General features: G+C 30.4%; 5 protein-coding genes across 8 annotated transcripts; all 5 read left to right on the top strand.

Annotated features, from left to right (window-relative positions):
• Window positions 1–11,086: 11,086 nt before the first annotated feature.
• LOC108346342 (uncharacterized) lies at window positions 11,087–12,580 on the top strand. The gene is made up of 2 exons (XM_017585409.2): window positions 11,087–11,527; window positions 11,915–12,580. The coding sequence occupies exon 2, from the start codon at window positions 11,926–11,928 to the stop codon at window positions 12,406–12,408; it is 483 nt and encodes a 160-aa protein (XP_017440898.1). The 5' UTR covers window positions 11,087–11,527; window positions 11,915–11,925; the 3' UTR covers window positions 12,409–12,580.
• A 7,105-nt stretch (window positions 12,581–19,685) lies between these two features.
• Window positions 19,686–22,217, top strand: LOC108347736 (cation/calcium exchanger 4). Of its 4 annotated transcripts, none has more exons than XM_052868539.1 (2): window positions 19,686–19,810; window positions 20,153–22,217. In XM_052868539.1, exon 2 carries the CDS (start codon window positions 20,211–20,213, stop codon window positions 21,954–21,956), a length of 1,746 nt encoding a protein of 581 aa, XP_052724499.1. In that variant the 5' UTR covers window positions 19,686–19,810; window positions 20,153–20,210; the 3' UTR covers window positions 21,957–22,217. The 4 variants fall into 4 exon arrangements, with proteins under 4 accessions (XP_052724499.1, XP_052724498.1, XP_052724496.1 ...); XM_052868538.1 differs by having other exon boundaries at window positions 19,686–20,747; window positions 20,940–22,217; XM_052868536.1 differs by having other exon boundaries at window positions 19,687–21,751; window positions 21,911–22,217.
• Window positions 22,218–26,442: 4,225 nt separating this feature from the next.
• Window positions 26,443–29,607, top strand: LOC108347594 (subtilisin-like protease SBT1.4). Its single transcript, XM_017586943.2, has one exon. The coding sequence runs from the start codon at window positions 26,565–26,567 to the stop codon at window positions 28,887–28,889; it is 2,325 nt and encodes a 774-aa protein (XP_017442432.1). The 5' UTR covers window positions 26,443–26,564; the 3' UTR covers window positions 28,890–29,607.
• Window positions 29,608–41,211: 11,604 nt separating this feature from the next.
• LOC108347473 (uncharacterized) lies at window positions 41,212–41,821 on the top strand. Its single transcript, XM_017586738.2, has one exon. It carries the CDS (start codon window positions 41,269–41,271, stop codon window positions 41,656–41,658), a length of 390 nt encoding a protein of 129 aa, XP_017442227.1. The 5' UTR covers window positions 41,212–41,268; the 3' UTR covers window positions 41,659–41,821.
• An 18,148-nt stretch (window positions 41,822–59,969) lies between these two features.
• On the top strand, window positions 59,970–65,613 carry LOC108347472 (linoleate 13S-lipoxygenase 3-1, chloroplastic). Its single transcript, XM_017586737.2, has 8 exons — window positions 59,970–60,668; window positions 60,985–61,265; window positions 61,822–62,062; window positions 62,260–62,583; window positions 63,127–63,320; window positions 63,425–63,726; window positions 63,827–64,093; window positions 64,616–65,613. Exons 1-8 carry the CDS (start codon window positions 60,260–60,262, stop codon window positions 65,370–65,372), a joined length of 2,775 nt encoding a protein of 924 aa, XP_017442226.1. The 5' UTR covers window positions 59,970–60,259; the 3' UTR covers window positions 65,373–65,613.
• The last annotated feature ends 6,476 nt before the right edge of the window (window positions 65,614–72,089 follow it).

Here is a 72,089-nt window from a genome sequence, read left to right as displayed (position 1 = left end):
TTATCAAGATAATGAACAGAATCAATGGTGCAGAGAACATTCAATAGATTGATGATACAAACCATGAGGAGAAGAAGGGTGAAGATCGTACCTTGTTGAGAAGTAGCAGTAAAGCGCACCACTCTTGAAGAGAGGAAGCAACCAAAGATCCTTCGAAGGGAAGACGTAGCGAGAGAAAAGCACAACACAGTGACAGAAATAACAAAGAAAAAGATAGAGAGAAGAGAGGTGCGTCCAGAGAGGAAGAATCCAGAAAAGAGTAAAGTATGTTGAAAAGTTAGTGAATAGAGTTCTGATACAATCAATAAAAAGGAGAAGGAAAAATGGACTGGGCTGCAAAGTGCAGGCCCAATATATTATCATCCCCCCTCAAGCTGAGAATATATGTTAGTCATTCCCAGCTTGGAATACAAATACTTAAAAACAGCAGGAGCAAGAGGTTTAGTGAAGAGGTCAGCCGCTTGTTCAGTGGTAGAAATAGGAAGCAGCTTGAGAAGACCCTTGTTGAGCTTGTCCCTGACAACATGGCAGTCTATTTCAATGTGTTTCGTGTGCTCATGGAAGACTTGATTAGAGGCAATCTGTATAGCGGAGCGATTGTCGCAGTAAACTATAGCCGATTGAATGGTAGGAACACGAAGGTCATGGAGAACATAATTCAACCATTGTATTTCACAGGTGACAGTAGCTAGAGCCCGATTTTCAGCTTCTGAAGAGCTTCTTGAAACAGTTTGTTGCTTTTTGGACTTCCGAGAAATGATGGAATTACTGAAGTAGATGGAGTAACTAGTGATAGATTTTCTGGATTCGAGACAAGTGGCCCAATCAGAGTCACTATAGGCTTTGAGCTGACTGGTGTTGTTGCTTTGGAGGAGATAACCATTGCCGGGACTGCCCTTGAGATATCTAAGAACACGGTGAGCAGCTTGCTGATGAAGAGTGGTAGGGGAGGAGACAAATTGACTGAGATTATTAACAGAGAATGTGATGTCGGGTCTGGTATTTGTGAGATATATGAGGCGGCCAATGAGTCTGCGGTAGGAGGAGGCATCTTCATCGTTGAGAGGATCACCTTGACTAGTAAGACGAGAAGAATGTGCCAGAGGAGTAGGCATAGGAGCACAATGGAGCATTCCAGCTTCTTTGAGGAGGTCAAGAATGTATTTACGTTGACTGAGGTGGATTCCAGAACTGTTCTGAGCAACTTCCAAGCCAAGAAAATAGGTGAGATCTCCTGAGTTTTTGATTTTGAAAAGGCTATTCAGGGAGGTAGTGATATGTTGTATCTTAGTGGCATTGTTGCCCGCGAGGACAATATCATCAACATAGATTAAAATGGCAGTGTTGGAGCAAGTATCATGTTTCAGGAAAAAGGAATGATCAACATTAAAGCAAGTATAATTATTAGATAAAAGAAAAGTAGAAAGTTTATCATACCATTGTCGTCCGGCTTGCTTGAGCCCATATAAAGATCTTTGAAGTTTGCACACTTGGTTAGGGTTGTTATGGTTGAAGCCAGGAGGAAGTTGCATATAAACTTCTTCATGCAAGTCACCATGAAGAAAAGTGTTATTGACATCAAGTTGTTTGAGTATCCAGTGGTTAGAGGCAGCAATAGCAAGAAAAAGACGAATAGTAGTTAACTTTGCAACAGGGGCAAAAGTCTCGAGGTAGTCTAATCCTTCAAGTTGGGTGTAGCCTTTAGCTACAAGATGGGCTTTAAAACGGTCAATAGATCCATCAGACTTATGTTTGATTTTGTATATCCAGCGGCATCCAATAGCGGTTTTGCCAAGGGGGAGATCAGTGATGATCCATGTGTTATTGTAAGCTAAGCCATGAAGTTCATCCTGCATAGCTTGAATCCACTGAGGTATTTTAGATGCTTTCTTGTAGGTGCGAGGTTCAGTGCTAGACGAAATGGAGAGGATGGTGTGCCTGAAATCAGAAGAAAGTCTGTCATATGAAAGATAATTAGTAATACGATATCTAGTAATATTATTAGTTTGGAAATCTGTAAGATATGTAGGAGGACGTTTGGGCCGAGTGGAACGCCTTATAGTGTCAACATGCTCAGGTATATTGGGGACATTAGTATGAGAGTCATTAGTTAGGGGAGGTTCAACAGTATCAGGGATGCTTGTGGTGTCATCTGTGCAGGTAACAGTATCATTAGCAACAACATTATCAGTATCAGTGGCAGCAGGCACAAAAACACTATTGCTAGGAAAATTAATATCATCATAATTATGACTGTAATTGTGAGTAGTAGGCAAAGAAAAAGAGTTAGAATCAGAGTTATTTTGTGACCGAGAAGTGTAAGGAAAAGAATTTTCATGAAACAGCGCATGACAAGATATGTTAATCTTATGATTTTATAAGATTAGGAATTGATAACCTTTGGTGTGCTGTTGAAAACCAAGAAAAATGCCAGGAACAGCCCGTGCATCGAATTTTTTCCTATGAGCAGTCAAAGTATTAATATAACATAAACAACCAAAAACACGCAAAGCAGAAATATCATACAACTTCCCATATAATTTTTCATACGGAGTAACATCATCAAGAAGAGGTGTAGGCATGCAATTGATAAGTAAAGTAGCATGTTCAACAGCAAAGCACCAAAAGATAGTAGGCAAATTAGCTTGAAACAAGAGGGAGCGAGTAACATTTAACAAATGTTGGTGTTTACGCTCAACTTTGCCATTTATTTTTAGGGGTTTCATTGCAGGTGGTTTGATGATTAATTCCTTTAATAGAGAAAAAATTATGCATAGCAAATTCAATGTCATTGTCAGTGCGAATGGTTTTGATAGTGGTAAAAAACTGGTTTTCTATGTATGTTATGAAATCAGTAATAATTTTTTGAACAGCAGATTGGTTAGGCATAGGTATAAGCCAAGTATAACGAGAAAAATCATCCACAATGGTGAGAAAATATTTAAAACCACGCATGGAAAGAATACTACAAGGACCCCATATATCAACGTGAATAAGATCAAAAAATTTCATGGATTTAGAATTACTATTAGAAAATGACAGCTTTCTTTGTCTAGCACGATGGCAAGCATCACATATGTATGTGGGATTATGCACAATAAATGGGTATTTGAGTTTCAAACTGTTCAATCTAATATCAGAAGGATGTCCTAATCTAAGATGCCCTAGGCTAGTATTATGTACAACATTGTTGGCAACATTTTCAAGAGAAGTAAGCAAGGATGAATTTAAGATGTACAGGCCACCAGTGAGTTTAGCTATAGAAATCTTCTCTTTGGTTTGAATGTCATGTATAATGCAGTCATGCAAAGAAAAAATTAGTACATATTTATTGAAAGAAATCAACTTAGATATGGAGGAAAGGTTGAAAGAGAATTGCGGAACATAAAGCACATTTAAAAGATTGATCTTACTGTTAAGAATAACAGTGCCAAAATACTCAGAGTAAACAATACTACCGTTAGGTAAGGCAATTTGAATAGGCTTGATTCTTTTATATGATGAAAAGTTTCGTAGAGAAATACTGATATGGTCAGTGGCTCCACAATCAAGAATGCAATCGGACTTAGGGTAATTGGAAGTAAGGGTAGGGCACATATTACCTGGAGGATGTTGGTTTGCCGAAGCAGATCCAATATGGTGAATTTGAGCAGAGGCGGAAGCATCATTCATATTGTGATCTTTGAAGAGCTCTGCAAGAATTTGAAATTGTTGTGGTGTGAGGTGGATGTGATCATTGTTGTGGGAATTGATATCTTTGATGTTCCCATTGTCTTCTTGGACAGAGGTATGATATATCTGGGTATGCTTATTAAAAAACTTATGTCCGGGAGGATAACCATGCTTTTTATAATAAACATCCACTGTATGACCGCTTTTGTTGCAATGAGTGCAATGCTTTCTGGCATTCGGTTCATTTTTGAAACCTTTATCTTGATTGGGGAAACCATTCTTGCGATAGCAAACTACTTCACTGTGCTCGTTCTTGCCACAATAATTGCAAACAGTGGAGGAGGTGGAAGCGGTGTAGGCGGCGGCAGTTCCAGTGTCCTGAGTCTTAGTTGTAGCAATTAAATTTCCACTAGACAGTTGCCTTTCTTGTTGTGCCACCAGTGAAAAGACTTTGGTGATATCTGGAATAAGGTCCAGTAGAAGCACATGCGAAGTAACATTAGTAAATTGATCGTTTAATCCCCGTAAAAATTGCATGACTTGGTCTTCTTGCCTTCTTTGTTTGACGACAGTCAGCACTTCACAGCCACAATCGGGTTTACAGGTGCAAAGAGGTTATGGGCGGAAATTTTCTATCTCATCCCAAAGAATACACAGTTTGGTGAAATACTCGGAAATGGTAAGGTCGCCTTGATGAAGAGTAGCAATGTCAAGTTGAAGGCTAGAAATGCGAGAGAGACTTCCTTGAGAAAATCGGTTCTTTAGGTCATTTCAGATCTCCGAAGCTTTATTCATCCATATGATGCTTTGTCTGATGGAGATGGAAACAGAATAAACGATCCATAAGACAACCATGTTGTTTTCGCGAGTCCAAGCGGCATGCTCCGGCTTGTCCTTTTCAGGTGGACGAACGTTGCCAAGAACGAATTCGATCTTGTTTTTTTACGCTGAGTGCAGTTAACATGGAGCGGCTCCAAGAGTGATAATTGGTATCGTCGAGAACCGGTGAAACAAGGGTAGTGGCTGGATTCTCGCCAGGGTGAAGGTACAAATAACTGTGTGCGAAGCTGTCTTCGACCATGACTGAGGCAAGAACAAGAAAAGAGGGGAAAAACAAGAAGGGGAGAAAAGAAGCAGAGTTACGCAGCAGAGCTCTTCAAAAGAAGAGCTCTGATACCATATCAAGATAATGAACAAAATCAATGGTGCAGAGAACATTCAATAGATTGATGATACAAACCATGAGGAGAAGAATGATGAAGATCGTACCTTGTAGAGAAGTAGCAGTAAAGCGTGCCACTCTTGAAGAGAGGAAGCAACCAAAGAACCTTCGAAGGGAAGACGCAGCGAGAGAAAAGCACAACACAGTGACAGAGATAACAAAGAAAAAGATAGAGAGAAGAGAGGTGCGTCCAGAGAGGAAGAATCCAGAAAAGAATAAAGTATATTGAAAAGTTAGTGAATATAGTTATGATACAATCAATAAAAAGGAGAAGGAAAAATGGGTTGGGCTGCAAAGTGCAGGCCCAATATATTATCATTTATATTTTCACGTAAAGTTTATGGATCAATTTATTTTAATAAGTTATTCCAAATAACTTGTTAAATTAAGTTATTTTAAGCTTTTTAAAATCAAAATAAATAAACATTAAAGTAATATAATAAGTGTATCATATGATCGTTTAGTCAATTTTGGATTGGAAAAGGCTAACCATGTCATAAATTTGACCAAACATTATTTCTGGAACGAATGCGATCAACTAATCAAACAGTGAGTTTATAGAGATATTACCACTAACACGGATCAATTTAAGGCAAAGTATGATTACTATCAATTGGATCTTAATTAGATCGTCATTAATCCAAAAATCATGCTGAAATTTATAAATACATATTTGAGATAAAGAGATAGTGATGACATTTAATACACATTATTAACTTTGACATCAAAGTACTTTATGCAAGTAACATCCAAATAAAATGGAGTGGCGTGAAAATGAACATTGGAACCACCAACAACCATTGACCTCGATTCATACACTCAAAATGATAAGTATATTTATGTTAAAAATGTATTTATATATATATATATATATATATATATATATATATATATATATATAAAGAAATTCAAACAAATGTGTCCAAAGTACAATTTTTTTAAAATAATAATAATTTAAGTATTTAGGTAATATATAGTTTTAAGCTTATAGTTTAAACTCTATCCATAATTGGAGTTTTTAGACATTATAGTTATACAAAGTCCCACATTTCTTATATTAAAAAGCTCAATCAACTTTATTAAAACACACGATACTAAAATGATACGATTATGATACATGAAAGATAAAAGTACAATAATGTCTCAAAAATCCAATAACTTTTAAGGGTACTCTTCTTTTTCATGCAATTATATGAATGTTTTTTGAGTTTATATATGAAATGAAATTGAAATTTCTTTTTTTGTCTATGAATTATTTAATCAAAATAAACACAAATATTCGAATTTCATAAATTATTGTTGGATATGGCGGTATTTTATATTAATGAGAATGGAAAAGCAGAAATAATAAGTTTTGGCTTTTTTTGTCCAAATAGAGAAGAGATGGAAGACAAAAGTGAAAAGAACAAAGAAATATAGAGAGACAATTGCATTGCTTAAAGAATGAGTCTGTCAGTTTGTGTAACGCAACGCATACATAGCTTCCATAACAAGCTTTCTGGACCATACCATCTTACCATGTCACCAATCAATCACTAATATATATATTTATATATTTATGAAAACAAATATCATATTTATTATACACTGTATATAAATTATATATCACTTTAAATATTACTTTCAAAATAATAATTAAACATGTTTTTTTAATCTAAATTATTATAAAAATTTATCTTTTATTTTTAATTAAATTATAAAATATTTAGTCATTGTAAAATATGATTTCATGTGGAGTGCATAATTAACTAAAATGTAATATTCATACGTAATTCATCCAAAAGATACTCCGCATTGATTTTGTGGTAGAAGATTCACAAGCTCAAATTAATAAAATAAAAATATAAAAAAAATAAATATTGAGTAAGTATTTCGTTTGATATTAATAAACTTTCTTAATAAATTCAAGTAAATAAAAATATGCAATTATAAATCAGAACTTGATTATTATTAGCTTTCACATTACAATATAATATATTATAGTTATATTCGATTTTGATATAATTAAGAAAAGTGGGTAGATCTAAGGGTAAAATAAGATTTGATTCGAATTAAATTGATACCAATCGTATATTATATATGAGAAAATAATCAATGTTATATTTTGGTCTGCCCTCATGTATTACTTTTCATTATTTTTACAAAGGGTTTTAATAATTTTGATAAAGAAAAACACTATTATTTAGTTACGAGTTGGATAGCGAAAAGAACCGATTCTCTTTCATCTCTTATCTTCTGTGACGTAACACCATTGTTCCTTCCTATCACTTACACTACTTGAATTATTATTATTACTATTATTACTATTATTATCTCAACAAAATCATTGTTATAAAAATGATTGACCAAAACCCTTTTCTACAATCTTCATATGTGTTGTTGATAAATGGCAAAAGAATAAAATAATGGATACTTTTGGTTTATTCACTTTCATTTTGATGCGATGAATAAACTAAGCATACTCATGATAAGTGTGTAGCGTAAGGCATGATGTTACCAATAATAAATTACTTTCCATTCCTCACATATTTCCCATTTGCCATGTTCATTCTCTGTTCAAACCCAAAACCAAAAATTTGATTTCGGTTGACCTAAACCACCCAATATGCATAAGTCATTTAACAATATATATATATATATATATATATATATATATATATATATATATATATATACACACGGTGGTCATGAAATTTGTGAGTTAATTCAGTCCATTACATGTTTGGTCGGGTTAGATTAAAAAAAATTGAAATTTTGATAGGATTAATTTTGAGTCCGACCCATTAAGAACCTGACTCACCTGAATTGAGACCGTGGTGAGTCGGGTTGGTTTGCCAACCTACTTAATTTTGTATCTTTGTTCGTTTTTGGATTATATTTAGAATTTAAGATGATTTTGGATTGTATTTGAATTGTATTATATTTTGAATTGTTTTTAAAAATTTAAAATTATTTTGGATTGAAATTTATTTAGATTTGGATTAAAAAAAATTATTAATTTTTTTGGAGTTGAAAAAATCATTAAATAAGCCAGTGAACCAACCCGTTTAACCCACTAATCTATGGTGAGCCGGACTGAATTTAAAATTTTTCAACTCGATAATAAATGAGCCAGATTGGATTAATTCACTGTGTGACCAACCTATAGTGAATTGGATCGAATTAGGTCAAATGATTCATTTTGACAGCACTACGTATCTTTGCTCATTCGCACACCCAACTAAAAATGATTATTTTATACAAATTTACCGAAAAGAAAAAATGCTTTCACATTAATTGGTATCAAAAGGGTATGAAATGGGATGTTGCCCTGAGCATGTGAAGTTGTGAAAAATGTTAAAAAATTGAATGCAATGTTGAGGAGAATGGGAAGTATATTTGGGGAAAGAGTGTAGTGGAAAAGGAGAGGTCCAAAATAGGAAGATGGGTTTGTCCCTCAATAGGAACACAGTGTGGGAGAAGGGACAAAGAGGGGTCACACTGTCCAAGTGCAAGGCATTGTCACAAGAGGTGTCACTGCAATTCTAATTATATCTCACATTGCCATCTCAATCTTTGCTCCACTCATTTATTGCTCTTTCTCACCACGGATTTTCTACTTACCATTACAAACACATCATAATATATACTTTTAAAAATACTTTAAATATATATTTTAGAAAAGTTTTATTTCTAATTCACCTAAAATTTTCAATATTTCTCAAGTTTTTTTTTCTCATCAGAAGCACATTTTCTGTAAAATACACACTTTTGTTTTCGTTTGTTTTTGTTAGGTTTTGATATCTTTAATAATGAGAAACGAAAGTGGGGTCGATGAAAGAAGTGGTTGCGTAGGAGGCACTGCGTTTGCAAACAAACCCAACCCAAGGAATTATTAAAGGCATCGAAATTTGACCTCTCCAATATTGACCCCACTCTCATACCCCGTTATTACCATAATCATCTCAAACAACAACAAACCAAACTCTTCTGGGATTACAAAAAGCCAACATTACTTAGGGTTTTGTTCCGCATCAGTGTGCATGGATATGTTCTTATTGGACTTTATAGTTGTCACGCTTTGGAATCAGAATACCTCACTAGATACGCTATATATGGAGAACCTTGACATAATGAGCCACAAGAATAATTCCCCATCTCTTTCCCTTTTTTTCTTCATCAAATTTAAATTCCTTTTCTCCTCTCCTTAACATTATTCTACCTTCTATTTTGTTAAAGCAACATATTCATTTTATTTTATTTATTAAAATATGTTAAATATTTTATTACAAAATATTAAACAATCAAATATTTATTAGTTATAATTTAAGTATTATTATAACACATTAGAATTAATTTTTAAATTTTTTCATATAATCTTCTCCAATAATATTATCAAGATATGCCAACTCATCATTAAATTAATTAGTATGAGAAACATAAATTGAGTAACTTAGGAAGATGAATGATGAAGGTTGAGAAAAATACAAAATGATACACTTCATGGTTGTGCCTATTATTGAATTAAAAATTAGTCGTATCGATTGCTATTATTATCTCCTAAAAAGGTCATAAAATAACGAAAAAGAATTCATATTATTTGATCCAATGAGGATTTGTTTTGGTGATCTCCAAGGTATTCGCTCACATCTACCCACCAATACAAAATTTACTTCACAAATAAAAAACATCAAAACACGACAATTAAATTATTTCTTTTCTTCTCTATGTGCCTTTAATTAATTGGATTAGAACATTTTCTTTACGTTTCAACGTAGATTATTAACCATTTATCTTTATTCATAAATTAATACATATATATATATATATATATATATATATATATATATATATATATATATATATATATATTAATATGAAGTTTATATATTTATATAATGGAATTGTTAATATTATAGATTTAATATATGGTGTGTTGACCTAATCAGTACGAGTCGGCAGGTAATGGTACATATAATATAATACAAGCTGTAATTCAAATTAAGAAGCTACTTTATGAGGTAATCGTGCAAGCTGTACCTTCATAACATCATTTACATTTCACGTGTCACTTAGGTGTTGCTTCACAAATTAGGAAAAAAATATTATGAGATACGAAAATTTTGCAATTCTATTATTTAATCCTTAAATAATTAAAATTCGATTCAATAATATTATGTAACTAAATTTATCTTTAATTTATTTATTTATTTTTAAATGGATTCGTATTAAAATAGTTTCTATTTTCTTAATAAATGTAAGAAATGATAAATTATTAATATCCCTTGAATTGCCACGGAACCTTTTGAGTTTGTCCAAATATGTAATTGAAGAACATTTCACCCATGAGAAAAACATGCCTTCGAAAAAAGAAATTTAATTCTCTTTGACTTTTTTCTCTTTTGCATACAAACTTTTTTTTTCTATTATTTTTTCTCAAATTAAGATTGATATATAATATTCTTTAAATATAAATCGTATAATTAGTTTCATTTGGATTTGGCTTGAAGCTTTACCATTTTTTTTATAAATGTTTAATTTTGATTTTATTCCGTTGAATCTTTCATTTTAATCCATTTTGCAAACATTTTATAAATGTTTTAAACCAAATTACCAATTAACCAGAATTATAACCATTTGATTACCTTTAATATCGGTTGCTTGTTATTTTGTTTTTAAATATTTCCTTTTCAGACTAAAATAAAACAATAAACAAATTTTATTTAGTTCTTAACAAAGAAATATGCCACATTTTTATACATTTAAAAAATGAATTATAGGAAAATTATTGATTGATTGAAATTTATAATAAATAAGCAGTTCAATTTTTTTTCCCAAATTAACTATCTAACCTGTTGTGATAAATAATAAGTAAAATATTTTTAAAGAAATTAATGAATTTCATTTTGTCATAAAAATTTATTGTTTCCTTTAACAAGATATTATTTGTATTCATGAAATCCAAATATTATAACAATAATATTTACATAAAATATTAATCAATTTTAAATAAAATGAATGGATATGGAAAATATTTTTTGAATATTAATCACGGTTTGTGCGTAAATAATTGGTTTTGTGAAAATAGAGAGCAACACAAATTGGGGAAGAAGAGAGTCACGATATCATAATGCTTAGCTGGCAATCCAATCATCAATGGCTAAACATTCACACATTCAATAAAAAAAATTTCGACGTGGATTAAACCATAGTCCACAACCTTAAAGCCTCAATCATTGATGTTTTTTCTCTCACCTCTTTTCTTTCTCTCTCTACAAAGTGCCTTTCTCTTTCTCTCTCTCTCCCAACTTCCCCACTATTCATATATAGTTTAGGACTGCAGATTCCGTGGAGAAGCCAAATATAATCCCTTTGTTTCCTCACATAAGATTTGGGTTTCTTCAAAGTTTTGTTTTTTTAAAAAAAAAAACTTTTTTTTAATTTCTTGGAGGTAGAAGAAAGCAAAAGGGGTTTTAAAGTTTTCTCTGAAATGGTTTTCATGTCTGAGTTATTGTTCCCTGAAGAAAATATTGAGGAAGGTGAGTGGGAGAAAGAGAGATAAGAAGAGGAGGAGAAGAATACCTACCCAGCAAGCAGAAGTACAGAAAAGATATACAAAAAATTGATTTCATTCATTTTGATCTGCTTCTGCTGGTAATAATCCCTGTCAAATTGCTTCTTCGATTTGGTTGCTTATACAATTTTATCGTGTTTTTCTGTTTGGATTTTCCCTTGTTTTGTTCTATAATTTTCCTTGATTTTTTTACATTCAGCACAATAGTAAACTCTGTCATAAGCCCAAAAGGGAAAAGAGTTTGGTTTGGTTGGATTTTTTTCTCTCTTCTTGATTTCTTCATTGGCTGAAAGCTCTTCGGTGTTTGTTGAACGAAAAACCAATAGATTTATTGGTCTTGTGAAATGTGAAAACCGTTTGTATTTATGGCTCTTGAAGCATGTCCTTGAATATTTTTTTTATCTTGTGTCAAATATGATAAAAATGATGTTATATTAACCTGTTTGGTGCTGATTGTTTGTTCGCAGGGTGATTGGCAATGTCTGCATCGATGATCATTGACCCTGTGGTGATATCGGCACCAGAAACTCAATCAGCAGCTAGCATACTAGTTGCACAAAGTGAAGTTGAATTTGCTGTGTGTGACTGTTGTGGACTAACAGAAGAGTGCACCCCAGCCTATATAGAAAGAATCAGGGAGAGGTACCATGGAAAATGGCTCTGTGGGTTGTGTGCTGAGGCTGTTAAGGATGAAATTGTAAGGTCTGAGAGGCTTGTCTGCACAGAAGAAGCAATGGCAAAGCATATGAACTTCTGCAAAAAGTTCAAGGCATCAGGGCCTCCTCCAAATCCAACAGTGCATTTGATATCTGCTATGAGACAAATTCTTAGAAGGAGTTTGGATTCTCCTAGAGTAAGGTCCACACCTAATAGTCCAACTAAGACTATCACAGAAATCCATGGTTCTGTGCTTACAAGGTCTGAGAGCTGCTTCCCTACCCTCACTGAAGGATTGGGATGAAGGAAATGCTGTGTGCTTTGTTGGATAAAAATGGAAGGAGACATCAGAAATAAGGGCAGAAAAATATAAGCTGAAAAATTAGAAGTTTAATTGTAGTTTTGTCCAGTACAGAACTTTCAATCTGTTTGTTAGAAATTTGAACATAATTTGGTCAAGAATTTTGCTTCACTAATACCAGTTACCTTGTTTTCCATTCCTCTTAATTGTTTGAAATAACAAAATTATGTTCATAACTGAAGTCAAAATTTCAAATTTCGCAATTGCTGCAGCTGAAGAGAAAATGGGACAATGTTGTCTGTACTCAAATTGATGCTCTGCAAAATATCAAAATTTGATCCAGGAGTTCAACTAATCTTGTCTGTACTCAAATTGATTAAGCTAGGTTGATATCAGGACTGGTTATTTAAAGCGAAAACAAAAATAAGGACACCAATAATTGAGTTATACTTCTCCAAACCGGCTTAAAAACTAATCATTGGTGAAATATAAAATTGACTGGTCTACTTTTAGTGCTAGCACAAATGCACCTTCTGACATTCATTATAATTTCAAGTCAATTACACAGGAAAAACCTTCGGTGGTTGGAAGTTGAAACAGTCATGAATATCTGTAGTGTTTATAAACCTGAGGTTTGTGCTAAGTCTTTTGCATAAAATAGTTACTCCTACAATGCTCTATGCATTCTTAAAATTCAAGAGCAAATCACGGGTATAAAAATTACTAATATACTTTCGTTTCATTGACCAAGTCCATGGTCCCTCCCTGCCTTATATGTCAAACTTAACCAAAATTTATTCTAGGCTTTATACCCTTTTATGGCACATCAGCATTGAATATACTATTCACTATAAAAAGATGGTAACAAGCTGCAAGGAAATACATCCATGACACTAGAACAAAAGTAGAAGGGTGGATAGTATCGTATAAAGAGGGACCAACAGCCGTGGAATGATTATGATTATGCCTTAGGAATGCAAAGTGGTTGGATGGTCTCATCTATTTGTGATTTTCTTTTCGGTGCACCTTTAGATCTTTCTGGTGGCAACGCATGACAACTAAGCTTTGTTTCTTGTATATTTGAGTCAAATTCGTTTTGAACTATAACTAGTGATTAAAAAAATAAAACATACACTTTCAAACAAAGTTTACTAGTAGATTTCATATTAAAATTACAGTATATATGAAACTGTTTGAGCATAATAAAATGGTAAACAGTAAGTTTGTCTATGGAATTGCTGTTCTATGATTATCCTAGATAAAACAGAACATTCTTGAACACAAGACTGACGTGTCAGGTGAAACTTGGTCTGTTTTGTTTCTATTATGATCTGCCACAGCCCCCACTTAGCTCCAAACGACTAAATTTTCAATGAACATATCATCATGTCAACAACGCTACTTCTGTGTCCTCTGCTAAACTTTATCATGCAAAGTAAAGAGAAGCAGAAAGCAGTAATAATCTCTAGCTGTTTAACAGGTTTCTATGAATGAATCATCAGATTACTCCTGGCACCTTGTTTGGCTCTACAAAGAATGAGTTTCTCTTTGTGGAGATATTTGTACTGACGACCATGCAAACTGAACTAAATAAAACTGTCTTCAGTTTTCCTTTCAAAAACCAAAGAATTAAACTTTTCTAATTTTGGACAAAAAGTGAAGCAAAATGGTTACTACCCAGTTGAGAAATGAGACCAAAGGTTGCATAACTCATGTCAATATTGGTGTACTTGAGGAAGATACGAATGGAAGTTCTTGCCAGTTAGGATGATAGTTAATATAATATCAAAAAATTGACTGTCTTATTCTTTGAAAAGGGTTGGTGGTTTCCTCCAACAAGCGTCCAAAATTTCCCATCAATTGTGTGTTTTTCCACCCTTTCCGGGAAAGTGGTTTATCTAATTCTTGAATAAGTTAAAAGGGTTCTTCTTCACTTTGCTCTAAGCTCACCAATCAGCTATGATTAGCTCAACAGATTAATTTAATGGTGTGATTAACATTATCAAAATAGCCTCATGAACCATCCATCATTTTAGTCATATTGTCAGAATTGTTTATGTGCTGTTCAAAAGCAATTGGGCAATTATTGGGTGGCAAAATTAGGTCATCATCATAATGGTTCCCGTGATTGTAGGTTGTCATCGAATGTGTTAGTTTCCAGAATTGTGCGGTAGATTCTACGGGAACAGTTACCACAAAGTGCATATAAAGAATCAATTTTGACTCCGTCTACTGTGGGATTCTAGAGAATTCTTGAGATAGAAACCAAGTCTCTGTTAACCTGAATGAATACGTGAGAAAGGGATGGAGGGGATTTAACAGATTTGAAAGTAAAATTATGTAGTCGTTGATTTGAGTAAATTTAGAGGTATATTCTCACTTAAAATTTAAATAAATAACAATAAAATTTATAATTTTTTTAATTATTTTTCTCAAGTGAACAAAATCTAAAAAGATATCATTACAAAAGGGCAAAAAACTTTCACTTTTATATTCCTATGTTATACTTTTTCAATTTTATAATTTAGACTAGCGTAAATTTCCGATAACAAAACCAAAACAATATAATCTATTTGTTTTAACATGTAATGTCACAATCTTACTTTAATTTCTCGTGTCTATTACTTACAACCATCAATTCAGAAATTTATACAGCTAATAAAGCTACAAAAGTTGCGTACTCTTATTCGTGATGTGTCAACTTTATATGAGTATACTTATAAAACAGCTTTTCTTAATTATTTTGCTTATTTTTACTAAAAATATCTCAAGGAACAACAATAGTAAGATGAAAAATTATTGTTTTGGTATTTTCGTTGTCTTTTTCATAACTTATGATCAAGTTCCTTGTTTGACTTTTTTTATGAAGCGTGTTGTTTTTTCATTTGTAGTTGTCTTTTAACATAGTTGTTAATAGTATTTCAACCTTTGTACTATTATTTTGCTTATTTTAGGCTCTTGCTATTTACACGTTCTTTTATTCACAAAATACATTTCTCTTTGTTTCTTTTTTTAAATGGCACGTTTAGGAAATTAAGTCTTACTTTATGGGATGTAAGTGTATTTAAAAAATAAATTTTAGAACGTAAAAAGATTAGACTTTGTTGTAAGGGGAATTTTTCAAAACAAATGTTTATGTATAATATTATTTTAAAATAAAAAGGAAAAAAAATGAGAGATAGAGTGGAAAGTTTGACAAAGTAAAACTTGAAGATGAAGAACTTCTTGAAACTAATCATTGATGATTATTTTTTCTTTTATGTTGACAAGTGACTAAATCTTTCTTTGTTAAGATCAAATATAATAAAACTATAATTCCTATGCATTCTTATCGATGAATAAAGTTTATATGGCCTTTTTCAGTGATAATTATCTTTTATGATTAATAAGGAAGCGATAATTATTAAATAAAGTCGCATATATAATTATTCAGGAAGTGATAATTAGTGATATTAATCAATTTCAATAACATATAAAATGAGAGCAATATTGCGTATTATTAAAAAGATTATAGAAACTTTTTGGTTAAGTTTGATTCTAATAACATTCTGGTAAAAAAAAATTATATTATGCAATTTTACGTAACAATATCTCTTTTTGTTGATTTGCAACATTCATATAATTAATTAGGAATGTAAAAAAAAGTTTGTATTTGCAGATAAAATATATAATGGATAGAAAATATATATTATAAATAGATCCAGGCAAGTAACAAATACAAATATTTTTTATATCTGTATGTTAATGAGACACGTATAGAGTATTATAATATTTGTATCCGTATATACTCATATATGTTAATATTTAATTTACCAAAATACTTATATATATATATATGATGCTTTTTAATATTTCATATATACTTTTGGAAACACTTTTTATGAAGTACTTTACAAAATTAATTTTTTTAACATTTTAAAGAGTGATTTGCAAAATACATTTTATATTATCAACATTTAAATACAAAAAAAATGTTATGAGACGTATTTTTTAAAATACTAAAATAATAATAAAATGTTTCTTAACCACACTTTTTTACATTATAAAATGTGCACTTTGAGATATATTTGTTTTTCTTACATATGTAAAAGTACTTTTAGAGCATGAAAATCAACCACATTGCATAAAAGAATTTTTCCACAAGTTAAATAAAAAAATATTTGTTGAAGAGATATATCCTATCAAAATTTTACTACAATATTTGAAAGTAATAACTATTTTTAATTTAATTGGATACAAAAAAATTTAGTGTTAATTAATATTTATGGTATTAAAATCATTTTCACAAAATTCAGTAACTCAAAACATGAAAGAACATATAGTAAGCAAAAGAATGGTGAGTGAAAAGGAAATAAGATTTTTTTTAAAACAAAAATGGAAAATAAAGTGTAAAGGGAACTACAAATAGCAGGAGCCCAATTCTACGAATACTTTTGGGTTTAGTAGCACTTGACCCTTCACTCTGTTGGGTCCGAAAGAACTTTGAGTTTGAGTTAAAATGAAATTATCTTTTATTTTATTTAAAAATATAATTAGGCAACTTTTGTAAAATTGAATTTTTGTTCATTTACATAATTAAGATGACAATGGATCTGGATGAATATAATTATTAATATTCATCCACGTATCTAATAGGTAGATAGTTTTTTGTGAAAGATATATATTTCACTAATTTTCTTCTTGTATAGATATTTTAAAGGGATGAAATAGATACGGATAATAACTTTCAACTAACTTCTATGTTTGATAAATTTATGTCTCATATTTGTACACATAAATGTTATATGAATATTTACATATTTTTTTTAATATTTACATGTAGTTGTGAATATTTCCAAAAAAAAATTAAAATTATTTAACAAAATATTTTAACCACAAAAATCTAAAAGAAAATTGTATAAGAATATATGAAAATTATATAAAAGTTCCGACCACCATCATCATGTTGATCGCAACTAAATACTTATAAAATTTAGTTATCATGATCGCAACTATTGGATGAATAATAGAATTAGGACAAAAGTCACTAAATTAAAATTAATTTAATTTCACATATTTTTAGGAAAACGACATTCAAGGTGGACACAGGTATCAGAAATTAAGAGTGCCACATTTTAAAACAATCAAATTTCTCACTTAAATTTGATTATGCTAGAACTTATTTTTTATTGATGTTATTCACATATTGGAAAATGACTTTGTCTCACCGAAAGATCGCCAAACAACTTAATTTCAAAATAATGAAAAATATATAGTTGTGTACCTAATTATAGGACAAGCAATCTAAATTTTCAAATAATGAAGAATATGTAATTTTTTTACCTAAATATATGATTTTGTATGCAACATATAATTTCATACATAATATATGAGTTTTTACATAATATATGATTTTGTACAGGATCAATAATAGAGTAACATATAAGATAATAAAGTGGTTAGGAATTTTCATGTTAATTTCCTATTCATCATTTTCATAAATAAAAAAGGAAACCTCAACAACTAACTCGTATTTTTACATTTTCAATCTCAACAATAAACCCCAAACTTCTTTACTTCATAGCATAGAAGAATCAATTGTTTCCTTTTAGATATAAATGCAAAATATGTACAAATATGAAAGGATGTTAAAGGTTGTATCTAAAAAACAGCAGAGGAAGGTTATCTTAAGAATGAAGATAAGATGGACAATTGTAGAAAAAAAAACTCTTTACTAACACACACGTGTGTGTTGATAAATTAGATATTAATGGGTATGCTTATACAGAGGTACAAATATTATGATACCTATACTCGCTTCATTAGCATGCAGATATAAAAAATACTCCTGCCTGTTACCTATTAGTATCCATTTATAATATCAATTTCCTACCAATTGCATATTTTATATGCGAATATGAGCTTTTTTTTTTACATCCCTCATATATGAGTTTGATAATAGTTCGTAAGTTGTCACCATTATGAACTTCATCAAAGTTTTGTCTTTTACATGGGGATTCTCTTAAGTTAATAAGATCATAACATATGCTCCATATCTATATCGAAAAGTTGTTTCTTTTGTTGATAAATGGGGAAGTGTAACCGTATCCCCATAATATGATTGATTGGAATTTCATCAATCCAATGGACTTTGACTTGGTCAATTTTTTGTTCAACTTTATAAATTTTGGTTGCTTCAGTTTGATTGTTGATCTTTAATGCTTTATTGAACTTTAGAATTTTTTTTGAAGCCTTTGTTAATTAAATGTAAACCATTAAGGATTACAAAAGAGTGGAGTAAAACATGTTGGCATACAACATCTTCCAAAAAGGAATTTTGCACTTGTTATGCAATGATACTTGAAAAAGGTTTTGCCTTTATCCATTTAATAAAATAATCAATTTCATTATTGATCTTTAGTGAGTGAGAATGATTCGAATATATCCATTCTTTATGTTGTAAAGAGTCAAAGAATAATAATTATATGTAACTCCTCTCCTTTGTTGAATAGAACACCACTTTCAAAATTCATGACATTTTTGAATGAATGTATGAACCTTTTTTCTTGTCATATATCATATTTATCATGTCTTACCCATACCAATGTTTTGTTGATTGTTTATTTTCAAATTATCTCATATCCAATCAATCATTTTGTACATTATTGTTTCATTTTGTTCAACCACTCCATTTTGAATGATTTTAGACTTGACATTTATACAATAATTTCAAAAGCTTTTGTATAAAGTAAGACATAAAATAATAAAGTGACAGGAAGAAGTAATATCAATTTTTTTTCCAATATTTTTTATATCGGAGTTTACCCATATCTACAATTCATAACTATTACTCTTTGAAGAAGAGTGAGACAAATTTCACATGACAAGTGTAAGAAAGTTAGGCAACAAGTTTAAGAACTCACTTTATTCTTTTCTCACAAAGAAACTAATAAGCTTTACTATATAGTCTTTGGTCCTTAGTATGTCTCGTTTTAGATACTTTCTTAAGATTAGGTAATGTGTTTTTTTAAGAGTGGTCAGATTATTGTAACCATTAATAATAAGGTATTAAACCCCAGTGCACATATTGAATGTATATAGCTATTAAATATGAAATAAAAGAGTTTTATTAGGGAAAAGGGCAAATAGAACAAATAAAATTTAAAATATAACAATCAAATTAAATTAAACAGAATGTCTTATATTATAACAATTAAAATTTACAATTTTTTAAGAATAAAAAAAACATAATTAGGATTGTAATCACAAGATAAAAAATTTACGTAAATCATAAAATAAAAAATCATCGAATCTGTGTGGGTAGCTAGCTAACAAGGTTTTCCTCTGGCGGAAGGCGAAGGAACATCGAAAACCCCAAAGCAGTACCTTTCTGAACCCTGACTACTCTGTTTCTTCAATTCATCGGGTAAGTCCCATTATTCTTTAATTCTCACTTCACTTCTCTGTAATGCCATCTTTTCCCTCTCCGTTTTCCCCTAAGTTCTCTCCTTTGCGTGTCGTTCCGCCTTTTCGAGATCGAAACCCTAGACTATTTTCTGTCTCTGGGATTTCATAATTAGAATTCTAAACTCCTTCCTTGGATATTAATATTGGAAATGAAAGCGCCAAATACCTTTTTTGGTGCACAACATAGAAGTTTTCGTGGGGTTTTCAACTTTTTGTGTGTCGGGGTTTTGTTTTTCTTCTTTTACAATCGCGACGATATCATTCGCAACCCGATTCTTAGGCAATCCTCCTATTTTGTTAGCCACAAGTTGCCTCAAAATGCGATTTTGGGAGATGGTTCTTCTGTGATTCATCGTCGAATGGTTGAAATCGGCGCCAATACTTCAAGTGTTGCCGGTGAGGATGATTTAGGTGTGAGAGATTCTGAATTCTGTTCTGGGTTGGTCCACCATGATGGTTATGCTAGTCCCTGTGAATTCTTAGAGGTTCATCCACAGTGCTCTTCTGATGGATATCTTGATTACTTGAAATTTTTCTATTGTACATGTCAGGGTTTTAGAGTTTTTGGTTATCTAGGGTTGGGTGTATGGATTGCTGCTTTATTTTATCTCTTGGGGAACACTGCTGCAGACTACTTTTGCCCTTCACTTGAGAGATTGTCAAGGCTCTTGAAATTGCCTCCAACCGTAGCTGGGGTTGTGTTGCTTCCACTTGGGAATGGAGCACCTGACGTGTTTGCTAGTATAGCTTCCTTTGTGGGTGCTGAAAGTGGTGAGGTTGGTCTTAACAGTGTGTTGGGTGGTGCTCTTTTTGTTACCACTATTGTTGTTGGAACTGTGTCGCTATGCGTTGCGGAGAAGGAGGTTGGAATTGATCGAAGATGCTTTATAAGGGATGTGAGTTTCTTTCTTCTTACTCTGTTTTCGCTGCTTATGATTTTGGTTGTTGGTAAGGTGGGTGTTGGGGCGGCCATTGCTTTTGTATCCATTTATTTTGTGTATGCGTTCATTGTTGCTGCCAATGAGATATTGAGGAAACATGCACAGAGATTGAAATTAGATGTTGTCACACCAATGCTTCCTGTCCAGGGAAGTGTGTTCTCTCTAGGCGTGGAAGATGATATTCCGATGTATAGCTCTTTGCTTGAAGACACTGAAAGCGATCCTCCCCGCCTTCCTCCATCGTTGCCCCAGTGGATGTGGTCTTCAAATGTGGCAATATATTCAAATCAAACAAGCAAAATGAGCTTTTTGGATGATGAAAGTCCTCCCTGGGGATGGACTGATGATGGGTCTGGGGAGAACACCAGGGTGTCCTTCTCAGTTTCAAAACTTTTTCTGCTGATGGAGATTCCACTGGCTATTCCTAGGCGATTTACAATTCCAATGGTCAACGAAGAAGTATGGTCAAAACCTTGTGCTGTGATCAGTGCTTCATTGTCTCCCATGCTCCTGGGCCTTTTGTTTAGCACCAGAGACAATGTGAGTAATCAGGGTGTTATTCTTTCTTATTGTGTTGGTGTTGCTCTTGGATGTGCATTTGGTGTTCTCGCTTATAAATACACTGTATCTGATCATCCACCACGTCAATTTTTGCTTGCTTGGGTACTTGGAGGATTCATCATGAGCATAGTTTGGTTCTACATAATAGCGAACGAGCTTGTGGCTCTATTGGTAGCATTTGGTGTAATTTTGGGAATTAACCCATCCATCTTGGGGTTAACTGTATTAGCATGGGGAAATTCAATGGGAGATTTGATGTCAAATATTGCATTGGCATTGGATGGAGAAGATGGAGTTCAGATTGCTTTATCTGGATGCTATGCAGGTCCTATGTTCAACACACTTGTTGGTTTGGGAATCTCGCTGCTGCTTGGGGCCTGGTCTAAGAAACCCTCTTTGTACGTGGTGCCTAAAGATAGTAGCTTATTTTACACCATGGGATTTTTGATCGCAGGACTGCTATATGCACTTGTTTTGCTACCTACCAAGAACATGCATCCTAACAGAACATTAGGAATGGGTCTCATCACCCTTTACGTGATATTTCTTTCTTTCAGGATATGCACTGCAATGGGATTTCTAACAGTTGCTGGTTTAAGTTGATTTTATCGCAATGGATCTAAATGAGCATGCTTTCTACATCTCTCTGGGCTGTCCCTGTGCTATGATCATTGTGACAGCTGATAAAAGAAATTAAAGAAGGAAAGTATATAGCAGGTTAAATCACTTCTCCAGCTCAAAATGCCATTATTGTATATCCAAATTACACGTCAATGGAATTGACACTTTCCTTATAGGGGGGGGCCTTGGTATTTCTGTAGTCTAACAGTCTGTTTGTGAAGCAGATCATCTTCGTTTCTTGCATATATATACATTTTACAGGTCCCATATCTACGAACAATATCAATATAAATACTAAATAGGAATAACTCTATTATATATACATAATCATTTAATTGGAAGAAAATAAAATTAAGTACATAGTTTGTGTAAAGAATACTGCAATCTTTCTGCTCTTAATTTTTCATCAATTTGAAGATAAACTCCGGAGCAATTATTACATCAACCTGTATTCGTTTCTCAACATCTTCTGGAGTTATTTTCCTCCCAACATAGATCTGCCTTAAATAAAGTGATTAATGCATAATTTAGAATCTCTTTATTCTTGTTATCCCTCTCTCTTCTCATTGGATTTCTTAATCTTTATATAATCCTTTATGTCATCATAAATAAATCAAATTTGTCAATAAAAGCTTCTAATGTATGAAAATCTAAGTGATACAACTCTTTCACATTTTCCCATACCATTTGATTTTTTTATTATAATTATTACACAACGCTTGCTTTTATTCTTTTTTTGTTTTGTACTTGCCAAGTCATTAAACATGGATGGATCTTCAGCATCATTCTAGTATATTAGTAAAACATGGGTGGCAAAAAAATTCAGTGAATGACTATTCCATAGAGAAATATCATTTATTCTGATAACTGAATAAAAAATGAAATATGTAGACCCTCAACATTGTTATCTGAGTTATTATGAGTGCAGATGTGTTGGCCATTCATAGGAAGGCGATGCTGCTTTCTGTACATTCATCTTGAATACCCAACAAAAATATGTCCAAAGAGATTTAATGCAACCTTGGGTTGTTTTTATCTTTTTATCAGGTTAGAACATGCTTTAAAAACATGTTAATAAAAAGTTTTGAAAAATGATAACCCTAAATCTCCTAAATTTCCAAGTAGAGTATATTTGTTATATATTTTTATTTGATATTAATTTATTTATTAGACTATAACACTTTAGTTTAATTAGTGTAATGTTTTTTTTTATTAAATTGGTGTAGTTGATTAAATTTATGTCTAAGTAAATATATCAATTATAATACATTTAAATATTATATAATTATTAAAAGACCTTTTGAAATTCTCATAATCATAATTATTCTTGTTATAACATCAACGATCAATAATTAATATATTTATGATTATAGACTAAACTTGATTAGTTAGACAAGTTGAAATAATTTTTTAAATAATATAAATTTTTCCTTAAAGGTCTCAACTGAGTAATTGTATTAATTGTATCACATGAAAGCAGTGTGTAAAAATTTGTAAGCCTGGGCTAGCGTTCCATAAATATGATGGAGACAAATGATAAAACTGGTACGATATTTTGGTTAAATTCATACCATATTCTGGTAAAATTCACATAAATTAAATGTATGTCTATTTTTTTACCAACTACTATAAAATAAATGTAATAATTTTTAATCTTTTGGAGGAACTTCTTCCGTAGTCATTAATCTCCCATATATCAAAAGCGTCATTATACTTCAGTTTATAAGAAAGTAAAGCATTAGAAAGAGATTTTGGTCTACTTTAATAACAAGTTCCATTAAGACTATTTTAATGATTATATTTTTTAAAATTAACTCAATCATACATGTGGTTTTATTAAATTTAAAATATTATCTCTTTTTTAATTTATCTCTTTTCGAAGTTCGTGAAATGATTTTTGTGTTTTAATTTATTTGTCCACAGTACTGTTAGGTGGAGAGCATTTGACTATTTTCTTTTTTATTTGCATTTTCTTATTAATATTATAGTTAAAATATTTGCACATGCTTTGCTCACATGCTTTGCTCACATGCTTTGGTCACATGCTTCAACCGTGTATTATATTATAATATTTCGTAATAATTACCAATCTTGATACTTTATTTTATCTCTTATAAGAGGATCTTAATATATTAAAAGAACATGTAATAAAATTCTGCACGATCTGATGTAACATGTTTTAATATCTTCAAATAAAAATCGTGGTATTAAAAGAAGTGGATCAGAACGAATTATAAAACGCCAAATGGTCCACTAATGCAGCAGACAGTACATTATTACATCATAGTATAAAACTAATAAAGAAACACTTAAAAAGAACTAATAAATGTTGAAGACTAAGGTACCAAGACATATATTGATATTTATTTTACACATCAACAACAAGGTAAAATAATTTTAAAAGAGATAATTTTTATAATTTACAAAAAAAGTAAAAAATAATATCAAATAAAATTATGTGTATCAGTGTTGAAATTTCTGACTAAAGTTTAATAATTTATTAAAATTTTAAAGGATACCAAAGTTACTTTTTATGAAACTATTTCTATCAAATTTGTTTTGGGCGTGAGTCAAGTTAACGGTTCATCAAACTTTCATTTTTTATTATCATTTATTTTTACATTTCGTATGATATATTATAAGGTTACATATTCTAATGTTATTAGTTAGAAAGTGGGTTTTATTAGTTTTTACGTTTACATCCTATTTGTATATTATAATTTGCAACACATTTTTTTCACCTCGAGATATAAACATTTCGAACGTGAAAGTAGAATTAATGGGAGGTCTGATAGTGGCCCGACAATGAATGAAACAGAAATGTCCACATAGATTTTGGTAGAAAGTGAATTTTAAGCCCAATTCAATCCCACAAAACCAGTTTGTACAATACGGTTTGCACGCTACTTATATATTATAATTTGGTGTTAATGTTCGACTTCCAATAAATGTCAAAATCAGTCAATATTTGACTATTTAAATAATTAATGTATATTAAATGTTATTACCTACGTCCTTATCTTTTATCTATATTTATATATTGTGATATGAGTGATTGATTACTACTAGCCTAATTTAAGATTGAATTGGAGGTAATTCGTAATTATGTTTATGTAATTATGTTTATGACGTATTTGACTGTTTAGACCAATCGCTCCATAGATAACATACACTATAATATTTAATCAACATTTAAAAGATTTAATTAAATCAAGATTTGTTTTTAAAAAAGAGCAACAAAATCAAGTAATGTGAATAGGTATGTATTTCTTGTTTTCACTTTTAGAAAATATTAACTTTAGTGATAAAAATTTGAGTTTGAGATTGATTTGATTTTGTTATTTATTCTAATATTTAAGAAATAACTACTTGATGATATCTTTCATGACTATAAGAATAAAAAGTTACAATTTATGTTGAAAGTTACACTAAAAAATATTAAATTAGTTTTCAAAATTGCTGAAAATGAAATATTATTAGGGTTTAGTAAATCAATTTTAATTAAGTTTGTGGTATAAAAGATTATATTTTTAAAGTTAAAAAGTACAAAAGATTGATACTCACTCTAATATCGATACTGAGTAATTTTAACATTTTTATATTTATTTCTTATTGTTTTTCTTTATTTTTTACAGAGTGTAAACGTATGCCATCCTGTTATTCCTGTTATTTCTCTTATTTCTTCCATTTCTAGAAAATATAGTTTGAAAATGTAGTGGAAACCACATACGATGCGTGAAAAAAGAAACAAAACTAAAAGGCCCTAAAATGTTACGAGACTGGTTATGTCCACGCAATGAATTGGTATCTACTTCCTTATTCGATGGGGCCTTTCTTGTCAATATTAGTTATCCAAATCATTTTTTTCTTATAATTTTTCATTATCTTTTATAATTTTAAATATATTCTAAAACCCATAAATTATTTTCATCTTATAACTCTATACAGCTTTTCAAAGTATTTTACATACTTATGACATAAATGTACTAAAATTCAAAATACAAAAAGCTTAATTGTAAAAAATAAAACTTTAAATTTCATAACGTTAAAATAATATTGTAAAATTAATCCAATATCGTATCCATTAAAAAAGTTTAATTTTTTATTTTAGAAAATAGAAAGAAATTAACATAATATCATATTAAGGGACAACGTTCTTGTCAACTACTACCAAATTGCTACGCAAGTCCAATCTTTAATATCTCTCACAAACACACAAGATGGAGATGGAACCCTAGCCAAAATAATTTGTGTGGAATCTTTTGGGGTAAAAAACAAAATAGCATTGTTTTACACAGACAGCAAAAAATCTAAATGAGCAAACCTTGAAGGGCCATGCGTCCTTCAATTATGGGGTATCTTCTTTGGTGGGCCCCACGTTCTCCCATACCTTTTAATTATCCAATTATTATTATTTCAGGAACGACTCTTCACCTTCCCCTGTTTTTAGTTTAAATACGTACCGTAGTGATCTATCTTCATCAACGGAAACCCAACCAATAAAACCGAACCCAAACCTATGCGACACAACAACCTTATTAAACCAAACTTGCTCCAATTCTGAAGGAACACTACACACTCTCACTGCTCATGGCTTCTTCTCATCTATCTTTCCTCTTTCTTATACTTCTCTCTGTTCTTCTTTCTGTCTCATCCTCATCGGACGCTCCACAAACCTACATAGTCCACGTGGCGCAATCGCAGAAGCCCACGCTTTTCTCCACACACCACCACTGGTACACTTCCATCGTCCGCTCCCTCCCTACCTCCCCCCACACAGCCACCCTCCTCTACACCTACTCCGCCGCCGCCGCCGGCTTCTCCGTCCGTATCACGCCCTCACAGCTCTCTCACCTCCGCAGCCACCCCGCCGTCCTCGCGGTCGAGCCTGACCAGGTCCGCCACCCCCACACCACCCACACCCCGCGGTTCCTCGGCCTCGCCGACTCCTTCGGCCTCTGGCCCAACTCTGACTACGCGGATGACGTCGTCATCGGCGTCCTGGACACCGGGATATGGCCGGAGCTGAGGAGCTTCAACGACGACAACCTCTCTCCTGTTCCCTCCACATGGAAAGGATCTTGCGAAGCCTCACGCGACTTCCCCGCTTCCTCCTGCAATAGAAAAATAATCGGCGCCAAAGCCTTTTACAAAGGCTACGAAGCCTACCTCGATGGACCGATCGATGAAACCGAGGAATCGAAGTCTCCGCGAGACACCGAAGGCCACGGCACGCACACCTCTTCCACAGCAGCAGGCGCCGTCGTTTCCAACGCGAGTTTGTTTCATTACGCTCAAGGCGAAGCCAGAGGAATGGCCACAAAAGCCAGAATCGCCGCTTACAAGATCTGCTGGAAATACGGTTGCTTTGATTCCGATATCCTTGCCGCCATGGACGAGGCTGTCGCCGACGGAGTTCACGTGATTTCGCTCTCCGTCGGCGCGTCAGGTTACTCGCCGCAGTATTTCCGTGATTCGATCGCTTTGGGAGCTTTTGGCGCTGCTCGTCACAATGTTCTGGTTTCGTGTTCCGCTGGGAACTCAGGGCCTGGTCCCTCCACTGCTGTGAACATTGCACCGTGGATTTTAACCGTTGGAGCTTCCACAATCGATCGAGAATTTCCTGCTAATGTTGTCCTCGGAGATGGAAGGGTTTTCGGTGGGGTGTCTCTGTATTACGGTGAAAGTTTGCCTGATTTTAAGCTTCGATTAATATATGCTAAAGATGCTGGGAACAGGTACTGTTACCTGGGGTCTCTGATACCTTCTAAAGTGCAGGGGAAGATTGTTGTTTGCGACAGGGGTGGGAATGCTAGGGTTGAGAAGGGGAGTGCAGTGAAGCTTGCCGGTGGGTTGGGAATGATTTTGACTAACCCTGCCGAGAATGGTGAAGAGCTTCTTGCTGATGCACATCTTTTGCCAGCTACCATGGTGGGTCAAATTGCAGGGGATGAGATCAAGGAGTATGTAAGGTTGAGTCAGTACCCAACTGCGACTATTGAGTTTAAAGGAACTGTGATTGGGGATTCTCCCTCTGCTCCTCAAGTTGCTTCATTTTCTAGCCGTGGACCCAACCGTCTCACGCCGGAGATTCTCAAACCTGATGTCATTGCTCCTGGTGTTAACATTTTGGCAGGGTGGACTGGGAGAGTGGGGCCTACGGATTTGGACCTTGATCCTAGGAGGGTTGAGTTTAACATTATTTCGGGAACTTCTATGTCTTGTCCTCATGCCAGTGGCATCGCTGCATTGCTTAGGAAAGCCTATCCCGAGTGGTCACCTGCGGCTGTCAAGTCTGCTTTGATCACAACTGCTTATAATGTGGATAATTCTGGAGAGAATATTAAGGATCTTGGAACTGGGAAGGACTCAAATCCGTTTACACATGGAGCTGGTCATGTTGATCCCAACAGGGCTCTTAACCCTGGCTTGGTTTATGATTCTGATACTAATGACTATTTGGCGTTTTTGTGCTCAATTGGGTACGATGCTAATCAGATTGCGGTTTTCACTAGAGAGCCTGCTGCTGCAAACGTTTGTGAAGGGAAAGTGGGTAGGACTGGGAGGTTGGCTAGTCCCGGTGATTTGAATTACCCTTCTTTCTCTGTGCAGTTGGGTGGGGGAAATGATTTGGTCAAGTATAAAAGGGTTGTTACTAATGTGGGAAGTGTTGTTGATGCTGTTTACACTGTGAAAGTAAATGCTCCACCTGGTGTTGCTGTTACAGTGTCCCCCAGCACACTTGTTTTCAGTGATGAAAACAAGACACAGGCATTTGAGGTTGCTTTTGGTAGAGTCACGTCCGATAATTCTGACAGTTTTGGGTCAATTGAATGGACTGATGGAAGTCACGTTGTGAGGAGTCCAATTGCTGTTACATGGAGAAGGACTGGTGATTACTCATCATCCCTTTGAATGGCTATGGAGACACATCATTCCCAGGTTAAGGATTTAGTATCGTTCTATTTTTTTCTCCTTTTTTAGTGTACAAGCTACAAATAACAACTTTGAAGTGGTTGGTGAAGGTATGTATTCCAATAATTTGCGGGGATGAAGTAAGAACTGGGGATGAGATGTGATTTGTAAGATGGTTTGTTCAGTTCAGAATGTTGTAAAGGGCGTCATGCTGAAATATATATATATATATATATATATATATATATATATATATATATATATATATATATATATATATATATATATATATATATATATATATATATATATATATATATATATATATATATATATATATATATGGAAGCACTGCATCTCTGGCTTTGCTGAAAAACCTAGGACAACATTTGAATTTTTCATGCCTTTTATGGCTTGTCTGAAGGAGCCATGGCCTCTCATTATCATTTATTTCAATTGCTCTATGGTGTTGCTGTGGAAACACATGATTCACAGGTTATGGATTTATTAGAAGTCCCAGGTTATTGTAATTTTCTGTAAGCTTACTATTGCCTTGTTGTAAAAAGTACAAAAACACTTCTACAGTATGCTGTTTCATGTGGTGGGGACAACATTGATGAATGGCTTCGAAAAACTATGGGACTAAATTATGATCTTTGCCATGAAATGTGATTTGGATGATTGTTGGTCAAATTGTTGTGCTTCTGTTATGATGATACCTTTGCGGCTTTGAGGACGCTGTGATTTGTGTTCTATGATATCCTTTCAAAATCAACAGAAACCTAGCTATATAAACTGAATCCAAAATCTGATTGTTTGTTCTCGATTTATCAATGTATAATGTACTGTTTTATGATTTTACAAATTGTATAGTGATCAGTGACACAGAGAACTTACAAAAGGAGGGCCTAATGAGTTCACAAGTTATGCTAAAACTCGTGAAAGAGACGTTAAGATGTTATCATCGCTGGGGAAGACATATCCAAGTATCCAGCGCAATGTGTAAAAATATTTTTAATGAGAAGTAAAAATATATGGATACAAACCAGTTAATTAAGTCTCACCAAAATCAAATATAAATATTAGTTAAATTCAATATATTAAAACAATGATGTTTTTAAATTTGAAAAATAAAGAAAAAAAAACTTAAAATAGAGTAACAATGTTAAATTGATTCTTTCAACAACATATTTATAATTGACTTTACACATTTATGTAACAAATGGGTAAGAAAGAGAAAGAGAAAAAAAAAGATGAAAATTGTGACACAACAAACAATGGTAAATGGGATAAATATTCTTCATATTTATCCTTAAGTTATTTATTTATAGAGATAATTATACTGTGAGATAGGATAGTAAATGGATGTCTGTAATTAAGCATATATGTACCCTTTTCATATTCATACGCAGTTTTCATATATATATATATATATATATATATATATATATATATATATATATATATATATATATATATATATATATATATATATATATATATATATATATATATATATATATATATATATATATATATATATATATATATATATATATATATATATATATGAGGTTTGTTATCGTACGTACTTGTTTTTCAGTTGGTACATTTTAACAATGTATTACATATCATGGGTTCTAAGTTTTGTGGTTAAGGGTATTTTAATAATTTTTATTATCAAAACTAAAAAAAAAAAAAAAACCCTTGAAACCCTTACTCATCTTTCTCATTCCTTTCAACCTTCTCTTTCATCTCTCTCACTCCAACCTTTTCTCTGTCATCCCTAACCGTGACTTAATTTAAAAATGAAATTTAATAATAATAAGGGAAAATATATAACACAGTCCTCCAGTCAAAAATCAACATCAACATCATCAATTATTTTGTTATTAAAGTGGAAAACAAATGAACGAACAGAGCAAGAACAACAAAATGCGGTGTCGCGGGTTATTGTGTGTGGGTGAAGGAGAGTATGGAGATGAGAGAAAAAAATTGGATAAGTGAGGAAGGTGGAATAGGATTAGGCAAGTGTTTCTGATTTTTTCAATTGGGACTACAGTAGGGATGACAGAGAAAAGGTTGGAGTAAGAGAGATGAAAGAGAAATGGTTGAGAGGAATGAGAGAGGTGAGTAAGGGTTTGGGGAATTTTTTTTTTAGTTTTGATAATGAAAATTATTAAAATACCCTTAACCTTAAAATTTAGAATCCATGATATATAAGGGTATTTTTGTCTACTAAAACCCGGTACACATTACTAAAATGTACCAATTGAAAAACAGAAAATGTACCAATTGAAAAACAGGCGTACGCGCGTTAGCTCTTTTTTCAGTTGGTACATTTTAGCAATGTGTATCGGGTTTTAGTAGACAAAAATACCCTCATATATTATGGATTCTAAGTTTTAAGGTCAAGGATATTTGAATAATTTTCATTCTCAAAACAAAAAAAGAAAACAAGAAACCCGCAAACCCTTACTCACCTCCCTCTTTCTTCTCTAACCCTTTCTCTTTCAACTCTCTCACTCCAATATTTTTTCTATCATCCCTACTATAGCCCCAACTGAAAAAAATCAGAAACACTCACCTAACCCTACTCCACATTCCTCACTTATCCAATTTTCTCTATTCATAATTCTCTTCAATAATTTTTTCCTGTTAAATCATTTAGTACAATGTGCATGAGCTTCATTCTTTTGTTGCGTTTCGACATTGGATATATGCATGAAGGTGAAAAGTATATTCCAAAATGTAGTTTTCAGCAGAAAATATGTTTTTAGAATTATTTTTAAGAGCTGACTTCAAAAATCCATTTTTTGGACAATGACTTACCTCATTTCCTTTCCACATAAGGGTTTTTCTCTTATGAAAAATATTTCCACACAACTTAATAGTCAAAATATCAAACCTCCCTGAACATAAACTATTAATTCTAAAATTTAAAAACAAACCTCCCTCAACATAAACTCAGTACATTTAATATAATATTTGAATCATTCAAAATCTATTATAATAAAATAAAAATTTATTGTTTGTTGGTATATGGTGTGATCACTAGCTATTCATCATTATTTCTAATCTCACTTGAAATAGATACTTTTCTACGTGAGAAAAAATGTCTTAAAAATGAATATATAAAGATAAAATAAATTTATAACCAATTAATACATACCTCACCTTTAAAGTAATAAATATGGACAGGTTTTTGAAAAATATTTTATATAAATATAAATTGGTCTATAATAAATTTTTATTATTTGCAATTTAATTGAAAGGTTAGGATTGAACCTAATTTGTTTAACTAAGTCTATCCAACCTATAAAGGATTTGGCCTAATAAGATATTATTCCACTTGGATTTGATCTTGTCTCAACTAAAATTAACATGGACAAATTTAAATTTGGCTTGACACGTACCCAACTCGATTCAATTATGCAGTTATGACTCTATTTGAACTTGACATGAGTTTGATTTAACTTGGTTTGATGTGAATTTGACTCGACTCAACTCCACAAAAACCTAACCCAACTTAGCTTAAGGTGGATCCAATTCAAATAAGTCCAATGTAAATTTGACTCGCTTTCACTCCACTCAAATTGACCTAAGGTGGAGTTGATTCTATTTGACACAAGTAGACTTCACTTTACTCAACTTGAGGTGAACTTGATTGGACTTTACCTTATATGAGTTTGACTCTATTTAGTCTCCAGTGAGACTACAAAATTTGAACTAAATCCTATTAATAGTCAAGTATTTGAATCCATGCTTAATTTTTTATAGTTGTTACATTTGTCTATTAGAGAAAAAATTAATGCTAATATGCAATTAATGTTAAATTATATTATGTAAATTTAAATAGTTAATCACTTTTTATATTTTAATTATATCTTAAAATTAATTATTTTTTTAATAAACACGCGTGACAATTAATAAAAACGAAATACGTATTTAATTGTTACAACCATTAACAGAAATTCAAGAAAACTAATAAAATTAAAATTAAAATACTTATAAGAATCCACTATTTATCCAAATTTAATCAAGATATAAAACACTTTATAATATAATTATGAAAATTAATAAAAATAATTAATTGAGTTTATATTGGTGATATTAACTTAAAAAATCAGACTTTTAATATAAGAATGAACATAAATAAAAAATAAATCTTTTTTATATTTTTAATTTATTTTATATCTGAATGTTTGTGTGATCCACTTTTTATAAACTTATTTTCCCTTTTTATCCTTCTTTTTTTATAATTTTGATTAAGGAGTTCAGCCTTCACAATTCACTAAGAACAGGAACAATAAGAGTTTTGCCATAAAGATTTATAAAAAAAAAACTAAATTAAATTCATTTATAAGTTAAAAATACTTTATAATCAACTTAAAAATACATAATCTGAAATGTATTTGAAGGAAGAGGTGCGTCATCGGGGAAATGTCTGGACGCAGGATAAAAAAGAGAAAGTAAAATTATCATTTCATGATACATATAGGGGTGCAGGAAGAAACAACAATTGCAATTTGGCCCAACTCAACTGCCCGAAGATTATGTTTATTTCATGGTTCACTCTAATGTATTTAAAAAAAGAAAATAATATTTGGTATATAAATTAAAATAAAAAAATTGAAATTAGAAAGAAAAATGTATCGATTGTTTCTTGGAAATCAAAACAATAATATAAATATATATTACATGAACCAATTATTTAAGTCTATGTTAGATATGACGAATTATAGTAAAGTTTGAGTTTAATTTCACGTAACCTCAATGATGAAAATTCATTAGAAACATCAAATTGAAAAACGAAATGAAAAATATTTAAAGAGTTAGATACAAAATAATTATGGAGAAAAAAAAGCTTAATATCTCATTTTATAAATCAATCATATAATAACACGTAAATAATGTTAAAATATTATAGAAAAGATAGTGTGAAAATATTATTATCTTTTATCCTATCAAGATCCGATAATAGCTTAGTTTTGCTGTTATAAAAGAAGACAATCTATCTATAGTGCAGTTATAAAATAAGTTGTTCCAATGAGAACCCTAGTAAAAAGACAATCTCTAGTACAGTTATAAGCATTTTTTTTTTCTTATTATTTTGTATAGACCTGCAACAACTTTGTTCTGTTCTTTATAATAGACCATCTTTGATACATTAACCAAATAAGCAAGAGTTATTATATATAGGAACAAAACAAAATACATGATGTTTTTTTATCAATAAACATTTATATATACATAAACACTGCAGGTGTGTTAACCCTATTACAAAATTATTGTTTTTAATAAAATATAACCATTATACTTAACAAAATTACATTTTTTTTATCTTTGTTAAAAAACACAAAATATTCATAAAACAGGCAATTAAAGTTGAAATAAAAATATATTATGTAATTAAGCGCCAAATGCATTAAACATATTATAAATAATATAATTGACTTAAGGACATAGTAATTTATGTTTTCCTTTTATATACTTATCTAAAAATTTTGTCTCTTATTTTTCTCACTCAATTTTCTATAATTTACAATTTTAGTCTAATTTATATATATATATATATATTTATTTTGATTTAATAGAATATTACATCTAACTTCATTTAGAGTATAAAGATGAAATAATGTAATTATTTAAGATGTAAGTAAAATAATTACATGATTTTGTTAAATAACGCTACAGGTTTAATTTTGTGCAAACTTCTTTTTATACATTAAAAGGAATTAAGGATTTTCTTTTGTTGAATTACATGAGGATTTATATTTAATACTTGAGAAAGTAAAACGAAAATCTTACTAACTACTTGAATTTGACTAATTATATGTTTCTGTTATCTCAAAAATGTAGTTGGATATATTTTTAAAATTTATTTGCTTGTTTTTGTTAAATGTATCACTTTCTTTAAAAAAATGTAAAACTCTTTTTATTTAGGTTAAGAAAAAATATTTTAAACAAAAATGAAGTCAAGATATCTTTTAAAAAATATTTATAAATATATTCAAAACAGTTTATTCTTTACTTATTCTAAATTTTACCTCTTCAAGCTTATAAATGTGACATGTACTTAAGATTTTCTTTATGGTTTGATCATATTTTTTTTTTCTATAGTATTTTTTTTTCTTCTAAAGAGACAACCGTGACTAGATCAACTTATTAAATTAATTAGGATTAGGATAAGTCTTTTATTTTTTCTAAAAGTTCTCATTTATTTTCTTTTCTTTTCTTTCAATATGAATATGGGAAAGCTTTATATTTGAGTTGTCTTCATCAATTGAAGAAGAGGAAAGTGTAGTAATAATGTAGATAAAAAGAGAAGTTGATTCTGAAAGCTCAGACTTTCTAATTTTTAACAACTTCGAAGTTTTTTATTAATTCTTCTAATTTTTCTTCAAAGTAATTATAATTCCACAACAACTTTTCTTTTTATTTAATTTCTTACCGATATCATTTTCACAAAAATCATTTTTCATATATCTAAAGAAAAACAATTAAATTATTTTTTTAACATGTTTAATGAAAATTTATCCCTCAAATGTTTAAGGATACATTTTAAGAAATAAAATCCGATTGATCACATGACATAATGTCAGAACCATTAAATTCCCCATCGTAATGCGAAACAGGTGTCTACAAGAGGAGAACGAGCCTCAGGAAGTGGAAGACAGGTGGCGGCAGAAGAGTGGACGATCGGTTTTTCTGAGGGAGTATATAAGTTAAAATTTCAAAAGTTGGTTCCACTCTCTGCATGCGATCTTCTCCTCCAAATCTTCTGAACTAGTTTCTCCTCCTTCTCTCTAACTTCTCTCTAAAATTATCAACTTTTCCTCCATTGAATCTCACGTTTTCTTCCATCTGATCATCCATCAGAGTGTATGTAAGGTTGCTGGTGGCAAGGATCCTACTTTCAACCGAACGTTTAGTGGTTTGAACTGATAGGTCTTTCTGATTTTAATAAAGTTTAGTTTGGGGCACATGCAAACCAAGTTTCTGTTGCATGTGTTTATTTTCTTCTTCTTCTAAGGTTCTGATCACGGTTCTGGTCTTTTGGGTGGTTTATTTTCCTAAAAATAGTAAATCTGGGAGGTTGAGTGTCTGGTCGTGGTGTAAATTCCATCTTGTGGGCGAGTGGTTTGTTAAGAGGTAAGGGAAGCTATTAAATTTAATTATGCATGTGTTGATTTTGTGTATGTATGGAATGAATGGATTGATGATTTGCATATGAGCGTATGACTTGTATGATTTCTGGATTTTGGTGGTTCTGTATAAGTCGTTAAGGATTTTGCAAAATTACGTAGAATAGTTGGGTGTTCGGTTTCAACCGTTCGGTTATGGTTAGTGAATAAACTATCAATAGAGTTAGCATTTTGGCCTTACCAGTTTGTAGTCGTTCGTTTTATAGGAAGTGATTAATATATCCAGTGTTGATGGTTATATACAGTTTTAATCAGTCTTATTGGATTAGGTAAATTGGGTTTGTGATAGTTCATATATTATTATTAGTAAACTTCGTACTAGTAATAGGCTTAGGATATGTTCCTTTATGATAGTGTATAAGTTTATTTATATTTCAGCTAAAATATCTTAACGTTCGGTTTCCTTAAAAATATTAGGTTTATTGAATAGTTTGTAGGAGTAATCATAGTGTTCGGTATAAGCTCTAGGTGTTCGGCTTTGTCAAATAAGGAAGTAACGTTCAGTCTTACACCAAGTGTCAGTAGTTATAAGTGCTCAGTATAAGCTTTAAGCGTTCGGTTTTGTCGGATAGTGGAATACCGTTCGTTCTAGTGGCGAGAAGAGTTAAATATAATTCAGCCTTAAGTTAAGAATTTGATTTAATTAGAGTGTGTATTCTTAAAAATGGGTTTAGTTCATGTCAAAGTCCTCACGATTACATGAACGATCAGTTATTTTGTCTGTTGTATTGATCTGTCATGTCCAGTTCTATTTAAAAGTAGTATTATGTGAGCGTTCGGTCTTTTTATATGAAATGTTGTCTGATCTTGTTATGCTGATGTTATGGATTGGTGCTGGTTGTTTATTATAGTAAAGATTCATTATGAATGAGAAACATTATGGGTATTCAAGTATATGTGTATGTTTTTAAGTACTGTGGAAGAGAATTCCGGGGAGGAATGTCTCAGTGAAAGGTTATTGTGGTGGTAAAGTATGAATACGGATAGTGAAATTCATGGAGTTCATCCTGATATTCTGATGATTACCAGTTCTCAAGTAGAGATGGGTAAGTCATTGTGTGAGAATGGCAGGAGGTCCTAGCCCATAGGTAATTGGGTGAGTTATAACGGACTAACCTCGGGTGACAGCTGATGGTTTTCCAGTTACTATATCACCCGAGTGCACGAACGGCCTCAAACTACGTATTCATACAATCCGGATGGTCAAGTCAAGTGTCGGTTGTATAGTATTATTATATTTCAGTTATGTGTGATATCTATATTGGCTCCTGTATGTTATAGCGTTCGTTTTGTAAGGGTTTGTAGTTTATTACATGTGTGAATACATGCTTAATTGAATTATAGTAGCTTACCCTTGTTTTCTGTTTTATCCATGTTACCGTTCGATTTTCTATTGCAATGATCATCCTTGTTGGATGTGAGCAGAAGGGGAAGAGCTTACGCTGGAGCAGGAGCTGGGTGGTGAGACTCCTGAATAGTTGATGACCGTTCGGTCGTATAGTATATATAGTTTTGGTGAGCCGAACGTTCACCATTTTTGTTCTGTAAATATAACCGTTCGGTTATATGTTGAACGTTTGGTAGTAGTATAGGAAGCTCTTGCAAAGTTAAACGAAAAATTTAATGGTTATTTTGTAATAACTGTAAGTTTGACGTTCGTATTATAGTAACTGTTCTATCATATTATTAAATGTGAACACCTGTATATAGTGGTGTGCTATATTTTTGGGATGTCACACATAATATTAATAAATGAATAATAACTTTAATTATATTTTATTATAATAAAAATTAATATATTTTATTTTGATATTGACATTATTTAAAAAACCAGTTTTAGTTAAACTTCAAGAAGTATCTTTAATTAAGTGTTTATTCCAAAAAAATATTTTGTTAAGTGTTAAAAAATATTTTCTATTTTATTCTAAATATTCTGTCTTTTAATTTTACTGCTAACACGTGATTGATATTCTTCTCTAAAAACAAGTTAATAAAAAAACAATAGTTAAAAAAATTTGGTAAGTTAGAGATAAAAAAAATTACATCATCTCATCAATAACAAAATATAAAATAAGAATAAACAGACAAAAAAATGTTTCTAAGATTTAATAGAATAAGGGTCTGTTCTTATGGGGGGATTTGGGGGAGATGATTTGAATGGATTTGAGTGGATTTGAGAGTAATTTTTTAGTTGTTTTTTTGAGTGGATTTGTGGGTAATTGAGAGTGGATTTGGAAGTAAAGTATATCAGAATTAGTGTAGGATTTGATTGATGTGATAGATTTTAAAAATTAGTTTAATTGGTAGAAAATGAAGATGACCAAATTGCTCCTAGTTATAAAAGTATTATAAAATGTTATTTTGTAATGATATTTAATTGTAAAAATGTTTATGAATTTGGAAAAAGTTATGAATATAAATTGTTAAAAATAATAAAAGTTATAATGTTTTAAAATGAATGTATTTTAAAATGTAGTTTTAAATTGTAATATAATTCAGTAAGAAGTAATATGAATTTATAAGTCATTGAAGTGAGAATGATTAACATTAATCAAACAACCACAATTAAGTAGCACGTTATAATATTACATGACCTAAAAAAAAGATCCAACAATTGAACATATAAATATTATTTAAGTAGTTCATCATGACGTTGATTCAGCAAGGTATCGTTACAATGCATTGAAACAATATTGTATTGGCATCCCTATTAGACGTCTTGTATGGGATGGATGCGAAGATAAAAAATCGAAGCACTGTCTGATTAAATCATGGTCTTCAATGTTCATAGTCCGTAACAAGTTTTGAATTTGTTCTGTAGTTGGATTAGATGATTGAAATAATAATAATAATAACTATTATTATTAATAACATTATTATTTTTATTATTATTAATATTAATAATATTATTATTATCATCATCGTTATTATTATTATAAAGAGAGAGAAAAAAAATCATTATTATAATATTATTATTAATATTATTAATTATTATCATTACTATTATTAATTATTATTATTATTAGTTATTATTTTTGTTTCTTGGTTGAAGATGTAATACATTTACAAAGTGGTAATAAAATACATTCACATAATGGTAAGTGTAAGGGACTAAAAAGACATTTGATTATAAATCATCTTAAATCCCGCAAATCTTTCCTTTCAATCGCTCGCAATTCTTTTAAAGCAAACATGAAATATTTTCTAAATCCGCGCTTTCCTTTGCTCGTGAATAGTGAATTCATCTAAAGGGAACAGACCGTTAAAAATTATCAAAATGTCCCTAATTATTAAAGTAATATAAAATGATATTTGTTAATGTTATATTTAATTGTAAAATTGTTTATAATAAGAAAAAATGGTAATTTAGTAAATTGAATATAAAAAGTACTTTAAAGTTTATAAATATAATTTTAAAGAAAATCAATAAAATACTTTTTGATAAAAATAATTTTAAATAATAGAATAAAAAAATTAATAAAATAATTAAAATAATATTCTTTTAGAAAATTATTATTTTTTCTTTAAATATTATTTTTGTTTAAATAGTGGATTTTAAGAATATAATTTAACCGTGTGGTATAATTATTATTATTATTATTTATTACTAATTAAAACTTATTAGTTACGTTTTTGGATTACAGGGATACGTTTTCACATGAAATAGAATACTTTTAATTTGAAATTGATTATAATATAATTACATTTACTATCAAAGTTGGAATTATGAAATTATAAGAGAGTAGAAAGGATATTTTCTGTGAAATCTCTTCAAATCTGAACACATAAGCGATGATAAAAAAAATTATGTATTCCGCAAATTAACTCTTTACGTTCTTTCAAATCTTTAAAAACGAACAAGATTTAACTTCTAATCCATCTGTGCAATTCCTCGTGAACAGAAATTTAGGTTCAAGCGAACACAGTTTTCAACAGAATTAAGATGAAAAAAGAAAAAATGTTGTGCGTGGGAAGCCACATCCATTCATATGTGAGAAGGGCATGCACGCCACCTGCTTGTGTTTATGCAAACTGTTACACGCAAGAAAAACAGTGGCCATGTGGACTGTACTCCAAATTCCAAACCCAGAAGGCCAATACCTTTCTCTGCTGCTGCCATGCCTACCCTCCAAAATCAGTAATACTACCTTCACAAGCAAATCCCTTTTAAGATCATCTTCCTTCAAATCATACTCAAACATCACAGCCAATTGCTTAAACATGCACTTCTTTAATGCCTTTGGTTGCTCATTATGACTCATTTTTTCACCTTTGTTTTATTTCCAGTTAAGTTTTTAATAGCATTTGTTAAAAATAATAATCACTTCATAAAACATGCTCATCTTATATTTATTTTTAAACAGTTACGTAAGTAAAGCTGTGTTTGATGTAATTAATAATATCTATTGGCTTATATATGATTAAAAAAAAATATCAATTATGGGATCTTTGAAAATGACTTCTACCAGCCCATGCAATACCAAGGTATTTATAACTATATTATTATAAATTATCATCTTATGTCCTAATCTTAAAATACCACAAATTAATTAATTTTTGATCATTTTTTGTTTATAGCAACATGGCGATTCCTGCTGGCCATTATTATTCGCTGATGCCACACTTAATATTATAATTCCTTATATTAAAGACCTCCATTACTTTATTTCATTATTAAACTTACAATCAATCATCAACCTCGATCTTCTCCCAAAACGTACATTAAAATAACTAAACTAAGAAAATGTTATAACAGAAAATGATAATGCTGTTTTGAAGGAAAAATATTTGAGTTTATAATCAAATGCATGCATACTGATTTAAAATTTTGTGATTAATATTCTTTTTACTGAGATATTTCCATTTTTCTTACAAGCAAAATGCGTTATTTTTATATATTTTTTATTTATTTTTTAATTGTTTTCTTTATTTTACTCCAAAACCATAACCTATTGAACTAACAAAAGCAGAAGTTTGATGAAAAACTTGCGTTTCCCCAAATATGCGTTGCTATTATTTTAAGTCAACTCTTGTGTCTATCAATGTCACTCACATCACAACTTATTACAAATTTTATGCTTTCCATCCCATTCCATTTATAAGCAACAAACAAACACCATTCTAAAAAACTCAAACGTAGCCCTTTTGTGTTTTCTCAAGCTCTCTTCTTCATGCTGGCTCTTACCATTCCCATGGCCGTCGATCACCACCCTTCCTCGTTGCCGTGGCAGCCCCGCCGCAGGCTCTCCCGGCTCCGCCGGCGGAAGGTGCAGACGGTGCGGCTGGGCGCTAAGAAGCCGCGCCGCCGAATTTTCGGGCTCCTTAAGATGTTTCGAAAGATACGTTTAAGGTGGCTCAAGTTACAATACGTTCGCATGTTGAAGAGGCTGAAGGAACACTACCGAAACCTTGTTAAGGATCTTGTCGAAGCTGGGTCCACCATTGAAACCTTTCAGCAACGTCTTTTCATCGAAAGCACTTTTGCAATTCCCGTTGGGCTTAACTTGTCTACCTACCCTTCTCGTCTTGGACCAGATCGCTCTCGAATCTTCTTCATGTAAAGTTTTTTTCTTTTTATTTTCCTCTTAAACCTTCTCTCTAATTTCTTTTATCATATGTGTATGTATATTGGAAGATAAACTATAAGGAAACCCAAGTTCCTTGTATTTGTATCCTTCCATTTGTATTATTCTTGAAAAAAAAAATTCTCCTTTCTTCTTCTTCTTCTTTCCCCTCTTCAGTTATTGGTTTAATTTTTGAGAAATTGTGAAAAAAATTACATAAAGAGAATATAAAACAATTGGGTTCCCTCATGTGATCATGTTCACCTTCGTTTACATGGAAACACTGTCAAGACACTGAGACATTATCTTGGTGTGGATATGTCTCTTTGGCTTGATATTTATCTATCAGAGATTATTACGGAGTTCAGGTTTTGGAGCTTTATTCCTTACAGTTTCTAAGATCTGAAGAACACTAATGCTGATTGAAGAATGTTACTACCGTGAAAAAATGTAAGAAATGAAAAAGATGAGTTCCATTCCAATGAGTTATGTTGGTAATTAATAATAATAAATGCATCTGTTTCTGCAAGTAATACGTCTAAAATTTAATCTTATTTTCAGTTCTTATTTAACTAATTAATTTATTAAGGTTTTAATTCATTTGTTGCTTCCTCTACACGTATTGACATTTTACTTCCATTTGCTACAATTACGAAAAATCCATCACATATTTTTATATACATATATAATGGGATTTAAGATATTCTTATTTACTTGCATGAACCAAGGGAAATATATGTATGAAATGTTTAAATAAAAAATGAAATGAAAAAACTGTTTTGTATTTAAATATTCAATTTTTGTTAGTATTGGTATGCAATGTGGTTAAAAACCTTATTTTGCACGGATTAAAGGAGATTGAATTCCACAACCTGGGATATTACCTAAACTAAACTATGATTGTTTTAAAACATTTTTGTAGCACCTTAATTATAATTACCACTTTAATTTCTCTGTGGTGTTTATTTTATATACTCAAAATTACAAAAGACAATATCTGCATTCCAATTTTGGAAATTTTGATGTGAATGAATATTGCCTCCAGCTCATGATTGTTGCAACAATCAATGTTTCACAACTGGTGTCGTTAAGGTGTATATTATTATTCTTCAAAAAATAAATAAATGGTGGAATGTGATATGTGTTGTTCAAGTTATTATTCTCTTTGACCATGGAGAATAACATATTGGAAGAAACATGGCTCTTAATTTTAAAATTGCAATAAAGCCAAATGCTGTCTTCTTAGGCCCTGTCTGTCACATTGAACACAGAAGTAAAACAATAACCTATTTTTATTAATATTTTTAATTAAAATCAACTCATGATTTTGATAATTACTGTCAGATATTAAAAGGAAATGCGGTGACTATGCTATAATAGACAAATGTCAGATATTAAAAAAAATGTGGTGACTATGCTATAATAGACAAATGGCAGATATTAAAAAGAAACGTGGTGACTATATGCTATAATAGACAAATAGTAAAAATACACATAAAAAGGCTAATCCGGTTGTTTAAGTCATGCTTAATATTGATCAGTTAAAAATAAGTTCGATGAGTTTGCGTTATTAGTTTAAAATGGATTTTCTGTTTGACCTATTGTCACACTCGCAAGTTGGTGGAATGATCTTTCTATTATTTTTTTTCTATAAAGTTTTAATATCACATTTTTTTATTTTTTATCTTTTACATTAAACGGATTGATGACGGACTTTCGAATTGATTCTAGAATAAAAGGTTGTCTTTCGAACAATTTTAAATATTGACCTTTCGAACAGTTTTAAATATTGACCGAATTATATCAAATTTTGGTTAACTTTGATCAAACGGACTAAGTTAATTTGGACTTAGAAAGTTGAAAATGTTATTCTAATTGTTTTTGTCTGACAGATTAACTTACTAAACTTAATCCTTTTTGTCATTTTATTAAAAATTCATAATATACTTATTATTGCAAATTAAATTTTCTTAAAATATTGATAAAGTTCGTTTAATTAGAATCGAGAATCATGACTCACTATTTCGATCAATAATTTAAAAATTAAAAAATGTATTAGAAAGTACATTGCTATTTTGTTTACTAAAATACAACGAGTGAGAATAGAAAACATGAAATAGTTTTTCCTGTCTGTGGCTTATGAAATGTTTAATTATTCGTTATCCCTGTTCGCTGAGAAAGATGGAAAGCGATAAGAAATTATTTCGTGCGGTTTTTTTCTCCTAACTAATTTTATTAAAGAAAAATAAAATACATATTTTTATTTTTATTGATAAAATTTGGAAAAAAAAATCTTTTATACTCTGCATTGAATGATATTAAGTAAGCAAATATTAATAATTTGATATAAATATTATTTGTACAGTGCTTTTTAATCTTTATAACAGGAGTTTTCTTTTTCTTTTTCTATTTTTTCGTATTTTTTCATGTTATTTATTTTAATTTCCTCGAGTTCAGTTTCGGTGACGACATTTGTTAGTTCAATTCAACCAATCAATGATCAATAATATTTATCGTATTTTATATTTTTGTAGGTTTCTTTTGTATCTTGCAATGATAAATTATATAGGAATAACACAATTCTTTCATTTAGAAAAATAATACCAAGGTTATTCCATAATATCTATATAGATGAGATGATTCAAGTGAAAAATCAACATTCCATTAACTTATTTTCTCAGAGTAAAATTCTTGGAAAAATAGGAGATTTCAAATAATTGCGTTAAATTCAATGAAATATTCGGTATATATCTTCTAAGAAAATATGTTTTATATGCATGTTTTGAATTTAAGCTATAAAATTAAGTCAAGTCAAATTTAATTAATGTTTTAAAAAATATTATAAATTTCAAGTTAACTAATAAAATTTAAAATGAATTTCATTAACTAAAGAAAAAAAAATGAAACGTATTGAGAGGTAGTGTTCAATACACACTAAATATGAGTTTGTATGTTACAAACACAGCCTACCTCCATAATTAGTTCTCAAAGACGCTACCAGAAACGAATTTATTAATTTTTGTAATACAATCCAATGATCTGAGTATATTATTATTTATACAATACAATAGAACAATACTGTAAGCAGAGATTAAAAAATATGGAAAATGAAAAAAAATTATCGTCAGCACATGCGTCACTGCTTTATGACTATTTTGCAACAATTAATCAGAATAATGTTTTCACCTCAAACCAACATTACTCCCTTTGTTCTTAATTATAAATTTTTTTCCTTATATTTAAAAATTTGATGCCAGTATAAGCATGTTTAGTTACGTGTTAAAATTTGTAGTTAGCGTGACTCTCTTTTACATTAGGATGGAAAATATCCAGTGGTTTAATCATGCATTGATGATTTTAATTTTCATTTGCATATAATCAATGGTAACTTTTGACGATGGTATGATGCTATTTTTATGATTCATACAAAAGTGTTATGATTAACTCCACAGTGCTTATCATTTGTCATTACCATCGCGTGTGTTTAGAGAAAAAGAAAAGTACCAATAATCTTAACAAATTGCGTGTTAGAATTAGTTTAAGAAAGGAAATAGTTTCTGTGGATATGAGTGTTGAATTTTTGTGTCACTAATATTAGTGTCCATATAATAAATGTTTGAAGGTATTTTAGATTTTTCAATACTAAATATATCAATAAATTTTAGGATGACTAATATAAAAAATTGTTTATTAAATATAACTTTTATTAAGAATGGTAAATTTGTGTTAATTTCCTGGTTAATTAGAAATATTATAATCACACTTAGAAAATACATTATTAGATTTTTCACACTTGAAATAGACGGGTCCCTTTAATATGACAATTTTTAGTATAATGTTTTTCTCTGTATTTAAAGCATATGATATGATTATTCACAGGTCTTTTAGATCTTAACGCGATTTTGCTTGATATTTATCCAAGGGATTGATTCTTAATGATAGAACTTAGGCTCTTACACCTAAGGGATTAGAGTTTGAGTATTTTAGTGGGTTGACTTGAGTGTTAGATGGAGAAGAGATGTTTTAGTGAATATATGACAGTGAAGCCGGTGAATTTTGCCTTTAGCATGTCATTATATTCCATTTCTGACCTTTCCCCTTTTTTAAGTGTCTCAAACTATCAAAGTCCGCCTTTAATTTTTTGTTCTTTTATTTTGTTGCACATAATTTTACATTCTTTAGTCTAGATGAGTTACTAATTGTACAATTCTATAGTATTACACGACTTTCCTGACAATTAATACTTGGTCTTACAATGTCTTATTACCTAAACAATTGGGTGCGCTTGCCCAGGAGCTAACAGCCGACATGTATTCGGCCAAGTCGTTATGATGTTGGATTAAACTATTCATGCTGAGTATATTTAGGTATGGGTGGTCGAGATGTGTTCGGACGTGTGAAGAAATATTTTTGGTTAGTCGATATGTAGTTGGCCAAGCTATTACATTTCATGTTCATATCATAAGGTCCAAGTACATATAGACCTAGGTAGTCGGATGTCCTCATACATATATGGTACACTAGCCCCTTAGGCTCGATGTGTCTATACTCGAGTCTTCAAACTGCATCTATGGTATATGTCTTTGTGTTGCGTAGTTATGAAAAAAAATGTATTTCTTTGCTTACCTGACCCTATGGATATAATAGGCACCCTAGCCTTGAGAAATGTAGCGACAAATAAGTTGTAATGACAAAGTGTCAACCTAATTTGATGTGGGAGATGAAGGGTCGTCAAGGTGCACATGAATTGAAGCGACATTGAGAAGGTGAAGAGTCATGATCCTTGGCCCATAGGTCTGACGAGATCTAGGGGTTGAGATGAGGGGGTAGCAAAACAAAAGGGTGTGAAGCTTTGCTATAAAAAAGGGGGCTCATTTGCCTTAGTTAAGCACTAAAATCTTTAGAGTTTACTTTATTGTCGATATCTTTGAGAATAATTTAGTACTAAAAAGTCGACTAGTAACAAGTATTTCACATAATGAGTCAAATATAAGTTTTGTGGAAGAGACGAGTAATGGTAGTAGTCAAGCTTGTAACCCTCTAGTGCATCATTGTTAAGGGCCCTCAGGTGTGATTTAGGAAGTGACTATAAAGAATAAAGAGGATGATTTTGAGGAGCATGTCGAGGACAAGTTAAATCGGAGGGAATGTTATGAATAGGTGGATCCATTATTGATGAAACATTTATCCAAATTCACATGGTCATGAATACTAAACTCTTGGTTAAATAGTATATATTTGTTCGAGAGAGAAAAGGTAGAGAATATAATATCCTTCAAGAGGATAAGAGCCATAAATAATGTTTATCATTATCAAGACGGGTATGGGGAGGACTTCTTCTATATGTTCATAGCTTTTTTTATTCAGCTTCATGTCTGGCTACCTTTTGACGAGTTCACTATGGGTGTTCGGCATTTTCTTAACGCTACGCCAAAAAAACTTCATCAAAATAGTTTAGGTTCTCTACAGGCATTTAGGTTAATGTGTCAAGCACTATACTTTTCACCTTCAAGTAAATGCTTTCTCTACTTTTACCTAACTTGGCCCACGTCTACATGTTTACTTAGTGCATACTTGTAATCATTCAAAAAATTTAAGAATGGATTTTTCAAGCTAATATGAAGATTTTCTAGTGTTCGCTGGTTACTTTGGCAAATGCATTTTGTTTTTTATAATTTGTGGAAAGTAATCACTTTTTTCCATAAAAAACTTTGAATAAACTATTGATTTAAGTTGTTTCAACTACAAAATAATCTAATTGAAATGTATACTACAATAAAATGATAGCATTTCCTACCTTGAATGCCTTAAAGAATGCTCAGAATAGGAAGAAGGCTCCAAAAACTCGTGGCACTGGTAGACGATGGACTACAAACACTAGCTAACGAGTATAAGGAGACAAGCAATGGTCGACTAGTGATAAGAGCACCTATGGCTGCAAGATTGATGACGATTATTGTTGGATCTTTGGAGCAATAGGAGCACCTACTATGTGTAATGTTTGATTATCTGAGTGATAATATCATACTTAGGCATCACACTTGGGTTTTTGAATTTGGGGAAAAAATTTTAGTAAGTGTATAATTTTGAGAGGGAACGACTGAAAAAAGTGAGGGAAAAAGAGGTAAATGTGAGAGATGTATTACAATTTGTGTAGGTCATAAACATCTTAAAAAAGAATTAAAACTTCATCATTATTAGTTTTTAGACTATCCACCAGAACAATCCAAAATTATATTAATTTGTGAGTTTTTTTAAACTTTCACAAAAATAACCCCCACTAATATTTTTTTGTTGTAATGAACTTTAATCGTTACAAAGTCAAATTATTCCTTCTAATCCCTAGTGTCTACTTATATGTATGTTTTATTGCCTCTTTCCAACGATTAAAATGTCTTAATCGTTCTTCAATTACGTTGAGATCTTCACGGTTTGAGGATTTGATGTCTATAATAGCACTTCGACATTGAAGTTAGGTATATTCAAATAGTAAAAAACACAACAATAAATCGACTCAAGAGTCATACATCGTAAATAATGCACTTTTATAATATTATTATGAGTCGTTATCTTATTGGATTTATGTTGATTAAATTAGACATATTCTAAACAATTTTTGACTAAATCAGATCTATTCTAGATAATTTTAAGATATGTTGATATTGTCTTAATCCTTAATTAATCAATTTTGATTTTGTTTATCACATCATTTAGGTTACATCATTCATAAATAATTAAGGTGTAAAATCCTTTTGATTTAAGTGAATAATTAAGTATCGCGATTTAACTAATATGATCTTTATGATGAAACAATTGATACAATAAGAAACAAAGTAATGTTTGCTTGTGTTGGAGTTGTCCAACGCCCACTGCCCCTTGTTATGATTGGTCTGAATAAAACGTGAAAAAGGTTCGTTCAACAATAATTGAATAATAAACCAAATACACCATTACCTCTTTCCTTTTAAGGGTTACCATGTCCCAAAAGCCGGTGCATGACTTTGGAGGTATGGCCAATGACACATAAATTGCGCATCATTTTTGGACCATTTAAGAACACTTAATTTAATTCTAAATATTTTAATTCTGTGGTGCATCTTCCTCATATTTAATTTCAAAATTTAAGTACTACTCATATTTATATTCTTTATTTAATTAATTTTTTTTCTGTGTAAAATTAGGACGAATTCAAATAATATTCATGACTAACATTCCTAATTACTGTCAAGCCAATATTGAATAAAAAACATTTGAGAAAAATCACTGATACGTAGATATCGCCATTTTCACTTTCGATGAACAATTAAATTTGATAAACAATCATCACTAACTATAGTGGGTGACTTAAGTATTAAATAATATGTAATTAGTGAAACCGCAACTATTGGATTTGATTTTTTAAATGTACTATAACATTGTTTTAATTTTTGGAGTCTCGGTCCAGCCCAAAGAAAGTTAGGCCCACAAAACTTTAGTGGATTTATTAAATTAATACTGCTTATGTTCACTAATTTTCCATTAAGAAAATATTTTAAAGGAATATTTAAGTAAACAAATTACCAAAAAAGTGACATTAATAATATTGGAATGAAACTATCTATTTTTCTTTTGTGATTTTGTTTTGATATGAGTGAATAAGAAAATAAGATAGAAAGTGGTAGGGTAGAGTATTATAACCCTATCAACCCACTAAAATTTGTTTAATATTTGGGAGCATTTTTCACATGTGAAACTCTTGAGGGATTTTTCTGGTTATCATTCTCTCAAAGTGGCTTATAACTATGCCACATACTTAAGTGCCGTAGGAAATATATCCTATATACGACAATATCTTTGATATTTGATTTTATATTCACCTAACATTAATGCATTAATGGTAGTTTCATATATCTTCCTTTTGGGGAAATTTTAGTTATCTGTTTCACACAACATATTATTTAGAACTATGAAAATTCTTAAATTTATTATATAAAGGAAAAATATTATTACATTTAGTGTATTATATTTTTTCTATTAGACTAATTTCATTAAATGCCACAGCATTTATTGCTATAAAAAAGTAATTAATTATCCTTTTTATTATATAAAAAGGAATACACATTTTAATAATTCTTTTATAAAAGACTTAATTGATTAGGTCCTCTTAAAAAAAATTAAGTTAGCTCAATTTGATTTTTTTTATACTTTTTAATTTAATTTGGTCATCGTATTTTTAAAAAGATTTAATTTGATTCTCAATGTTTACGCTGTTAAAATTATTAATATCAAAATGAGGCGGTTATATATATATATATATGAAACATGACTTTGTATTGATTGTGTATTTATAGGTATCATTTTGGGGTTTAATATTGTTTAATGTAGGTGAGAAAATAAATTGGTGTTATTGCGTTTGGATTTGATTTCGAAGGTGTGTTTTTTATTACATTTGTTTAGTGGATAAGTTTGAATTTGTACTATGTCGATATTCTAAAGGTAGTGTGATGGTTGTGTATGTGGTGGGTGGATTATGGTCCCTTAAAAGAGATTATGTTTTAGTGTTTGTTTTGGGTTGTGGAGTGTAATTTGTTTTCCTTGGGCATTGCTATTTAACATGGTAAGTTGTTATATTATATAGGTTGGGATGTATTATGATTTTTTTGAAGTTATATTCCAACATGGTGGACACTTTCTAGACAATAAGACCTTCAAATATAGTAATGAGAAAAACAATAGATGGTTTTACGACCCAGATTGGTGAAGTTATTTTAAAATATTGAGAAAAATTAAAGAGATGAATTATAATGTCGCAAAGGGTTATGGTATAATTTTGGTACTGATTTTGTGGTGGAGAAAAAGTTGCAGCTCTTGTGTGATGATAATGGTGTAATGAACATGGTATATATTGTGAGAAGAAATGGTGAGGTGTAATTTTTTGTAGTACATATAGTGTCTAAAGATGAAGTAGTAGATAATTTCTTGGAATATTATCCAACGGGTGATGAACCTATACACAATGAGTGTTGAAGTGGAGGGTGAAGTGGTTATGAGGATGGAGATCACATGGATGTTGAGGCTGACGTTGTAGATGAGGATGATGGGGCTAGTGAAGCTGACATGCAAGATGAGGTTGATCTTTAGTGTAAGCAAGGGATGAAGGGTGATAATGAGGTTGACTTTGATATGCAGGATGATGTTGATAATCATCACAAGGATGAGATGGAGGCTGAGTGTGAGGTTAAGGTTAAATTTGGAGTGGAGGCTGATAACAAGGGAGATGATAAGGTTGAGGTTGAGAGTTGGATTGAGTCTCAAGGTCATGATTTGGGTGATAATGATGATGCAACTAGAGATAAGTCTAACATGAAGGTGTTGAGAATGTAAAAGAACTAATTCATGTTAGTGTTGATTATGATCAACATAATATAGTTGACCATAATTGTAGGAGGATAATGTTAAAGTACAAGTTGAATTTAGTAAGTTAAGTACCAAAATACGAAAAGGGGGGATGATGAGGTTGAAGATTTGGGATGTCATGAAATTGGTAACATGAAGATGCATGATAAGGGATTATCTAATAACGAGAGGAAATCGAACCAATAAAGAGACTACAATGATGTTAACTACACCCAACAAACAAATCAACCTTATTAACAACTTCATCCACTTTCTTGAAACCTTAACTTCTTTCTCTAGATTATATATCTTCCTCATAATAGTAGCGTCTCTTTCGTCACCACCATCTTCGGCGCACCATTTGAAATAATTACACCAAATCAAAGCTTCACTTCCACTTTTTTATTCACAATAATGAAAATAAAACATAATCTTCTAGTTAGCTACAAAATAAAAGAGCAAAAACTTTGTGAGTCTAACCTTGTAGTTAAGGCAACCTCAAAATTGTCTCCCACAATTTTTAGCAATTATAGTCATTCTCAACACAACAAACTCTCCATAATTACAAATGGGTGTTCCACTGAACCCCAAGAACCACTGTCGTGAAAGGAAATGCTATAACTTTGCATCTCCATGAATTACATCCTTCACGGATTAGGACAAATTACATTTTATTTCCTAAAAATAATATTGCATACAAATTATATTTTCTCCTCACCAATAACACTCCAAAATTAACTGTTTTGTCACGTCACGTTTCGCAATGACATATCATCACTATCTAAATCACTATCTAAATAACGTTTACTCAAACATAATAAAAAAAAGACTAAATTAAACTATTTTAAAAAATATAAAAGCTAAATTGAATAATAAAAAAGAGACCAAATGGAACCAATTTAAAAAGAAAATTAGAGATTAGAGAACTAAATCAATTAATTAATAATTAAGCCTTTATAAAAAAGATGTTAGTTATAATTGTAAAAACAAGGAGCTTTATGCAATTTCTATACAAAGACATCACACAAAATCTAATAAATATATAAAAATAAAAGAGAGGGGTGGATTAGAAAGAAATAAAGACGATTTTTTTTTACTCTTTATATAAGTATGTTTTTATATTTTATTTCTATCAATAGTTTTCTAGTAATGTACAACCAAAAACGAAATACAAGTGATAAAACATAACAAATTTTCATAGCTTGTAAGTTTTAAATATAAAGATAAAATAATTAATTAGATTTATAACGGGTATATATATTTTCTAGCCATTCCTCTTTTTTTCTCTTTATTTTGGAGATTCTGAGGAACAATGATACACAGCAAAAAAATGGTCTAAGACGGTGGCAAAAATTGATGAAATCATTTATACAATTTAATGCTTTATGTTTTTCCTGTGAGCGGAAAAATGATTTCTTTATTATTTGTTGAACTATTTTGCTTTATTGATTGTACAAAATGCATATCAATATAGTTACTATTTGAGAGGGGAAAATGAGTTCAGGACCCTGCCATAAGAAAAAAATGATTTTATTTTTAAAATATAAGATGACAATAAAATTTGAAAGGTTAAAGTGTATATAAACTATTTGATATCTAGAATAAAAATACAACAAAACAATAAAAAATAAAATTTTGTGCTTGTGAAAGCGAGAGAAGAGAGTGTTAACTTTTCATATCTTTTAATAATAAAAGGAAAATCTATCTTACTTATGAAATCCTATTCCACTATCTCATACACTTCATTTACATTTTTTAAACATTCTAAAAAAAATATCATTTTTCCTTTACACTTACACATCGACCTCAACTTTCCTTTCACCAACATTTCAAGCTATTATATTTATATTATTTAGTAAAGAGTATAATAATATTTCACTTAAAAAAATCAACTAATCAATTTCCAAATTAAATTCTTTAATTTAATTAGTAAATATTAATTTTGTTAATATACACTAAAATTGTAAAAACTTGTTTTTACGAATATTAGAAGGTAATGTTAATGTTGATGAAAAATAATAATTATATTCTAAGTTAAAAAGATATTAGGTAAAAATTAAAACAATTGTATTGTTTATTTATGTTAAACCACCTCTCATTCAAAAGTTTAAATCGTCTAATTTCTATATATTTTCTTTTTAGAGTCTTGAAAATATTTGTTTCCTTTTTTTCTTTCTAAAGTTATGCATGATCTGAAGATATAGTTCAGTATAGACCTAATTCAAATGAAGAGTAAGTTTTTTTTTTCTTTTTTAATTTTGAAGTCTTATTTTATTTTATTTTATTTTTTGTTTCATTCATATAATTTCTAAGTCGCCACTTGGGAGAGGATGGATATGTCATTCTAAATTTGTAGTGGTAAGAATATTTGTTACATAAACATAATAAATATGAAAAAGGTCATGTAAACACGAATTCCATAAATTAAAAAAAAAAATCTTTATATAACAAACTATTTTTAATTTTAAAAACTTATGTTTATAGAATTATAATAAAATAATATTTTATTCATAAAATATTATTTTAAGCCACTCTAATTTGTATGTTCTAAATAATTCTCTTCTTATGATACGTAAGTCCTAGATTTTGAGAAAATATCATCCACTGAGTGAGTTGATACGTAAGAAAGATAGCAGGAGAGAAAAAAAAAGTTATTAAAAATTCAAGAAAGAAAAACATTATTAGTTTTTTTTAAAACTATATTTCACCTTAAAACAATCTCTATCGGTTGTGGATTTTTATTTTCTAATTTTGTAAATATAATATATAAATAAAATGATAATATTATGATAGAAACATTATTGTGGCCGGTGACTAAAAGTTGGTGGAGAGAACTCAACTTTTAGCTACTTTTTATTAAGATTAACTTTAGCTTCTGACTTTTCATCAAGGGTTTTCCAATTTTATATCCATGCATTAGACCGTGCTAAATTATTAAATATATGGTGAATAAAAAAGTAAATAACTTATTCTATTAAATAGAGTAAATTATTTAAAAATGCCACGCCTGTATATAATAGTGAAAGGCAATATAGTTTGCATCGTTTATTAAAGAGATTTCGTATATGAAGGGAAAACATTGTACATTGTACATTGAACATGTTTGAATATTTGTGGGGTATAAGATCATAAAACTAAAATAATATTTTGTTCATACTCTTTAATAACACCTACAAAATCATAGTACGAAAATCGAAAATCGAAATTATTGTTTGATTTATTAGTCTTAAAAGTAAGTGAAATCATTTATACCATAATGAAACGAAAATATATTTCACTAGTTTTTAATATAATTTTGAAACAATATTTTATTGGGTTTAGTGGAATCTATACCTACCAAAAAGGGTAATTTATATCCCAACATTTGGTGTAAAACAAACTAACTTCCGTTTCTCACTTTACATAGACACAAAACTCTCTTACTTTGAAATTTCAAACCTAGTTATCTCAATCACTATATAAACGAATATTCAAGACTTCATACAAGCTTTTTTATTTTGTTCGCATTCGAAAGTCATAAATAAACAAATGCAGCTTCTATGTTATCAATCTTCTTTCTTTTCTTAATATGTAAATTCAATTCTATTAACTAATATAAATTCATTGTTTTAAGATTAACTATTCTTTTCCTAATAATATATATAAACTTATGCGTTAAAGTTTCAATCGACTAAGCTATGTTGCCATGGAATGCAAACGCTAATCAAAAGAGCACTTTATTTTCCAATGCACGTCATGTATAAAAAAAGGAAAACTAGGGTTTCTTTTTATTATCGTGTTCGTTTGCATTTCAAACTGATTAACTAGTTGTGCTTCACTAACACAAAGAGAAATGTTCTCCATGAGAAAAGGATTGATATGTTTATCTGAATGGAATCGATTCCAATCATTAACTTTACTCAACTGTAGTTGCGTACATCAAATTAATTAACCCTAATTACTTTTTTTCTCTTCAAATTTTCATGATTTTGTTAAAAACTTTAGTTTGCATAAATGATGTATTATCATTAAGTAGAATTAATTATAATAATGATATCGTGAAGAATGGGCATTAGAAGAAGGTTTATAGTTGTTATATATAATATTAATATTAGAAGCATTGGATAGTTCCTTGAAAACTAGAATTTGGAAAAGTTAATGTTTTGATTCTTTTTGGCTGCTGTTGACTGATGAAAGGAGATATGAGAAATGGTGTTGATCCTTATCCACGCAATTTCTTGTTCGATGAAGAGTATTAATTGTGATATAAGAGTTAGGCCAAGAAGGAGGCAAACACGAAAGTTCATATGAAGAAAATCCTTCTTTGGCGATGACCTATATATAAATGCAGTCAAATTAAATTACCTTTTCAAATTGTAAATATTAATTATATGGAAATTAGGAATTATCGTTAATGAAATTCCCAAGTTTAATTATTATTATTATTATTATTATTATTACAATTAGTTTCTGATAATATTGAGTGTACGTTTTTTTTTCTCTCCCGAATTAATTCTCAATTTTCTTTTATCCTTTATCTTGATTTTACAGTCCAAAATAGCACAAGAGTCTTGGAAACTAGTATAGAATAATATTTGACGATAAATCTTTATATGAATGGCAACTTTTGCGTTACAATGTGTTTAGGTCAGAAATATTTAAGAGGATAGTTTATTTTTTATAAAATGTTTAAAATGTTATATGACAATAATATGTCATCTAGATAATAATTTTTTTTAAAAAAAATTGTTTAAAAAATTGACGACTTGAATAATTGTATTACTTAAACTATTTAAAATTAAAGAATGTTAATTAACTTTTGTCAACAAATGAAAATTGAAATTTTTCATATTTCATATTTACTTTTTTTCTCTTTATATTTTTTTAACTTAGTTTTAGTTGAAGGTAATATCACCTTGATTAAGACCCTCACGAGTATTACTTTTTTGTTAATGTCGATTAAGGCTATTTATTAATGTTGATAATAATTATTTTGTGATGTAAATTTTGAAGATTATTATTATTATTTCTTGTTTGTAATTAGTTATGGTTTTCTCGACCCATGTTGAAGAGATTATCTTTTAACGGATGTAAATTGAATTCTTTCAATCAAAAGTTTATTATAATTATCTTTTTTATCATGTAACATTAATATCATTCTTTACAAAAAAAAATAATAATTTACAATTAGTTTTATAATAAAATAAAAAATATTACTCCACATGCAATGAAACAAGGTGTGCATGTGTGACCAAAAATAAAAACAATTTACTCTAAGTGAATTCAAACTTTAATTTAGAACTCATTTTATAAGTTTGAGTTAGATTTAAAATCTATTTTTTATATTATATCATAATTTTGAAATAAAAATTATTTTTATAAAGTTTATCGTTTGATAGATTTATTAATTATTTCTAGAACCAGTTCAAGGTGTTAAACACCCACTTTAGCTTAAAAATATCTAAACTTTCTTAGTATAATATTATTTTATTAAATAAATTATAAGATTATATTTAAGAGAAAAGGTTTCAAATTCTTTTTGTACTAATATATTTATGTTAAATTAATTATAAAATTTGTTTAAGAAAAAAAAACCTGAAATTGTTTTGATATTAATATACTTCTATTAAATTAATTATAAAATTATGTTAAAAGAAAAAAAGATCTCAACAATATTTTTTTAAGTATTAATATACTTCTATTAAATTATAATCTTGTTTAGGAAAAGGAGAATAATTAGTTATCTATTTTTTTATAATAAGTTTTGATTTATATTTTTTTAATCTTTTTGTAACTTCTCCTGTAGTGATTTCATTTTGTCTCTTTTTACTTTCCTTCAATCTAGAATTTCTTTTTTTTTTCTTTTAAAGGTTTTAGCATATTATATTATTTAAATTTGATGTTGTCAGAATATACTAATTTTTTTATCTTCATTTTTATTAATATGTTTTTCTTTTTATTTGTGTTATTATTGCTTTTATTTTATTTGTTGAATTTGTATTAAAATTGTAGAATTTTAATGTTTGGGTACTTTTCGATTTGAGTTTAAAGCATAAAGATTAATAAACCATAACGTGACTCTACGTTCAAAACTGGGTTTCTGTAAAAAGATAATTCAAGTTTAGGGAAAAAAGGATTTACCTTTTGTAACAAAAAAAACATAGAGAAGAACTGAAAGTCACAGTGACACTACTTACAAGAAGCAGCTTTGTTTTTGCTTTATATTCAACCTATTAAATTAATTTTAACACCATGAAATCAAACCAAACATGGCACATGTTTCACTCATAATTTTGCAATAATAAATTTAGATGAGTGTTAAAATAATGTATTAAATAATGCATGAAAAGGAGTTAGTGTGTAATCTTCTATATATACCATTAACAAGTACAGTAATAAGCACTACAAATAAATAATGTAATGTAGGAATAGACGTTGTGTCTGTGTGATGTGATATAATATAAGGAGTAACCAATTTAATCTCATTCAGAGAATTTTAAATATTTTTATATCATTTGAAAAATATAAATTTTAGTTTTGAAATTAAAGAAATGCATTATCACTAATACTTTAATTATTATTTTCATCACTATAAATAGTATAAATTTAATTATCACTTCACTTCTATAACTATCTTTACTTTTATTATTATAATTATAATCAGTATCATTAATTTTATAAGTAACCACAAATCTTATTAACCACACTATGACCACGGTTATAAATTATACTTTTATTATTATTGTTATTATACACTACATTTAGTATATTAAAAAGACTTTTACTATATTTTAAGATATCAACATCAATATATTTTAAAATGTCCAATAGATAGTAATACCAAAAATTCAACAACAAAAAATCAAATTAATCAAAATGATATGTACTTAACATTTTGACCACTACCTAAATAAACTTTAAAACTAATTTAAATCAATAAAAAATTAAAGCAATTTATTTAAAAGCTATTTAAAAAAATTAAGATTAAAATTCATCTGAGACTTGAAGTCTAACTTTTTAAATTTAAGAAATGAATTTTTAGTAAAATAAAAAACAGTGTAAGAATAATATTTCTTACATGTTCATGATTTGATGGTTAAATAAAGAGGAGATACAGAATAGACCCTCCACTCCCAGCTGCTACAAATACGGAAACACCTGAATATGGTATGATGCCACATTCAATTAACTAATTGATTATTTTATGGTAAAAATAATTTATGTGCAATAAAAAGGAATTAAAATTCAATTAACTAATTAAAGGTAAAATAGATTAACAATGGATATTTAATTAAATGAAAAGGCTCAATCAATGACGCCTTTAGATATTATTTTCTATTTATCTAATATTCAAAACTTTTATATTTTTTAACTGAATTTTTGTTGTTTATTATTTTATTAAATAAGTAATGTGATTAGTATCACTATCTTGCTTATTTGTTATTAATATCATGTTTATATTAATAATAACATTTTTCTCACATTTATTAATACATAAAAGCAAATGAACAAGATAATGAAACAAATAAGCATCCAATTTATTACAATATAAAATATTAAAAGGCAATTAAATCATGTAAAAATTTTAAAAACTCAATATAAAACATAGCAAACACTGAATTGAAAATAAAGAAATTTATCGAAAACTTGAAATTTAATTAACTCAAATAAAAATTGGAATAGAAATCTATTCGGGTCAAGAAGTGGTATGGTGAATTCAAGATCCGAGTCAAGGTGGATTGATCACTATTTTGACATTTTGCAGATATGACCCTGGAGAATGAAGCACGGTGGCAGCGTGAAATAAAACATAAACCAGCTTTCCGTGTTCTTTCTATAGAAACGCGTTTTTTTACTTTGAAAAGTGGAAACCAATATTCCTCAGTTCTCAGTTTGACTCCTGCAAAACCCATTTATTTTTATTTTAAATGAAGAATAATAATCACAACCACAAAATCCATACAGCATTAATATTTCGGGAGCCATCAGCAAAATAAATAAATTAGGTTAGATCAAGTATTGTGGCTATTCATTGTGTCTATTAATATTTTTCAATCATAAGAATATAATCTTACACTTTAAAACAAATTCCCTCCTTATAAACAAATAAATAAATAATTTTAATAATTGTTTTATAATCACCAGTAAAAAATAAAATATATTTAAAATAAAGTTTTGTTTTAGACCATCACTATTTCTAAAATTCTATTTTTTAGGGTTTTACACAAAGTGAGTATCATTTCTTCATTTTAAAAGAATGCAAATTATTATTTTATAAAAAAAAATCGATCTTATAATTTATTAATGCAAACATATTACAGTTATTTATTATTATTTTTAAATTAGTCCTTAATTATCAATAGTTATACTGTACACTTAAATCGTCACCATTAAATATGGCAACATTTGTCATTATAACTGTTTTCTTTTTGTCACATATAGATTTTATTATCATCATTATTTAATACTTACTTTTCTCTCATAAACTTACTTATTTCTTTGCCTTTTAAAACTTCTAACATACTGCTTGTTTTCATTTTTTTTTCTTATTAAAATTTTATTTTACTTTTCAACCCCGAAGTCTTAGATTTGATTATTTTTTATTTATTTTTTTATTTATGTACTCTAACATTATGCATAACATCATTCATTAATAATCCGCCACTCATGGTTGACATATCTAATTAATCTAAAAGTCTAAAAATAAGTCACATATTACACAGAAAATATAGTTTTTCTAAGAAATATTAATGATTAAAATTATAAAAAAAATACACATTTAAGGTTATTAATATACTTTTACATTAATTTACACTAAAACATCTTATTTATTTTGACGTGAAGGCAATATATGGTAATTTTTGCAGTGTTGACCAAAAAATTAAAAATTGGAATGTAGTTGATGTTGGTGATGATGAACACCATTTTTAGTTAAAGAGCACTACTCGAAGCAAGCTGAAAATAATTACAGAAGATGATGAAGGAAAAGAAAAGGAGAGAAAAAATGTGGACGGTGAAGTGAGATTCATGCTTGCCACCTTTATTAGTCTTCCTTTTCCTTCTCTGCACTGTATATAAAAGAAATCATAGCCAGCTATTGCCATTTCATTTCAACCGACACGCCACTACCCTTTTCTCTCAAATCTGTTTCAGTTCTTGCAAAGAGAGCAAAATCATACTTTTAGAGAGAGATCACACACAACCAAGAAAAAAACTCCATAGAGGGTGAAGATTCAGAACAAACATGGCCCTTACGAAACAAATCATGGGTTCTTCATTGCTAGAGAGGTCCTTGTTTGTTCCTTCTTCCCCTTCATCACTTTTCAACCAAACTCGGTTCTTGGTTCCTTTGGAGAGCAAGAGAGTTCTGAGGGTAAGGAAGGCTGCAAAGTTTCCTGTGGCAACTATAAGTGAAGATTTGGTCAAGGGCTCTTCTTCTTCTTCATCATCATCTTCTTCTTCACCAGCATCTTCTTCCACTTCTTTAGTGTCTACAGAGAAGCCAGTGAAATTCAAGGTTAGAGCTGTTATCACAGTGAGGAACAAGATCAAAGAGGATTTGAAAGAGACCATTGTGAAGCATATTGATGCTCTGGCTGACAAGATTGGAAGGAATGTTGTCCTTGAACTTGTTAGCACCGAGATTGATCCAAGTAAGAATTTCCTTCTGCTGCTGTGCTGTCTCTCGCAAAAACTACTTCATTTCTTTCCAAAACCATCGTCTCTACCTACCCAGTACCATAAATGTTTAAGATTTGTTTCAAAAGTCATTTTTTTCCCTCCCCTTCTAAAAAAGTTCCTTTTTTTTTGGTATTCTTCAGCCCTCTCTGTACACAAATCGCCTAAAGAGTTCTTGCTATCTACTTGAAAATAAATCTTAATTATTTTTTAAAATAATCTGCTTGAAATTGCTTGTTGATGAAGGGTTGTAAAGTGAACGAATCCTTTGGTGCCTTTTTTGTTTTGTAGAGACCAAAGCTGCAAAGAAGAGTACTGAAGCAGTGCTGAAGGATTGGTCAAAGAAGTCCAATCTTAAGGTGGAGAGAGTTAATTACACAGCTGAATTCATAGTTGACTCTAACTTTGGGGAGCCAGGAGCTATTACTGTGACAAACAAACACCAGAAAGAGTTCTTCTTGGAAAGCATAACCATTGAAGGATTTGCCACTGGACCAGTTCATTTCCCCTGCAATTCTTGGGTTCAAGCAAGAAAAGATCATCCCGGAAAAAGGATTTTCTTTTCCAACAAGGTAATCTAATTTTCCATTCTTTTTTTTTCATCTTTTATTAAACTATTATTATTTCTTTTATTTTCTTTTCCTGTTTTAATAACAGGGCCCGGTAAAGTTAGTATTTATTCTGTACACCTATTAGACGACAATATTTGTTTTCTGTTTTTATTTCCGGAAAATAAAAGTCAAAGCAATATTATGCTGGTGTGGAGAATCTTGGAAAGGTCATAAAAGTCGAAAATCATTCTAATACCTTGCAAAATCAGATTTAATTTATTATTTCAATGCCAATGCCTATGAGTGCGTGATAGTATAGTTTCCTCAAGAAAAGAAAAAGCTGTTCCATTATCATTAAAGTGGAAAAACCATTGAGTGATTCCTGTGCGGTTTTGCATGAGCCAATACCTTTGAATTGACCCATCAATTACTTCATCAATCAAATTGGAAACATCCACTATGTGCTCTGTGATAACTATGCATTATACTACTAAGTGGTAGTAATACTATTTTTAACAGAAGTTACAATAATAATCATCTATTAACTTTGTTTCATTCCTATGATTTACTTGAACAGCCTTATTTACCTGGTGATACACCTGCTGGGCTTAGATTATTGAGGGAAAAAGAGCTGAGAAATCTCAGAGGTGATGGCAAAGGAGTGAGAAACTTATCTGACAGAATATATGATTATGATATATACAATGATTTGGGAAATCCAGACAAAGGTATTGAATATGCCAGACCAAATCTTGGAGGATCAGATATGTATCCATACCCAAGACGGTGTCGGACAGGCCGTGAGCCCAGCGACACAGGTAAATCAGGAGTAAATTATATGAATACTTTACTACAAAGTTTTGGAGCATCCCCCAGAAAGTTATTATCATTATAGCTATTACTATTCCTCCATTTTAAGTAGGTGTAACAAGTAGACATTTTTTTGCTGGTTTATACTTAGATTTTGAAAAGAATTTAGTGTGTAAAATGTAACTGAGGTTATTTGATTATGCAGATATGTATGCAGAGAGTCGTGTGGAGAAGCCACTGCCTATGTATGTGCCAAGGGATGAACGTTTTGAGGAGTCAAAGCAGAACACATTCACAGTGAAGAGGCTGAAGGCAGTGCTGCATAACTTGATTCCTGGTCTTAAGGCCAGTCTTTCTGCTAGCAACCAAGACTTCAATGAATTCTCAGATGTGGATGGTCTTTACAGTGAAGGGTTGCTCATAAAGTTGGGGTTGCAAGATGAAGTCTTGAAAAAAATTCCTTTTGTCAGCAAGATCCAAGAGTCCAGCCAGGGACTTCTTAAATATGACACCCCTAAGATTATTTCCAGTGAGTAAATACAATTCTGTGTGCTGATTTCTATAGTGAATCTTTTACCACTATTCTTCTGTGCATGTTTATTTTTTGAAAGCTTTCCGAGTATAATTCTGAAACATCATGTGATAAGTAAATCCAAGCACAGATCTTTGGTGAGGTTTGATGAGAATGGAATTTTAGTACTGCTGCTTTACCCTTGGATATTTTAATATAGCATGACAAAGAATACGGTAAACATCAGTAACAAGTGGACCACTAGAACGTGCCATTTGGCTTTTAATGTTTGTCAGTTGATTTTCAACAAAGAAAAAGTTTCTGAGTTCAATTCAAACTCGGATAGGTTGTTCGTTATCCGTGTGCGCTCTAAAGGCAACTAGTTAATTGCTATCATTATTATACCATATGAAAGGCAAACCTGCGTCAAATTGTTAATTTGAATGTTTCACATGTGGGTGCAGTATTTTATACTGGTTAATATTATTTTAAACTCAACTTGATTATTGGTAGCTTTGTTACTTTTTGTTAAACTAATGATCTCACATGCCTAACTTGCAGAGGACAAATTTGCATGGTTGCGAGATGACGAATTTGCCCGTCAAGCAATTGCAGGAGTTAACCCTGTTAGCATTGAGAAGCTCAAAGTTTTTCCACCAGTTAGCAAACTAGACCCTCAAATTTATGGCCCCCAAGAGTCTGCTCTTAAAGAAGAACATATTTTGAGTCAACTCGATGGCATGACAGTCCAAGAGGTAGCATCAATGCTTCTCACAATTTTGATTACTAACCATACTTGTGTTCATCAATTCTTGTTTTCACCCCTTGAACTTAAATATTAATTTTCTTAATTATGCAGGCTATAAATGAAAACAAGCTGTTTATCGTTGACTACCATGATATCTACCTTCCTTTCCTAGAAGGGATCAATGCCCTTGATGGTAGGAAATCATATGCCACACGTACCATATTTTTCTCCACACCACGTGACACTCTCAAACCTGTGGCCATTGAACTTAGCCTCCCTTTTGCTGGACCTAGTTCTAGATCAAAGCGTGTGGTTACACCACCTGTTGATGCAACCACCAACTGGATGTGGATGCTTGCTAAGGCACATGTTTGCTCCAATGATGCTGGGGTGCACCAACTTGTTAACCACTGGTATGAGAACACCCACAAAACAAATACTGCAAAATTAGTAGTGTTTATCAGTAACAAGTTAGATAATTGACTTTTTTTGTTTGTTGATATGTATATATAGGTTACGTACACATGCAAACTTGGAACCATTTATATTGGCTGCTCATAGGCAATTAAGTGCCATGCATCCAATTTACAAGCTATTGGACCCACACATGAGGTATACTTTGGAGATCAATGCCTTAGCTAGACAGAGTTTAATCAATGCTGATGGAATCATTGAAAATTGCTTCACTCCTGGACGCTACGCTATGGAGATTAGTTCTGCTGCTTACAAGAACTTTTGGCGCTTTGACATGGATAGTCTACCTGCAGATCTCATCCGCAGGTAATCCACGCAATATCTAGATTTTTTTTGTTTATGTTGTTGTTACTGTTCACAGTTTGACTTTAAATGAAAGTGGCCTAACCTAACTTATACGGCAAATAGTAAACGGTCGGTGTTCTTGGTACACGGGTTAAGAAATAAAAAACAGTTTTTGTTGCTTCGATACGTTATTAATGCGTTTTTAGAGGTCATGCATGTCAATTTCTCTTCTTATTTGACACAAAAATACATGAGAGATCACTATATTGTTTGGAAAATTTGTGTATAGTTTCTAGCCATTTATTTCTAGAATGCTGTAGTTTTTTTTAATATAACTGGGTACTGTAATTTCATAATCAATGCTGTTGATACTTCTTGTCAGCACCCAACTGATTCAATGAGTAAGATCCATAGTTACTTTTACCTTTACTTTTTGGGAAGTGGCCAAACTTTATTTTCTTGTAGTGGTATGGTGCTTGCTTTTTTTGGTGCATGCAAAGTTGCAATGAGATCTAAAGAAGATTTTCTCTTACGACATTGCAGGGGAATGGCAGTACCTGACCCAACACAACCACATGGTCTAAAGCTAACATTGGAAGACTACCCTTATGCAGCTGATGGACTACTAATCTGGTCTGCCATAGAAGACTGGGTTCGCACCTATGTGAACCATTACTACCCTCATGCAAGCCTCATATGCAACGACAAAGAGCTACAAGCTTGGTACTCGGAGTCAATCAATGTGGGTCATGCTGATCTCAGGCATGAAAGTTGGTGGCCTACATTGAACAACAGTGAGGATCTTGTCTCCATTCTTTCCATATTGATCTGGAATGCATCTGCACAACATGCTGCTCTTAACTTTGGGCAATACCCTTACGGAGGGTATGTGCCTAATCGTCCACCACTGACGAGAAGATTAATTCCAGAAGAGGGTGATCCAGAATACGCAAGTTTTCTTGCTGACCCTCAAAAATATTATCTGAATGCATTGCCTAGCTTGTTGCAAGCAACAAAGTTTATGGCTGTGGTTGACACACTCTCCACTCACTCACCTGATGAGGAGTACTTGGGGGAGAGACAACAACCTTCGATTTGGTCAGGTGATGCTGAGATCATCGAGGCATTCTATGATTTCTCTGCAAAGGTTAGACAGATAGAGAAGGTGATTGATAGCAGGAACCTTGATAGGAGTCTAAGGAACCGATGTGGTGCAGGGGTTTTGCCTTATGAGTTGCTTGCTCCTAGCTCTGAATCTGGTGTTACATGCAGAGGGGTACCTAATAGTGTGTCTACATAATTATCTTGAAGTAGTGAATAAGGGACTCACTTCCCACATTTTGATAAGCATTTATCTATATATGCTTGCCTTACTAGCTACTACTGTGCTCAGTGACTCCATGGATACCCATTTTGTACCTACATTTTATAAATATAAATATATATTGTAACCTAGGGCTGTATAGTCTGTATATCAAAATTAGTTCGGTGGTGTTGGAGGATGTGTGAGTGTTTATAAAATTATTATCACCATTTCTAGACTTCTGATCTTCTTTTGCTTTCATATGCAGCTTCTTTTCTTAGTGTTGCTGTGATTATTAGAATGATTATTTATTAGGAAACTGTGATTATTTATTTAAGTATTATATATATTTTAAGTTTCTAATAATTGAAACAAAATTAAAATTTATTTATGTTTAAATCTTTTATACATTTTAATCTTTAAAATTTGATATATTTTAATTTTCGAATTTTAAAAAAATAAATTTAATTTTTTTAACACTTTTAAAATATTGGTTAACGCAAAAAAAAAATTATTGGATTAAAAGTATAATATGCTGGAAAAAAAAGAAGAAAAAATCTTAATAAATAAATATTAAAAGAAAACAGAGAGAAAGAAATGCACAGTTTTCTTTTTTTTCTTCCTTCAACTTTCCCATTCTCATTCTCAGACCCTCCATCCTTTTCATTCTACTCAATTTCATTATTTATTTTCATTTTCAAAAATAAAAAAGCACGGTGTAAAAATTGAAAAGTAAAAAATATTTTGAACCAATCAATTTTCTCTTTTGAATAGAATAATTCTAAGTTTTGAAGATGTACACGAAAGAATTGTATATCAGGAGTTTATAGTTAAGTAAGGGTAGCTAATTATTTAATTTTGTTTGCTTTTTATTGACAGTTATAATTATAGAAATGAAAAACTGAAATGAATTCATATGAATGTAAATCTGGATTAAATTGTAGTTGTGATTAATATAGTGTATACCAAATGGTATTGATGGATGGATTGTCTCTATAAAGATTTAGTGTATAAGTATATATGATGGAAATGAATTTGTGTTAGATTTGCACTAGAATCAAAATCATTTTAATGTGTTTTGAACTCTTGAGCAACTTGAAAATGAATTATATGTAATTGATGATATATGTAATGGGCATATAGCATTTTAGTTTGAATGAATGTATTAAGTTGATGTTACTAAATTTGGAATGAGATAGTTTGATAGAAGTGTTTTATGTTATTGGAGTTTGGAAAATATAACAATTTTAGACTTATTCCTCTTCTGTTTGTGAGTGTATCATTGAGTTGGAAATCTGAAATTTAAGAATATGAGAAGTGAAAATGGTAAAAAATGTGAAGTTTGTTGAGACCTTTATTGTGAAGAAAAATATGATTTTACTCGGTATTGCTTTGGTTTGTATATGTTTGGTTAGTATCTAAATTCTTTTTATAGTTGAGAAACTAATAAATTTATTTAGTATTATTTGATCTGGATTACATAGTTAGAACATGTTATTTTGAAGTTATGATTGATTGATGAATTAATTAGAGACATGATAAACTTATTATCTTATTAAGTAATTAATTACATGTGGAGTGTAGTTAATTACATAGGTGAATTTTTAAAGAAATTTCTAGAATTTACAAGATTTTATGATAGAGAAATTAGGATGTTTTCTTATCTTAAGTTAAAATGATTATTGTATTTAGTTAAGTTTTTCAATTATGTTTGTTTGAGAAATTTTGTTATGATATAATAGTTTAAATTAGTTATTTTTAAGGGAAATACTAATCTAGGATAAGTTAAAGTGTATTGAAGAGGATTTGTTATATGAGATTATTTTAACTCCAATTGTATCTCACATAAAAGAAGATAACTAAGTGTTTGATAGACAATACAAGTTTAACCATGTGATTTATTCTTGTAAAAAATATTTTCACCTTTGCAATTTTGTGTACCTTTTGTTTCTTTTCTTTTACTATTATTGTATTTTAAATACAACAACAAATATAGGAGTTTATGATGATATTAACATTGGAGTTGGAAAGAGGAACTAAAGAACTAATATAGGAGTATTTTAGATAAATAGTTTAACCTTTTAAAAACTATATTAAGCTGTAATTAGTTCATATTTTGAAATATTTATGAGTTTATTTTAAATGTATTTTGAAATACAATATTATCTAGTGTTGAATATAGTAAAAATTATATGTGTTATTAATCTCGTGTTGAATATATTATATTTATAAGACTAGATATATGGATTAAGTTCAAAATAAAAATAAGAAACAATAACAAATTAACTAAAGATAAGATATCTATATAGGATATCTAATAATCTAATATATCTAACATCTAATATAAGAAGAGTAACGTGGATTATCTCACTTATAATTATTAGAGTTACAAATACCTTATGATATTAAGTACTAAATGAATGTTTGTTTAGAAAAAGAAAATTGAGATTTTACATTGTATCAAAACAGTTGGAATCTTAAATGAACTATGAGAAGTAAAGTTGTATGTTTTTGTTGTGTAAGTCTTAGCTATAGTTGTGTAAGAATTCAAAGAAGTTCAATCTTAAAATTAACTTTAGGGTTGTGAATTTATTGCATTTATTTAGTGTGTATAATTGTGTAAGTTCAATTTGACATATTTAGTTGATGAAAACAAAATTATTAAGAAAGAAAGAATCTTAAATTAATAATAAAGGTACACACTTATGATTAAATCTAATATGGTTTCTTATTTTAATTATGGATGATTTTACTGATAAGTGGATTGATGATGATTATATATATTTTATAGTATGCAACATGGTTTGAATGGTCCTTCCAATAATGTGGATAAATTGATTATAGATAATTGTTTGATTTAATGTAAGACGTTTCCTTACATTTAATATTTTATTTGTGGATTTAGAAGTTGTCTTTTAAGTTATGGTTTTGGAACAAGACTAGAATAAGTAACATTTTAAGAGATAGATTCATATAAGAAGTAATGCTTAGAAAGAAAAAAAATAAAGACTCGAAGAAAACACAATTTATCAGGTTAAGCGTGTTTAAATGAGAAATAACGATATAGTTAGTAAAGAATCAGATAAAAAATTCAACTGGTGTATAGACTGTGAAAGAAAATAATAAAGATATTGAGAAATGATTATATGTTTTTTTAAAAAATTATATTAATTATTTATAAAGTTTAAAACCAAAATACATTAAAAAAAGTTTAAATTCTCGGATGGTTTTCATGTTTGTCTCAGAATCTCAGTTACGTTCTCATATTTCCAACTGTCTCCATTGGGTCATAATATTTGTAAAATTGAGCCAATTGAGTCTAAATATTTGAAAAATTGAGTCAACTAAGCACGGTCCGTTAAATCTTCACAGACGACGTTAAATGAGGCTAACGTGTTGCATGTTGATCTCAAAGTGTTTGATTGTGTGGAATTTTTATTTAATTTAAGCCATTATGACATGGCAAAGGGTTTTACTAATTTTCATATTAGAAATTTATTTATCTTCAAATTAAGCCAAAAACTGAATCAGTCCAAAGGTCCACCATCGCTGCCACCACCAGTAGTCACCATTTTCACCATTACGCCTAAACCCTCTTCAACCCCAATCTCCAATCTGTCCTTGCATCATCCAAACACAACTTCGAACCACCAAATATCAGATCCCTTCCTCAGATGAACAATCTCAAATATCCTCAATCGTAGTGATAAGCCGGAGGACGAAAACCATAGTCCCCGTAGAGACATTGTCGCTGAGACGCCCACTGGCACAAAAGATCCACTCCAAAACGCAACTACCAACGCTAACGACAACCGGCTCCGTCATGTTGGTGGCGACACTCAAATTGTCGCGGTCCACCGCTCCATCTCCTTCTCTGCCCTCATTCCGCGTTGGCTCTCAATTCTTCGCCCTCACGTGCCGCCACACTCGCCTCGTCGTCAAGGATCGAACCCTCTAGAGGAAATTCAAGATCCTCTGTTACCGCAACGACGAATGCTACCTCGAGGAGCATTACTTTCCCACGCTCTTGTCCATGGCAGATCCTGATGGCTGCCCCAAATACACACTCACCAGAATTAATTGGATCGGCACCGTCAACGGTCACCCTTATATTTACTGTCATCTTCAAGAATTGAAATTTCAAGCAAGGTACGTTTTTTTTTCTTTCCTCGTGTTATTTTATTTTATTTTATTATAGTCAAAATGATTGGAGGGTGGGTGTTTCCATCTTCAGCTTTATATATTGGAATCTGGGTTTTGATGCTTGTGTTATGTGTTTTTCTCTGGATTATGATATTTCTAGGGGTTTAAAGTTAGGAATTACTTTTTCTGAATTTTAATGCACAAAATGAAGTAGGAAGAATTTAACCAGAATCAGCTTGATCGATTATGCCGTTGACCTCATTTAGAGATTCACTACTGCATCCCCCTCCCAACAACTCTAATTTCAATTAACCCCATCAAATAGATATAAATCGACTCCAAAAAGCGTCGGCTTTTCTAACTCAAAAAAACCACAAATCCCTTTTGTTTTCTTCTGTGTTTGGCATCCAGGTTCTGACAAGGAAAACTCACTTAAGTCATTGTTCCCAAAAAGTTAAGAACAAAGTGAAAGGCCCCAGCAGAAGTCTCTATTCTGCACAACTCGCAAGGTCGAAGGAAAATCAAGCAAACAACCTCCGCCGCCACCCAGAACGAGAAGAAAAAATGATGGAGAATAGCGTTGGTAACTGCGTTTTGGAGACAGTGGAGGATGATCAAGACTCTGAATCCCTAATTAAATCTTGTGTCATGTCATAAATTATTCACCTAAAAAGAATTACATAATATAATACTGCCTCGTCAGCATTTTAAGTATGCACCATGTCAGCTTAAGTTAACACCGTCTGGGACAACTTAACGGATAGGGTAAAATTGGTTCAATTTTACAAATATTATGACTCAATTGAGACAGTTGGAAATATGAGGACCTAACTGAGATTCTCATACAAAAGAATCATCCGAGAGTTTAAACCTTAAAAAAATCTATATCACATCCAAATTTAAAAATTATTTAAAGTTATATTTAAGCATTTATTTAAGTAAGCATATTCAACCCATTATTTAATTAGGATAGGATTGTTGCTTCGAAAAAGGTTAAAGATGTTATTTTTCTTACAATGCGAATATAATTGATTATTCTATATAATTAATTTATGATATGATTGACATATAGGACATTGATGTGATTGCGTGTCCAAGATAATATGTAACTGCTCAACTTTTATGATATGTGGTACTAATAAACTCAAACTAATATATCTCACACTAATATCTCATACTAGCGATACTAATCAATTCAGTAATTTGAATTCATGGAAATTCTAATATAATATGTTAATGCTCCATATATTTCTCATACTTTATGAATAAGAATAATTCACTTTGCGAGTAAACTCCCTTGGATAACTTCCATAATATCAATCTGTCGAGTATAATTATGAAAACTAAAACATTAGGCAACATATAATTTATAGTTTTAGATAGATCAATTTTTATATTAAAATATTTTAAATATATTATAGTATTTTAAAAAAAACACCTATTCATTTTCATTTAATTTAAGTTTTATTCTTTAAATTAAAAAAATCTTACAATTTATGTGAAAACTTTATCGTAAAATAAACTAATTTCATTATAGTTTTTTCAATAAATTTTCTTAACTCAGCAATTAAAATGTCATCGTACCAAATAAGCTGAGAAAGATGGAAAACATTGGAAGGAGCCTCCCTCATGCCAATTTTTTACGAAAATAAGCTGAGATCTTAAAAAGCATAAAAGATTAAGTTAAAATCTAAGAAAGAAGACAAATAAAAATATGATGTTTTTCATAAAATAATAAAACTCGATTAATAGAAATTATATTTCTAATTTAACATTTTTGAAATAAAATAATGGAGTACAATTTATAAAACTCTTTCTACTTTTAAACGATTTGTTAATGCTTACGTAATTCAACGATACTTATGATATCTAACAAAAGGTTACTATAATATCATACAAGAGTATTTTATTTAAAGACTAAAACTCAAACATATTTTAATATGTCAACTTTCAAATACAAATTATTAATTATATTTCTTTTAATTTAAAATCTAAAATATTTTGACTTTTGTTTCCTCCTTAGCAAACCGAACCTTGGTAGAGAGGCACACGAATAGGAATTAACTTCGTTATTGGGATATCAAAATGAAATTAAGTTCTTAAAACAGTCATTATTTGATAACTTCGGAATGATATAATTTATATTCAAAATAAAAATGTATTTTAAAATCTTTGAAGAGTATTTTGAGTAAATGACATAATATCACCATTTAATTAAGATAAAACAAATTAAGCAAATAAAAAACATATTTTTGAGTAGGAAGAAAGAAGTATAAATCTTACCCCCAATTTATAAGTACAAGTTTCTTCAAACATTTACTCATAAAAGCTGTTTATATTCAGAGAACAAATTCTAAAATAAGTTACCATAGAAAAGGTTCAATATATAGTTTAAGCTACACTTTTTTTAAAAAAAAAATTCTAAGATGATTTACTGTCCAAATATTCATAAAAAAACTTTTTATTATAGTGCATATTTAAAATAAAAAATACTTTACATTCCTTTTTTGTTTTTTAATTATGGCTGTGACGTACTTTCTGAGCATTTCAGGGTAATTATAATATCCAACT

The sequence above is a fragment of the Vigna angularis genome, chromosome 9 (genome assembly GCF_016808095.1).
Source record: "Vigna angularis cultivar LongXiaoDou No.4 chromosome 9, ASM1680809v1, whole genome shotgun sequence".
Lineage (NCBI taxonomy): Eukaryota > Viridiplantae > Streptophyta > Magnoliopsida > Fabales > Fabaceae > Vigna > Vigna angularis.
Note: the sequence above shows the minus strand (reverse complement) of the source record. Positions and strands in the feature narration are given on the sequence as shown.

Excerpts from the sequence above, each read along its gene's own strand:
- LOC108346342 (XM_017585409.2), top strand. The coding sequence starts at position 11,926 with ATGTCTGCATCGATGATCATTGACCCTGTGGTGATATCGGCACCAGAA.
- LOC108347736 (XM_017587168.2), top strand. The coding sequence starts at position 20,001 with ATGAAAGCGCCAAATACCTTTTTTGGTGCACAACATAGAAGTTTTCGT.
- LOC108347594 (XM_017586943.2), top strand. The coding sequence starts at position 26,565 with ATGGCTTCTTCTCATCTATCTTTCCTCTTTCTTATACTTCTCTCTGTT.
- LOC108347473 (XM_017586738.2), top strand. The coding sequence starts at position 41,269 with ATGCTGGCTCTTACCATTCCCATGGCCGTCGATCACCACCCTTCCTCG.
- LOC108347472 (XM_017586737.2), top strand. The coding sequence starts at position 60,260 with ATGGCCCTTACGAAACAAATCATGGGTTCTTCATTGCTAGAGAGGTCC. Across the intron at positions 63,321-63,424 it reads ATGGCATGACAGTCCAAGAG|GCTATAAATGAAAACAAGCT; the intron begins GTAGCATCAATG and ends TTAATTATGCAG. Across the intron at positions 64,094-64,615 it reads CCTGCAGATCTCATCCGCAG|GGGAATGGCAGTACCTGACC; the intron begins GTAATCCACGCA and ends ACGACATTGCAG.